Here is a 72,089-nt window from a genome sequence, read left to right as displayed (position 1 = left end):
AATTGCCGTGGTGCGGTGCATTCCGAATTCGCTTCTCCAGGGCAAATAGTAAATAAGGAATATTATTTGAGCATACTGAATCGTTTGGGGAAGAATGTTTATCGCAATAGGTCGAAATTGTGAGGAAAGAACTCAAGATCTTATCACTGCGATAATGCATCGGCACACTTGTCAGTAACTATTCAACCAACAACAACGTTAATACAACTATACCAGCTCTGTATTCATCGGGTAGGGCCCCATGTGATTTTTTAAGATTCTCAAGTAAAATTCGTAGGAGGAGTAAAAAACTATTACCAAATCAGTTCAGTTGAAAGGTGAAAAAAAGTGAAAGGAGAGAATGAATATGTAAATATGTATCGGTTAAAACGGCGATTAATATAAAGGGAATAAAACAAATATCGATGAGTAGTTAAACTTTTTATTAACAAATTCAGGGTACTTTTTGATAATAAGCATAAGCAGATAGTTTTCGTTACAGTTATAGAAAATTTAATGCAAATTTAACCAGAGCAATAATGCGACTAGTTAGGACTTCTTTTAATGTTTGTATTACCGTTTGTTTCCATCCAATATTTTTTTAATGGAATAAACTCATAGACAACAAGAGTAGTTAAACTTATAATTTGTAACATCAAACTGGTGGACGACCTATGGACAAATTTTCTTAATATCTGAAAAGTGGGTGCTATTTTCATCCGCAATAATATTCATTTATGTCGGGTCTAAATGGTGTGGGAGCAATACGGTTACTAAATTTATTTGAGTTTTATATAGTTGTTATGAAGATACAAGCATTTACCTAAAATTCGGAGTGGCACAATCCATTTTTTAATTTTTTAATTTGCGTAGTACTTGTTTTGTTTATAATATGAGGAAGGAAGGCGACCTTTGTTATTGAGCGATTTTGTCCAATTTTAAAACCAAACTACCTTGGATAAAGAAAAATATGTATTACCAAATTTCAATTAAATGTATTAATTTTTACTCGAGTTATCATGCGTACGGACGGACAGATAGGCAGACATGGCTAAATCAACTCCTCTCATCATTCTGATCATTTATTCGCTGCAGTTCGTCTATGTCGTCGTAAAGGCCATACTGCTCATCATTCCATCGCCTGCGATATTCGCCGTTGCCAAAGCGCAAAGGTCCAAAAATTTTGCGCAGAATCTTTCTCTGAAACTTTCCAAGTGACGCCTCATCGGATGTTGCCATCTGCGTCATACGATAGGACGGGCATGATGAGAGCCTTATACCATAGAGTGTTAGTTTTCCTAGATAAGCGAAGATTCTTACAAGTTCGAAATCATAACTGTCAACAGTGATGTAGGTGACAATACGCGAGTGCCCTGACTGTTTGTACTGGAGGTATTATTTGTCCTCGTTCACCACCCGACCCTTGCGCTTTGCTTCATTATTCAGAGAATACCTCAGGAGAAGGTAGAACTTACAGTACGCTTTTTAAGGCCAATATCATCGATATACGTAATCAATTGTATGCTCTTATAAATAATTGTGCAGGAGCGATTAAGCTCTGCAGCTCGCACAATATTTTCTAGCATCGGGTTAAAGAAATCACACGACTGAGAGTTACTCCGTGTGAAACCTCGCTTGGTATCAAATGGCTAGGAGAGATCCTTCCCAATTCTCATGGCGCTGCTGGTATTGAGCAACGCCAGTTTGCGTAGCCCTATCAGTTTTGCAGGTATACCAAATTAAGACATCGTACTGTAGAATGCAGCTTTAAAAGCGGCAAAAAGCTAATGACTCATAAAAAACCATCTGCCGTTTGGAAGCGACCTGAAACTGGGAGCTACAGCTTCATTTGTGGAGAAATATCAAGACGCACACCACAAATAGGAGGAAGAGCTCGGCCTAATACCTAATAAAGAGTGTAAGCGCCAATTATTTATTATTTATTTTAATGACTCATTATTTTTATATTCTTCAATAAAAATTAAATAATCTCTAATTAATATTTTAATTACAACTTTCAATTGTAGTCAATCGAACTACATAAGTATCGCTGTTCTAAAACGCGACTACTCCTGTATCTCATTGTGGAATATTACTAGTCTGCGCTTCGTTCCCATTAACTTTTTTCATGTAATACTATTTACTCCACACATTAATTATTTTTACGCACGAACAGCAGCAAATTCGGAATAGAAAATGGAAGTTACCATGACCATATTCTACGCCAACCAAATAATGAGATCGCCAGAGTTCTGTTCGACTGGAACCCACAAGGGCAAAGATATGATAACAAAGTCATATTACTTTGCCATTACGCAGCATTTGACAAGCAATAAAGAAAATATGTGTACCTATATTATCTACAGAAAAAAAAACCGAATTCCCACTTCAAGTAATACGAGTAGTTAAATTTTCCTACTGAGAATTCGTTCATATTGTGTCATTTGTGTATTCAACAATTAGAGTATTTACTCAATGTCAATATTGTGGAAGCGCTCACTTAGTCCATTTGTTGTATTTGTGAAATAGTAAAGAGAACAAAATGTACGCCAGTTTTGAACTCAAAACCAAACAAACAGACTGCACCTACTCAACGCATCGTTACCAACACCTTCAATTATTTCAGCTACGTCAGCTCTCTCGTCTACAATTATTTAAACCTCAATCGCTACTTAAGTAGATGCTTGCGTACATACTCGTAAAGTATAATGTGCCGTTAAAAAAGGGCGTTAGTCAATGGGCAAATAAAACTGTTGATGACATTCATCATTGTAACAAACGGCGGCAGTAACAGAAGACTTAAGCATTACTGGTAGCTAATCTGAGTAAATTGCAGCCGTACACTGATTAAGAGCAAGAATACGAGTACACCTGTAATTTCATGCAAAATATTTGTGATGACCCTGTTATACTAAGCACTTTGAAGTACAATACAATACAAAGTCCATGTAAAGATTGCGTATTATCTTAATTGAATAAAAAAGAGATTACATAATTTACTTAGCCGCGGGCAGTCATTTGTCCGACGTCAAATGGGTAAGCTTTCGTCACATTTTAATTGGAATTTGATAATGAAATTTCCCAAGAGCAACGCATGTATATATTAACTGTTCGATAAGAAATTTATTAATCATTTCAGATTTCATTTTTTATGAAAAAAATTTAAAACTATTAAAAGGAAAAAATTAAAAAGTTAATAATATATAATATATATAATGTACAATATATAAATATGTATATAAAACAATAAGAGATAACTCGAGCTAAAATTAGTATGTTTCCATGAAACTTGGGACTCATAGTAATCATGAAAATATTGAAAATGTGTGAAGTAGGTCAATAACCGTGGCCATTTCCTATATAATGCTAATAAAAAAAAAACAGTATGACGTGATATCTCTGTTATAAATAAAGCAAAATTAATCACATTTGGTGCAAACGGGAAAACCAAATAAAGGAAATGTTCCACAAGTAAAATTAAAAAAAGAGACTTTTCGCTGACTTTTGGCTAAATGCACATATCTCGATAACGACTTACTAAAACTCGCCGAAACTTAGTGGACATATTGCTCCCCAACTCATTTAGACCCGATATAGATACATATTATTGAGATCATATGGAAACCACGTCCACACTTAGCAGCTCCTCCTCCTATTTGTGGTTTTCGTCTTGATGTTGTTCCACAAATGAAGGGACCTACAGTTCTTTAAACCGACTCCGGACGGCAGATAAATTTATTTTTCATGGCAGAAATACACTCGGAGGTTTGCCATTGCCTGCCGAGGGGCGACCGCTATTAGAAAATACTTTTTCTTCATTTTGGTCTTTCACCGAGATTCGAATCTGCGTTCTCTCTGAATTCCGAATGGTAGTCACGCACCAACCCATTCGGCTACGGCGGCCGCCTTTTATACATCAGGACAAAATTTTGGTTTGTCCGTCTGATGTTACAATTCATAACTTGAGAGAATGGTTAGATATTTTTACGAAACTTTGCAAAACCGCTTCCCTTAATGTCTACGCCAACATGAAAAGGATATTGTCCTGTAAGCGTGGTTATGGTGGTCATTTGCCTGATGTTATTTTCCGCTATTAACGGCATACTTTCCTCTTTATAATGAAATAAACATCCGATCATTTATATTAAAAAATAGCATTTTTCTTTGAATATCAAATCTTATTGGAAAACCCTTTACATACTTCTTAAAAAGTTATCACATTTTTATGTTCAACTAATGCTCTTTGCAGTCAGTTGCTAACAAAGCACAACTTACTTTTAGTAGTGTAATTAGAAGAAAAAATATTACAATATATATGATAAATAAATTACAGGTACAAGGTGGTGCAACAGAATATTGTTTTTAAATATTTTCTCTTGAATACTTTTTTTTTGCTTAAATAAAAAAAGTGTCATATCAGTCCATAAGTTCGAGTGTTTTTTAAAGGTGGTTTTAAAATTAATAAAAAAGATGTTTAAAGTATTTATTAATCAATAATACATTTTCCTTCGTTATTTACAATGTCTTCCCAAGGATTAAGCAAATTTTTAATTCCCTGCTCAAAAACTTGTTTGTCCTTGAAGCCAAAATACATTTCGATATCTCTTTTTATAGCTTCTTTTGCGAAGTAGTTCTTGTTACTCATATGGGATTGAAGTCCGCGGAAAAGGTGATAATCACAAGGCGCAATATCCGGAGAGTATGGTGGATGCGGCATTAGCGTTTGGCGATTGGCGTTTGCGAACAGGACCCATTTTTCATCACCAGTTCCAAAAACTTTCATTTTCAAACCGTTGCTGCAGCTGAGAACACATATTCACTCTCTGCTAAAGGTTAGCGACCAAAAGTCTATGCGGAACCCATTTTTCCAGCTTTGAAACCTTTCCCAACTGAACCAGGGGCCTGTAAACTGTTCCATGTGATGAATTTAACCTCCGAGCTATCATATCGACTGTTAAATTTGGCTCAGCTTCCATGAGTTCGAGCAAAGTGTCGTAGTTAAAGACTTCAGGACGACAAGCGCGCGGGGCATCCTCCACGTCGCAGTTACCACTTCGGAATTTTAAAATCCACTTTTGCGCAGTCTTTACACTCACGGCAGCCCCTCCGTGAACAGTGTTTATTTCTGCAGCAGCAGTAGTTGCATTTTTTCCAACTTTTATAAAAAAATACAAAATATGCCTCATATACGCGTTCGAAGATTCCATTTTATTTTATAACAACTCGTGCTTCTATCCGCGATTAAAATCACTTGTTGAATGCACAATATATCAAAGAAAATAAAAATAGCTCCGTTATATTCCGCGAATAATTTTTTGTATGCAAAAATCGTACAAAAGTGAAATTATGGGTAGAATACGCACGAACTTATGGACTGACCTGATATTTTGAGTAATGAAAATCTTTGTTTTAACTTTTACGTGCTTCATTACTTTTATGTCTGTATATTGCAACTGTCTAGTTCCCAAGTGTCAAATATGATTGACGTACGGTGCGGGTAATTAATTTTGTGCCACCTCGTATTTATTCTCATTACATATATAGCCTTCTGAAATCAAATTACAGAAATTATGCATAGTAAAACATTGAGAATTAAATAACTCGGACCTTAAGCCTCAATAAAGTTGCGAGCTTTTCGATTTATTTATTTATTACGATATTGATACATTGGTACGAGATGTGTGTTCAAGAAATAAGGTTAATTTTCACTTTCTCAAAAAAAATATTTATTAATTCATCAATTTCTATTTTATTTCCTTCAAAGTAGTCCCTCTCAGATACATATAATACATTTGTGCCAGAATTTTTTCCAATCCTCGAAGCAGTTCTGATATGGACTTTTTAATATGTTCTTGAGCTCTCTTAGCGATTCGGATTTTATCTCCTCAATCGTCGCAAAACGCCATTCGTTCATGGGTCTCTTCATTCTTGGGAACAGCAAATTGTCGCATAGGGCCAAATATGGTGAATGCGGTGGCTGAGGCATGATAACAGTGTTGTTTTTGGCCAAATAATCCCCCACAAGCAAAAATGAGTGAGCAGGTGCATTATCATGATGCAAAAGCCATGCATTTTTTTCCAAAAACCGGGAGTTTTTTTTTCTTATTGCTTTACGCAAACGGCACATAACCTTTAGGTAATACTCCTTATTTGCCGTACGACCTTGCGGTAAGAACTCCTGATGCACTACGCCATGGTTATCGAAAAAAACATTGAGCAAAACCTTGACCTTTGATCAAAATTGGCGTGCTTTTTTTAGTCTTGGCTCTCCTGGACTACCATATACCCATGATTCGTCACCAGCGAACCTTTTAATCTGGATCATCGTGGACGTAATTCAACAATTCCTGAGCGATGCTCAATTGACGTAGTTTTTGGTCTAAATTCGGTAATTTTGGAACGAACTTCGCTGCCACACGGTTCATTCTCAAAATTTCCGAAAAGGTTGCATGGCATGAGCCAGCTGATCTGCCAACATCCTCAGCAACTTCTCTAATTATGATTCAACGATTCTCCATAACAATTTTCTTCACTTTCTCCACATTTTCATCGGTTGTGGATGTGCTGGGACGTTCAGGGCGAGCGCCAACTTTCACGTCTTCTTGACCTTCTGTGACCTTGTACTACTTGTAAACATTTTTTTGACTCAGAGTGCTCTCATCGTATGCCACTGTCAACATTTCAAATGCTTTTGAGCATTTAATTCCATTTTTTACTGAAAATTTTATGTAACTTCTTTGATGAATTTTTTTCGAGAACAGAAAATCGCAGAACACGCAAAGCACTCGTCTTATGTATGCCTCTCACAAACAAACTGGAGGTGCTATATTTCTAAAACCGTGAACATATCTTCGAGACTAGTGTACCAGCATAAAAATTAATATTAGTCGAAAGTCGAATGTACGTAGCCCGCGAAATTTGAAAATTCACCTTATTTTTTGAGCATACCTTGTACGTATCTCCAATTTCATATATGTAGTTGTATAAAGTTAAATATCGCAACGAAGATATACTCAAAGCAGATTTTACTTATCGTCATTGCATCTACAAATGTAGCTCATATAGCATACATCTATGATTTCTAATTCCATTTGGTATGGAGTATTTCCTATGCCAACAATCCCCGGATTTTGGACTTAAAAAATGCCTCAAAAATGGCTCAAAAATGTCATGCGTAATATGTATGTATGTATGTAAGAACCGCACTCATTGTATTAACTATTTAAGCGCTGTAGATTTTACGCTTTTACTATAGATTTAGTTCTTATATTTTGATTGCATTTCTAATTGAGTCCTTCTGTATCGAGTAATCCGCAATTTCTGTTTATTCTTTTATCCGTTGGAGAGGTTTTAGAATCAAATGTCTCTCAATTAATTGACGATGTGAAGGACCTGAATGACGAGCTACTCGAAGTACAACGATTAGATGCGCTAATCACTGCACTGCGCAATTACAGCGGTCCAACCATATGTCACGAATGGCCTTATCCACTCATATTCAAAGGTACCGTCGATGATGCAGATGTCGCACAAATTCTTAATAGAAAGCAACGAATTGGTAGTAAAAGTAAAAAAATGACAACAAAACGGATTATGGATTAAAAAGCAGAGCAACGATGAACAGTAATTCGAAAGTAGTTGGCAATGAGATTACATAGCATTTATTTTGTAAATAAACAATTTAATATACAACTCTAATAACCAAAGCATTTTGAAAGCTGTTAAGCATACATGCACATGTGTGCATATATATGTAACTCTATATGTTGGTATTCATATACTCAATTATGCTCATAAGACAAGTAAAATAGCCTTCATTTAAAAAATATCAGATGTTATATTTCCATAGAATGAATACTGTACCCTTCGCCAGATACCTTTGCATGTATGTATGTAGGTAAATAAGAATGTCAATGAAGTTGTTATACTTTATGTAGATAGTATACGTTACAATGTAATGAGATTATGTTACCACTAAATATAGACTGTGTGAATAAAATGCTGCCTTTGTTTTAATTTGCATTAGATGCACTTGGAAAAATTAGTAGAGGCTTCTGTGCAGGGAAAGCCTATTTGGTTCTTCAATAAAATATGATAAAACGAATCAAAATATTACTTCAACATGTAAAGAGTGAACAACTTAGGCATCGGATTAAAAAAAAAAAAAAAATTACGAAAATTCAAATTAATTGGGCAATTTTTATTATTTTTGTGTAAAACCATCAATGATCTCTTTCAAATGTTAGCCACAACTGCGTCATAACTCGACCATCCGTAAACACCAATTTTGAATGACTCGCTTGAGGACTTCGGTCGGTATCTCGTGAATAACTTTAGTAATGTTGGCTTCCAATGTCTCAATCGTAACTGGATTATCCACAAATCATCTAGACTTTACAAACCGATGCGATGGCTTATCCACTGATTCGAGGCGATAGATAAACTTCTCCCCGAAACGATGTGCAGTAAACGCATTGTTTCACGGGCTTCAATTTCCGGCGTCGAAAAGTCTTTTATCATGGCACAATAATATTTGTCATGCACTGTTACATTGACGCTAGCCTCGTCTTTGAAGAAATGTTGGCCGATGATTGCTCCAGCCCATAGGCCGCACCACGCATGATCTGACAAAAAACCTCTATTAGAAAAGGTACCTCCAATCTGATCACCCTTTATGTATTACATTCTTTTTGGGTATTTTGCCGAGCTCCTCTTTCTGTCGTGATTCTTGATGTTGTTCCACAAATGAAGGGACCTGCAGTATCACGCCGACTCCGAACAGCAGATAATTTTTTTTTATGAGGAGCTTTTTCATAGCAGAAATACACTCGGAGGTTTGCCATTGCCTGCCGAGGGGCGACCGCTATTAGAAAAAACTTTTTCTTGATTTTGGTGTTTCACGGAGATTTGAATCTACGTTCTCCGAACTCCGAATGGTAGTCACGCACCAACCCATTCGGCTACGGCGGCCGCCAATATGTAATATTATGACACTATTATTAAGAGATGGCACTCCCACTGTTAATCAAATACCACTGTCCACGCTGGAGCGCATTCTAAGCATCCCATTTTTCAAGACCCTGACGGTTTCTGAATCTATATCACGAATGGCACTGGCTTAATAGTCTTTTCTGATTCATTTCAACTTTTAACATTAATCTCTCAAAATACCCCACAAAAAGTCTAGAGTAGTAAGAGCCCAACTAAGAGGGCTGGCAGCAGATATTAATATCTCATCAAGTACCTAAAATCACTAACTACCTAATGGAATATATGGCGCAAAACCATACCTTCAGCTTCAAATAACGGTGACCCTTTATTCTTAACACGACTAAGCAAAAAAAAAAAAAACCATACAATATGCCATTCGTGTCAACACGTTAAAGTTCACTGAAAACTGTAAATCTCTGTTTTTTTTTGGATTTTCGCTCGATGCCCACATAGCCAGAAATGCATCATACACATTTTATTACTCTCACTGACATCGCCGACAACGTAAGATTAATTCCAGATGCGGCATTGCTACCATATACATATGTACTTGTATTGTCAACATTGATAGGTGTAAGTGGCTGTGACGATTAGTAGCAACTAAGCCACGAAAATGTCATGATCTGTGAGAATTCAAGCAAACCGCAAAGCTATGGCCGTAATCGCGCTTGCATTTTGTACAATACTTCATAGAAGAAATTCGATATTCGTAACTATCGATAGCTGGCAAGGTGCATACGCCACTTAAGTCAGAATATGATCAGCTGAGTGGTTAACAGGCGTCTAGAAGTTATGTGTGACATCTGCCCAATGCACAGCATTGGCACTATTGCCGTCTATCAATTAATTAAATGTTAATTATTAATTGTTCATTGTCTTTATCTATGACGAATTTTGCATTTAAACGAACCTTGATATCAGATATTGCCTTCCTCGCAATAATTGCAACCAATAACAAGGTGATGCCAACAGTTCCAGTATTGCAGAAATTACAACCATAAAACGTCATATTTAATAGAGTTAGAAATAAGTATGGAAATTTTGGAATGCCAGAGAGCTAGATTCTGCGGAAGATTTTTGGACCTTTGCACGTTGGCGACGGTGAATATCACAGGCGATTGAACGATGAGTTGTGTGAGCTTTACGACAACATAGACATAGCGCAGCGAATAAAGATCCAGCGGCTACGTTGGCTGGTTCATGTCGTCCGAATGGATACAAACGCTCCGGCTTTGAAAGTAATCGATGCGGTACCAGTTGGTGGTAGCAGAGGAAGAGAAAGGCCTCCTCTGCGTTGGAAAGATCAGGTAGAGAAGGACTTAACTTCACTTGATGTGGTCAACTGGCTCCGGTTAGCACGAGAAAGAAACGGCTGGCACGCTTTATTAAACTCGATCAAAATCGCGTAAGTTATTTGGTAGTAGTTATTGGATTCGGTCATGCTTAAAACTTTTCTTTGAAGTTGGCCTTTGTATGAGTCTCCGAACGGCAGGTGGTTTCTTATGAGTAGCTTTTTCATGACGGAAATACTCTCTGAGGTTTGTCATTGTTTGCCAATAGGTCACTGCTATTACAAAAAAATATTTTCTATCGTTTGGTATTTCACATACACTGTGGGCTTCGTACCTAGGCTCTACCGAAAGATAGTCACGTAGTTACCTATTCAACTACATTAAATAGCATTTACTATATCCAGTCTGTCCGATTGAGAAGCCTTATAAGGTTGTTTACGTTTATACCTACCAGCTCTTCGAGGCTTTCAAAAGGCAGTTTTCAAAGTGTTAAGATATATTGCCTTACATAGGGCGCATTCACAGAAGAAGTGGAAGATAGTTTAATTTTTCTCCGGTTGATAACAACTATGGCAGTATATATTATAAGGGATGCCCATTTGGCTGCCTGCTCTCCTATGGGCCAGTTTTCACTGCCAAGAGGCAGCCCATCGTTTCATATTTATTAGTTTGACGCTTGTTTGTAGATGGCCATAACGTTCTGCTGTCTTTACAGGTTTTTCCGATCCCTCCATCTACAATCCGCGACTCGTAGAAATTTGAAGGAGACTGCATTCTAGATTGAACACGGTGGTTTGAATATCGATTCCGCAAGAATGTTATTCATTATGGCAGATCCATTCCCTTTTTCGTTTCCTTCAATTCTGCGATTGCCCTGTTTTGTTCTAGCAGTTTCGAGGTTTTTGTAGTCAAATCCAATGTCTGGACTGCAGCTTCAAGCTTCCTCTATTTCCAATACTTCCGCCTAAAAGGCACTGGAATGACGTCCGGCGGACAGGGTTACCGAGGAAATCATTGTACATGATTCTCACTGATTGACGGGCAAATGTGCGCAAAGTATCAGAGGCCATATGTAAGTCGACCGGAACGGCAATTAATATTTTACATGATAAGTTGCCCATGAAAAAATTGTCGGCCCGATGGGTGCCGCGATTGCTCACAAACAACAACAAGAGGATACGGCTGTTAAGGGGTTATATACAGTTAGAATTTCCAAAAAATTTAATTTTATTTTCTTAATGTATATTACATATATTTAGGAATATACACAGAAAATTCAATATCGTTCAGGTGTATATTTTCGAAGCTACACGAAAATTTGAAAAGGCGTTTCAGAGTGATTGAAAGTAAAGTGCTTTTCAAATTTTAAACGCAATTTTCTCAAAATGGTGTTTTCAAAGTCGATGACCAACATTACTCGAAAAAGGCTAAACCTATTAGTCCTAAATTTTAACATGAGCTTCATAAATATATTTTCTAGTAATTAATCGAAGATTTTTTCTCATCGATAAATATATTTTTTTTATGAACAATTTAAGGTCGAAATTTTGGTCAAAAATCGATCGAAAATTTGGCGAAAAAGAAGGTGCGGTTTCACCATTATAACGCACCAGCACATTCATCCGGAGTTGTTGTTGCCAAACTACATGAATGACAGCGGGAAAAAAATTTAGTTCAAACGAGGAAGTTGACGCCGAAACGTATGCGTATTTTGGAGAGTTCGACAAATAATATTTTTTGGAAAAATTAAAATTTTTGAAAAATGGTGTCTTCATTTCTAACACGTGCACTTATCGAACTCATCTCTTATATCCGGCATACTTATTATTCAGATCGAATAAAAGCCAGGAACGCTTTTTATGTGTTAAGACTAAATTTCCATCCATTTGTCTGAAGTTAAAAGCTTACCTCTCATTGCCTATGAGCTGGTTTGACTACAAAAATTAACAGCCAGCCCAAATTAAATTTTACTAAAATATGCACTGGTATATAGAGTTTGGTCCGGACTGAATTCAAAATTCTCGCTTAGATCAAGCTCAAACACATTCATAGTTTCTATAAGAATATGCAACAATTATTTATGCTTACTTCATTGGCAATAACACTCAAAATATTGCATAGTGCTATTTCCCGAATTATTGTTTAATTCTGAAACCGTGACAACATCATCATATAAATTTCATAACGATTCAATGGCAATTCGAAGAGGTTTTTGCAAAAATATCATCCAAAAGTGCCTTGAACCAGTTTTCGCTAGTTCCATCAACAGCTTGTAACTCTAGGAAACGAAAAGTGCTTTATCCCTACATATTTACATTATACCGAAAATTTTAAATAAAATTGCAATTTCTGTATTAAGAGGTATTGTTGTTATCAAACTACGTTTTTCATTTATTTTCAGCTTAAATAAATTTAATGATTATCAGTGAACATGCATTATTTTATCACCTTAGTAAATAAATTTCAATTAATAATAAATATTTATAATAACCAATAAAAAACAATATTTACATTTGAATGTTTAACTGACTTCATATCAGCTGAGTCACTGCTTCACCATACGGTCTGAATTTAAATAAATAAAAAAGCATTGAGATAAAGATATTTAAAAAGTATGCTCAAAACACTATTATCAGCAAGACTCTTGAATTTGTCTCCTTTCATATTACATTACAGTCGACGCGACAGTTGAAGCTTCCGCTTGATGCGGCCACCAGTGCCAATGAAATCCAAATAGATAATGATGAAAGAGTCACTATTTGCCTTCACTTCATTTACGAGTAGATGCAATATAAGCAGAGAACAATTCCTTCGTAAGCATTCTAGATTTTTCGTTGGAAGTTTGATAGAGTGGCTCAATGTAGGTACCCGAGGAGTATGTTTTTTCAGATAAAATCAACCGCAGATAGTACCCTAAATGGGAAGTATTGTATATTTTATTTATATAAAAAATAATAATTCAAATAAATAAATAAATAAAAGTCTACGTGTTACAAAATGTACAGCAACTACTGAAAGTATTGTCAGTATGTCATACGACCACTTGGTTTTAAAGAATTATGCTCACTTCTCTTTGGGAGATATCTAGTGCTTACTATTGTAAAAGGTTGGTTCGTGACTACCATTCGGAGAACATAGATTCGAAGGGCTCCTCGACAGGCAATGGCAAACCTCCGAGTGTATTTTTGCCATGCAAAAGCTCCTCATAAAAAAGTACCTGTCATTCGCAGTCGACTTAAAACAGTAGGTGCTTCCATTTGTGGAACAACATCAAGTGGAACAACATGATGTACGTCACAAATAGTAGGAGGAGCTCGGCCAAACAGCCAAAAAAGGTTTAAGCGGCAATTATTTATGTATACATATATATATATTGGGTTGTCCGGAAAGAAATTACCGATTTTTTAAAAGAAAGTAAATACATTTCCATTAAAACTTAGAATGAACTTTAATCAATTATGTATTTTCGTTCGAAAACCTTTTGTTCGATAACCTTTTGCCATCTTTCCAACAAATTCATTATTCTTCGGCCTCGTCATTGCCGAAAGTTTTACCATTTAAGGAGTTCTGCAAAGACCGACACAAATGGTAGTCTGACGGTGCAAGGCCAGGGCTATATGGTGGATGTATCTAAAGTTCCCAGCTAAGCTCTCTCAGTTTTAGGGGAGTGACCAAAGATGTATGCGGTCTAGCGTTTTCCTGATGAAATATGACACTTTTACGATTGATCAATTCTGGTTACTTCTCATTGATGGCTGTATTCAATTTGTCCAATTATTGGCAGTAGACATCCGAATTAATCGGTTGATTCCTCTGAAGCAGCTCAAAATATACCATACCCTTCCAGTCCCACCAAACCTTTGAAGCCTCTGAAGTGGTTTGTGGCGCTTCATCATGCTTATTGTAAACAAACCATTTTTCATCACCAGTGATAATCCGCTTCAAAAACGGATTGACTTCATTGCATTTTTTTCTTTATGGAAATAATTAAGTAAAATATGCCGAAAATGTTCTTTTGTGGGCACCATATTAAAATTGACACCAAAAAAACAAATATAAACAAAATTACGCGCACTTTTTTTTCTAAAGCAAGCTAAAAATGACAACTAATAACTGTCAAAAGAAAAAATTAAAATAAATAGTCAAAAGTTGTTCAAACAATTATCAACGCCATCTATATGTAAAATCGGCAATTACTTTCCGGACAACCCAACATATACATAGGTATATCTGTGCGACCAAAAGGCAATGGTAGCAAAGAAGTTGGAGGTCTCACTATCAGACGCACACACGCTGGAGGAAACAATTCACCTGCCAACATCGTCATGTACATGAGGAGACGATTCCTTATCCAAAGGACAGACAGCGGAAGGGCAATGGCGAATGAAAAGATTAACAGACTTTTGAGGAAATGTATATAGAAGGTGATATCTTAATGAGGTTTCCCGAGAGTGGGTAATCAAATTTATTGCAAAAATGTAAGCCTGCGAAAACTGCAAATTTTTTCTAAAAGGCAAAAGCAGTTTTAGGAGGGCGGAGGCCCCGCTTGGATATCGGGGCCATGTGAGAAACAAGTGAAATTCTCAAAGATATCAGAAGCCAAAACGTAGGGCTGAGTACAAGCCTATGGCATAAATTCTCATACACCAAAGGAAGACCAAGTTCCAACAATGGAGAAAGTTCTTTTCTGATGGTGAGCATTGACATATACTCGTTGGAAGTACTCCGTACTAGATTCGAAAATCATTTCGTAGTCAGGGATAAGTAAAGAGAAAAATGTTAAAAGTAATAGATGGATAACAAAGAAATCGTCTACTGTCCCAATAGGGATGCAAAACTGCATATATGTATGTCTACAAATTACCATAACTCAGGAATTTTCCACATAATCCACCTCAGGAAAACAGAAGGACCGCGCGCACGCATTGTGGGCCGAATGCTCGATTCTTAGAATTATTTGCAATAATGTCGGGATAAGAACCAATCTCATTGTAGTTTTGGCCTACTTGCATACGACTCTATATTGATCTTTCCTTGAAGAAAGAATGGAATAGTATGGACCTACCATAATAGTTGATCATAAAGTTGGTTATTCATAAGGTATAACTCTCGACGGAAGAACCTGCTGTACTTTATTCTGTGCTCTGGACTGGCAAGATAAAATGTTGGTAAAACACCTACTTTTGTCACCAACAACGGGAAAGAAGCGATTGATCTAACCTTAACTAACTATGTTAGGGCGAATCACATCAAAGGATGTCTGGCCTTGGAAGAGGAATCTCTACTGATTGACTAAATTCGGACTTGTTAAGTTCCAAAAGGTCGGAAAGATCGGAGAATACGAAATTTTCTTGAACTTAAAAACCTCAATCAAATAAAGATGCGAACCGCAAGGCCGTGAGTACTTTGATTTGTTGTTCGGAGCAAGTAGAAATAAGAAGAAATAGGCAGGGAAATGCGGTCGCATGGCAGTCCCAAATTTCGTAAAAGGTCGAGGAGGCTCAAGCCATTAAAAACTCAAAAAGAGGTGGATTAATGGGTTCGAATACCATGTAGCTCGTGTAAGCCCTTATAGATATTCTTAAAGTGATATGACCACATGAAAGGGTCTGCTAGGTTGTTCAAGGCATTTCAACCGGACCTAATGGTTGTACTGATGGATCTTATATTATATCGCTGCTGGGAACATTCAACATTTTCTTGGAAGTCAGACAGCAGGTTAGCTCCTCACGCAGACAGAAATATGTACATAAGTGGTCATCGCGACGAGAAGAGCCCCCAAACTAAGCTGCTACATAGCATTGCTAGTGGTGATTTGTAAAGTTTTCTTTAGACACTTTTGACGGCTTTAAGTCACCAGAATCGGATGGTGTGTATCCAAATACCTTAATTATAAGGGAGGCAAGCTCAAGATGGCTCTAATTAAAGTTTTTAGGGCTTGTGTAGCATTTGGCAACGTTTCTATTTCATAGAGGAAGGTCAGGGTAATTTTCATTTCAAAATCGAGAGAGATTACTATACACTGGCATACAAGACATAATCTTAAGTACGACATTCTTCATGCTGTAGGGTCTGGAAGGCAGGATGGGTAAGTATGTTAGATCAAAGGCTTTGGTGGGCAGCCACCTTAGTGTTCATCAACTTGCAACCCAAAGCAGAAAGTCCTGCAAATCAGCCCTTTCTTGACCATGTGACAAAGATTGAAGAAGGACTGGAACTAGGTGAGTACACAATGGGAGTCTTTGCTGATATGGAGGGGGCTTTTTATAGTGCTAACTTTGTTTGTATGTGCATATGTGATTTGCCGAAACAATCACAAGGTAAATTTCTGTCATACTTTCTGGAAGATTGCTAACTGTGGGAGAGAAAGGTGGGAAGAGTTTCTTAATGCTTAGTTTCATTTGCTACCTCTGAACTTCGCGATGTGTCGACTACATTTTTATGGATTATGGCACGAAGATGGGAATACCGGGCACAAAGAGTGGTTTAAAAGATTGTCTGAATAGTACACTTCGTTTTTAGCATCAAATAATAAATGGATACTTGTAATCACTTATGGAATAAAGTATTTCGTATGCTTTTCTAAAAGAGAATATTTTCTAAAATGAGATATTTTCTACACCGGGGACTCCAGGACTGTAAATGGTACTAGAGTGGCTTGGTATTAGGACAGTAATGTCAGAGGCTTTACTGCTTTAGGTATGATGACAACAATCTTTCACTTAGAAGATTTTGCAATACTTAAAGTAGCAGACTGGTTGGTTTGAAACAACTACAATGGCTAAAATGAGAAAGTTAGATCAAAAATAAGATTTAATATTTCGAAAGGTCGTTATTTAATATTTTCTAGGAAAATAAGCTGGAGTAGTTCTTAGTAGCTTGGTCTAAGTGGCCGAAAAGAGGTAAAGGTCTATTTAACATCTTCTTTGCGCATTATAGAACTTATCCAGACAAACTATTTTATCTTGGCTTCAGTGAAAAATATGTTTAGAGTGATTATAAGGAAAACTGAGTATTTAAAAAACATCTATTACACTTATGTAACAATGACAAGACGAGCGTATAAAAAACTAGAAAACCGAAGAATAGAAGGGCAAAACTCATAAAGAGCAGCACGCACATTATGTGAATCAATGACGCTACTTCGCACAGGAGAGGAGCAACTTCCGGGGTTTCTTGATGTCGAAATACTGAAATCCATGCAAATATTCGCACCACAGACCTATCATATGAGCATGTAAATATCCTGCAATATTTTGCAAATCTACGTACAAACATACTCGAAAAAAATATATGCGAGTATCAATGAGTCATATCAACCGCCACTCAACAATCTCCGTAATTGAGATGTATGGTTTTCTTTCGGAAAAATTAAGGCAACATCAATACAACGAGATGTGGAGATACTAGTTAGAATTACATAAAAAAGATGCCAGAGGAAAGAGCAAAACTGGAGAACACTGCAGATGTCCTTAGCCACTTACGGAAATGATCATTGCTTACTGTGTGGAAGACCAGTTGGCTGTTCATTTGCACTCGTAAAAGGTTATCTGCACGCTGGAAATTACTGCAAAATAAGCAGAATTACAATAACTATATTTTGTTATACCCTCGCACGTGTGCACAAGAGTAGTATGCATTCAGTAAAAAAGTACCGGGAATTGCTCAATAAAAACGCACAATTGTGTAATCATCAAAATTTATTTTGCCGCCTTCAAAGTAGGTTCCATTCGAAGCAATACACATATGCCAACGAGTAATCCAGTCATCAAAGCACCTTTTTAAACGTGTTTCAGAGTGGCAATTTAAGTTTTGGGCAAAGGAAAAGGTCACAGGGGACTACATCCGGTGAATACAGCAGTTGTTCGATGATGTTTATCGAGGTTTGGGTCAAAAACGTGTTCATGATATGGGCCTTGTGCGACGGTGCGTTATCATGGTACAAGATGCATGGGTTTCCTTTCCACAAATTGGGCACACTCTCTCTCAGCCATCGCATAACTTCCAAATAACATTCTTTATTTACCGTAGAGCCATTTGGAAGGTATTCAGAGAGCACAACACCATGCCAATCAAAGGAAACGAGTAGCATGACTTTCACTTTTGACTGACTTTGACGTGGTTTTTTGGGTTTTGGCTATTGTGGTTTTTTGGGTTTCAGCCGCCTGTTGATTTGTTTGCATGTCAAACTCATGTACCCACGTCTCATCTCTTGTTATGATGCGCTGGATAAACGTTGTGTCCGAATTGCTTGCTTAAGCATGTCATCAGCCACCTCCGTCCGATGAATTTTTTTTTAAAGAAATTCAACTCTCTTTAAACGAGTCGAGCAGCCACGCGTCTTATTCCAAATTGATGATGTAAAATGTTGTGAATTGATTTGTGAGACACGCTAAGGGCAGAAGCTACCTCCCTCAAATTTAAATGATGATTTTCCACCACCATTCCCTTGACTTTGTTGACGTCTTCATCCGTTGAAGACGTTGATGGGCGACCAGATCGAGGCAAATCTTCCATGACTTCTTGGCCCTCTGCAAAAGCCATATATCACTCGTAGACCCCTGTTTTTGATGAAGCACACTCGTCATAGGCTTTGTGCAACATTTCCAATGATCCGGCACACGAAATCTCGTTCAAACCACAAAATTTAAGAAAAATTCTTTGTTCGATATTTTTATATAGAGTGAAAATCGCAGAGCACACCTGCGGTTGACTGATATAATTAAATGCCAAAAACAAGCTAATTGACAGATCACGCTCAAACTCTGCGAAACTATAGAGGACAGTTGTACCAACATTTCAGCAAAAAAAAAAGACATAGGTGTAACGCGCGCTTTTTAAATGAACAATGACTCAATGTATATGTTAAGACCAAATTTCCGTTTGCCCTTCTGATACTAGAAGCTACAACGTTCATTTGGTTTAAGTTTACTTGATTCTAAACATTAACAGCCACAGCAAATTTGGTTCGGACCGAGTTTACTGCTTCCTTACTTGATATTGTTTTTGTAGTTTATGATTTTTTTACACATAGGTACTCGTAAGTGCAAATTAAGGACAGTAGTATATGGAAAAAGTATCGACAAAGGGAAGAGTAATTCCTCACCTAATTCATATGTATGCACTTCTTTAGGTGGAATGAGCAGATGTGGCACCGCATACCAAAAAATAGCACATGATACCTTTTCAATCCATCCTAGGTTGCTACCATTTGTAACCAATTGTATATACGAGTCAGGTGCATAGGAGAAGGAAGTATAGACGCACACACAATTTGTAAGTATCCAAGTATCCATGTTGGGAATTTAGCTAACTTTAAATGAACTATTTGTCAGTGATATTTGTCAACTATTTGTCAGTGATACTTAGGTTACTGTACTTGCTTTTATGAGAATTGTGTTAAAAAAGCTTCTTCTCAGCTAACTACAGTCTGCTTACTTTTCAATTGGCTCGTATTTGGCTTCTTTAAAAAAAACAAATGAGAACCTTAACGGACTTAACCAACGTTCACATATGCAGTGATTATCAATAAATCTACAAAAATTAGCTTCAAAATTAACAAACTTGACAGCTGATTGATTGTTTAGAAAAATTGTTCTCAATATAAATTGGTGCAATAATTCAGCATTTTCGGTTAGTTTAATTATTATTAATAATATGAAGTCAAGGCAAAGGGAATCAATAGTTAATTTAATTGCGCAATTGGTTGCTGTGATAGGCAGTTGGAGGAAATCAATAAGCGAAAACTACTGAGGCTGCAAAAAGTTATGGCAGCAATACAAAAATTACATTTTATGACGACTATGGACACGCGCTTTTCTCTGTAATATAAAGACATAGGGCCTCTTATTTTCGCCAAGACTTAGCAAGTGGCGAATAGATGAAGCAACAACGCGCATAGGAGCTGCCTTAAATTACTTGTGCTGGTTAGGCAGCGCGGCCTAATGGGCTATTGCCATTCTCGCTAGCGGCGGATCTCACTCGATAACTTTGTTGTTGCTTTCGCATGCGAATTTTTCGTCAAGTTAATGGGGGCCTCTTATCAGTGGCTTCAAAAAAAGGTGTTTTTTCTCAATTTTTTTTCGAGGCGAAAAATGCGACACACAGGTATAATCTTTTGCATTTATTTGAAGGCATGATTGAAGAGTAATAAATAATTTTCTAACATAAATAAAAAAAAAAATGGCGGACGTATGAGGGATCTCGCACAGCTTCTCGTTGCGCGCTAGTAAAACGGCGTGTAAGATTGCGGTCGTAGTTTTCACCTGAAACACAAAAGAAAAATATTGTCTTATTCTGAAAACTTTCCCGCAAATAATAAACTACTCTTGTATAAAAATATGAAAAAATGAACACACAATTAATTATTGAAAAAAAGTGCTTTTTTCGCTTTTTTTCAAAAAAGGTGTTAAATAACATTAAAAAATGAGTTTTTGTTGTATTTTTTTGAGTTAATTAGTTGCGCATTTTAATTACCTTTATATCGATTTTCGGTTCGAAACGATAACTTTCCTCGTTTTTTTAATCTTACCCGCCATTTTCAAAAACATGGTTTTGAGAAAACGTGTTTCAAAGTTTTCAGAAGGTAGACAGTATACTCTCACGAGGGATGGTACACAGGCCTGTAACTCCGAAATCACTTTGAATTCCGCTATAAAATTTTGAGGGCATATTCTCCTATAATATATCTATCGATTGCAGTAAAAACAAAATCGATTTTTTGAAACCGACTGATAAGAGGCCCCCCTTAATAATACCTGACAAACATTCTATTAGAATTATATCCACAAACCTCTTTTCTTTGCCGGCGTCCATATTATTTAGTTTTTACTTTGACGTTTCTGCTTACATTCGTAATAATAATTATCGATAACAGAGGAAACACAATGTTATATGAGGAAAAGTATGGTTAAAATCTAAGATTATTTTGCAATCTCGGATTTCGGAAGAGAAATTTCGTATGGGTAATCTCGTTTTTTAATTACGGATTGGAAGTTAAGCTCGAAAAAATAGATAATCTACTTATATGTACCTATAATAGGTTCACCATTCAAAACCTTGATCTGTCGCTATCTTGTTGAGCAGTTCGTACATTATTTTATAATTATTTTAAATAGCTTTAAGCCTTTTCTCTCATAATCAGTACGAATCTATTCTTCATTCAACTGAAATAAATAAGAAAAACAAATTTAATTTAAATTTTACAAATTACTACAAAAACGATTTGCTTAATTAACTATGTAGTATGAAAATTTCCTATTTTTGCCTTAGTAATGTATTTTCAAATATATTATTAAATTAAAATTTATTTATTATTTGGCGAGTTCCCGTGTTACACAGTTTTACCACAACGCACCTACGTGGCTTAAATGAGTTAAATATTTTTTTTAAAACCAACTGCCACAATAACCTAACCTATTGGGCGAGTCAGCGACCGCGCAATTGCCGGCAGGGTATTAATACTGTTGTAAATTGCACGAACACAAATCCTCGCCCGTAAACTGTCTGGGATACCATTGGATTGTGTTCTTGTAAATAAATTGTTCCTTTCAAAATGTTACATGCAACAAGACGGCTTTTGTTTCACCTTCACCTCCAGCGTGATGTGCTGTTACCTTAACGTACAACTCTTGTTGCTGCTACGTACAAACTATACTCGTACTATAAGTAGATTCCTTCGCAAAGAGGTGGAGATTTTTTTATTGCTGTTGTAGTTGGTAGGGCATCATGTTCAGCATTACTTCTCTTTAGTACTAATGAATGGTAGCAGTAGCAATAACTAGTAAGTATGAGAGGAAAATTGGCTACTGCTGTCATAAAAGTCCGAATGATGCTAATATTAGTGTTTGTACAGCTAACGATATGCAGATGTATGGCGGAAATATTAGTGAGGGAACACGCTAGCTGGAGATGGATGGATTTACACATATCATGTTCATCACGTCATCAGTTTAGAATGTAGATGTCAGCTTCGTTGTATAAACAGCTTCCTATTTCGCCTTTACATTTGTAGGATAATTTTTGAAGTTTCATAATGATAAGGGAATTTTTTCTTAGCAAAATATAATTCCTAAAAGGAGGCCTTATAAAACTATAATAAAGTTTTTCGTGTAAAGTAAAGATACATACATACATATGTTCCTTCAAAAACGATGCAATAAGTGCAGTTTAGAACTAACCATATCTGACTGTGCATTAAAATTTCATCGTAATCTTTAGGTCGTGGGCAGCTAAGTATTTGTAAAAGGTGGCGCAAAATTAATCATCCTTTGCTTTTTTTAATAATTTTCTTCCTGGATAACAAATAATAATTTTGAGCGATGAAATCTTTATTTGACCTTTACGCACCCCATTGCTTGTACGTTTGCATACTGCAGCTGATTACCTCACAAGTGTCAAATATGACTGACGTACAACGCCGTTTGCAAGAATTATAAATTTTCCGATAGGGTGCCATGCATAAAAAACTCGAGAGAGCAAAAAACATTTGCCAATAACAGACTTTGTACAATGAAAAAACCAACAAAAGCCGTTAATAATTTGACAGAAACCTAACAGATGGGCTTGACATATCGGACATATCTACTGATTACAGTATTTTTGCTTTTCAGGTACAGCTGAATTGTTGGAAAATTAATTTTTTCCCTAATTTCAATTTCAATTTTTAAATGCTTTGTACTTATGGATTGAATTTTCATTGTATAAAAATTAATTTTTTTTAATAAAAGTGAATTATTTTACGATTTTTTTTTGCAGAAACGTATGGACCCTGTAAAAATAGAGTTATATTTATAGTTTACTAAGTGAGAACATCGAAGTTTATAGGCTACACTATAGTCACGGTAACCACAGATAATCTTAATTGCCTTGTTTTACTCTGAGCTGTTAGTCTGAAAATGAATGTTAAGTCTAAAACGGAACTATAATAGAACATACATATATACATACGAGCATAAGAATACTAAGGTAAATCACTATTTATGCTGTGTATTCGGCATTGAGCCATTCTAGGGGTAAACTTAATATTTTGGTAGTTCCATTTTGGCAGTACCAAAGCAGTTGAACTTAGTTATGAATCAAGAATGATAGATTTACCAGATTTGTTCTTTAACTATGGTGAAAAAAATTGTGAGGGGAACTTTGGCTACCTTGTCACTTGGGGTTTTTGCAGCCGAATTATGCAAGATCATTTCACATGTATTCACACACTCGTCCAAACATCGTTATTCCGACGACAACGAAGTGCCATTGTGTTGATGATTTTTTTCGTATATCACTAACACAATCTTAGTTTTCGTAAACAAACCGCTTTGTGACCCCAGTTACGTTGGCCTATCAGTTGATGCTGTCAAATTCGCTAAGAGCCTAATAACGTCCTGCTGCCATAAATAGGACGCCTCTAAAAATCTCTTCACCATGATTTTTGCATCCGTGCGCGGGGTATTACGATGGAATTAATATTGATGTAATATGTTTTGTAATGGCATCGGGGCTTTTCCAAGTTATTTCAAAACTCCTTAACAAACCGACGGTTGCTGGTCAAGAAATACTGTCGATCTTCCTACGAGAAGGCATATCATAATGCTCTTGCATAAGTGGTGCAGGTTCAAGGTTCAGTAATATCGAGGAAAAAGTATGAGGACCACCCATTTTATTTTGATGCGAAAATTTTGACTTTTGTTTGAATGAATCTCTAAAAGCTTTTCTATTGGTTACTGAAGGTCTATTGCTGTTTGAAAAAATATTTTAGCATTTTACGTCTTCAATTTAGATCGGCTCGGGAACCCCGATATGTGCGTCTACGATGGCCACCACAATTGCTTAATTAAAGTGGTCCAATCCAATATACACATAGTGAGATATGGCTCACTAAAACATTACACTAAACGTTCAGAGTATTTTATCTACATACATACTTCATTTATTATGCCCATGCCCTTGTTTGTATTGTAATTGCATGCATATATACATACATTAAGGTGGAGCTATAGTATACATAAATATTTTTTGTATATATTTTATTCTGTAATGGTATAGCAATTAAAAAATTCCTTTATAATAGTTTTTTTTATATTTTTTATCTTGTGTATTTGCGACTAGTTACAAAAAAAAATACTGACGAGCTATTTGTATTGAATTAATAATATGAGGTGCACACAACACTTGAGATGTGATTCTGTTTAGTCCTTAAGTCTTTAGGTTTTTTACATTTCAATCTTCTTCTCCAATTAGTTGGATTAACAAGAATCGAGGCCTCCGTATTGACATAGTTTTTAATCGTTCATCGTGGGCAATTTTTATTGTGTCTGCTAACGAGTCAATATTTAGGTCGCGTTCGAGATCGAAGCTACGAATAAACCAAGGAGCATCGACTAGACATTTAATAAGTTTATTCTGGCGCCTTCGTCTAAGTTGAATGTTACTTTGGTAGCGTCATTACTGTGCGCCGTAAATCCATATAGGTTTCAACATTTTTTATGTATATTATTTATTATTTTATTATTAGTGGGCTAGTGCTAATTACATTTCTTCTTTCTTTTTCTTTACGTAAGCGTTCTATCTTAACTTGGCGTCTAGAGTTATCCCCAAGCAGAGGCGTACCAGGAAAACGTAGCGCCCATGGCAGCGACAAAATTGCGTTGCACCTTTTTGAGATCGTATTTTCCTCCCCCCCTAGAGTGGCGCCCATAGCACACGCCCTGCTTGCCATACCCTAGTTACGCCACTGTCCCCAAGTAAGTATTTGAGTAGGGAACTTTTGTACCGTTTACATATATCGGACCATATTTGATTTTGTTCTGGGTGAAGTTTATATGCACAGACTTGCTTTTATTTAATTTAATATGCCATTTATTGGTCTAGTCGTATATTTAAATTATGGCTAATTTCCGTGTTTCCTATCGAAAGGATAACAGCATCGTCGGCAGACGTACTAATACGCAGTTTGGATTGAGTGGACGATCAAATTTAAAGAGCAAATATAATAAAGGGCCAAGTATGCTCCCTATTTATTGTATCAGTAGGCCATAGTGGCATACTTTGTCAAACGCCTTGTAGATATCAAAGAATACCGCAAAACAAGTGTTTCGTTCTTTAAAGCGTTTTCATATATCCATGTACTGGATAATAGTCGAATGTTTCGTGAGGAATCCAAATTGGTGCGCCGGTATATTTCCTATTATTATATTGATTATTTGGTCAACCATTTTTCCAAACCATTCAACCAAAAACGGAAAAATATTCGAAATTTTACACAGCTCAAAGAATTTAAGTTTTATGTTGTAACTAGTTTTTAACTGCAGTTCTAAAGTAAGATAGTTATAGTTGTTATTATATTAAAAAATAAATAATAAGAATTGACTCAACTTATTACCCATAACACAAGCTCGTCACTGAAAATCATTTGAAGCCACTAAATATTTCTCTTATTTCTGGTATAGAAAGAAAACTTTCTGCAGGTCTGCCAAAATCGATTAAAAAAATTAAAATAGCATCACTCCACCCTAATGTACATGCAACAGGTAACTTATTGTGCTTCTAGAAATAATTAAATATTTACGAGTGATGATTTTTAATTTAGGCTGTCGAATATACATATCTACATATGTATGTAGATATTAACTCACACAAATGTGCATAAGCATTTAAAAATGTGCATATTGTATTCAGTTGCATATGTACGTTTCTGTATGCATACATTATCTACAATCTACACACTTCATTTATAATGCAAAACTGTGCCAAGTGTCTCACTTGTTAATGGCCTCAAGTACTATCAGCTTTAAATGCTGCTCTCCCTTCAAATTATGCTCTGCAGATGTCCCTGACCCAATTTGATTCACATTAACCAGTAGCTAGTAAAATGTAAAAAAAAACCCTTAAGCATGTGCAAATTTTTATATTTTTATACGTACGAGTGTGTGTGCTAACATTTAACTTAATTTTGCTAAGAAATAAATTCGAATATTCCAAATTATATAAGTATACATTTTATTAATGGCTTATTCATAGTGGTTGCAAATAAAGGGTTTTTTAATAAGAGGTATTATTTTGATATTCAAAGAAAAATGCTATTCTTAAATATAAATGATCGGATGTTTATTTCATTACAAAGAGAAAGGTATGCTATTAATAATAGAAAATAACATCAGGCAAATGACCAGCACGGCCAAGCTTACAGGACAATATCCTTTCCATGAAAACCGAATTGCAAAGTGTCTGCCCTATGACTTGATAGCCTCACGAATTCCATATTTAAGGTTTTGAATCGACCCTGGGCTGTTGGCGTAAACCTTCTCTTTCACGTGGCCCCAAAGAAAAAAGTCACAAGGTGTTAAATCACAAGATCTCGGTGGCCAATTGTGATTACCTCTTCGAGAGATAACACAGTCTGGAAACTTTTCCCGTAAAAGATCAATGGTTTCGTTGCTTGTGTGGCACGTAGCGCTGTCTTGTTGAAAATAAACGTTGTTCAGATCAATACTATCCAATTCCGGCCATAAAAAGTTGTTAATCATCTCTCGATAGCACAATCCATTCATTCATAACACCTGTTATTGGAAAATGGTTCTTAAAAATATATTCCCATGAAAATTATCGTATGGAGTTACCACACGCCTGAAGAACTGGTAAACCCAATAGATCTACGTACGAGTAATAGGCAAATGAGAATGCAATACTTATATGTATATAAGAAAGTCGGAAATTTCATAGAGCACATTTCTTTAATGTATTTCTTTCCTTTATGAAAACTTCGCACAATAAAAAACTTTACTTTCATGATTAGTTACATACTATATATGTCGCCTACTCTCGCGTGGGAAATCTAAAAAATGTATTTAGTTTTACAAATTATGCAAAAACTAAATTTAAAGTATATCCTAAGCCGTTACAATAAAATACATTGACTTAACGGCAGAGTAACACTTGGCCGAATAGTTCACGGAATGGCGCATAAACTCATTCTGTTCATTACTTCACAATTTTTTTGTTTTTTTGTTACCCACTTTTTATGTTAAATTAAAAATAGCAATATTTTATGCATTTATTTATTTATTTTCGTGCTCATTAGTTTATTATTATTATTTGCTATTATTATTATTCGCACGCCACTCTCCCCCCAAGCACAACGGCAGCTTCGAACTGCAAGTCGTGTGGGCACTTTTGTGTTTAGTGTTTTTTTATTTTGTTATTTTATATAGAATTATAAAATATTGCTGTTGTATGGAAGATACCTATCTCACTTCTTTTTTTAATTACTATATAACTTAATATTTGTTCATTTATTTTCTTGCTGTGTTGCACTTTTAAGAATCACCGATTTTTGACTTCTGTGATGAATATTAGGATATATTTCTAAATGTTTCAGATTGGCTGATATTATAAATGGAATTTTTCGAACACTTTTTTGTTTCCATACGCGTTTTATTTCTGGTGCAAGTTCAATGTATTTCTCTATTTTTTCTGTATATTTCATTACTTGGGGTGCTAATTTCAATAAAGAAGGTGGTTTTATTGGTTTTGTTAATAAGTGCAATATCTGTTCTATTGTTAATTATGGTTTTATCTGTATGTATTGTCATATCCCAGTATAGTGTGTATATTTCATTTTCTATTATATTGCATGATGTGTATTTATAAAATTGTTCCTCGTTTTCCAACAGTTGTAGTTTGATTGCTTTTTCTTGGTGTAGAATTTTTGCGACTATACTAGGCCTTTCTGTGTATTTGGTGATTATGTGGTCTATTGTTTCTGCGTGTATTTGACATCTGCAGCATTTATCATCTGAGGCCTTGGGATCTTTCAAAATCTATTTTTGGTAATTTTTTGTGAGGTTAACATGATCCTGAATGGCGATCGGAAATCCTTCAGTTCCCTTTTGTAGCCAGGTGTAGCTGTTCTTCTGGTAAATATTTTGGTCCCGCATTATGTGTAAGTGTCTACCGTGTAGCTATTTCTGTGCCCAAATTGCTTTTTTTTCGTCTATTGTCGTACATGTTATAATATGGTCGGTGATGTGAAGATTTAGTAGTGCTATAACTATTGCTCTATGTACATTAGACGTTTGGTTTCGGAAAAATTGCTTGAAATTATTTATTAATGTCTATAGCGCCTTTGCCTTCCACCAGTTTCCCATGGCGGATGAATATGTTAAATGAGTTCTAGACTACTTCATCACCGATGTTACTTATCCGCATACCATTCTATGGTAAAATCATACAGAAACTGCTCTACCATCGCACATATATTTATACTGTATCCCCAAAACTAAGAATTATCACCCACATTTTACTTTTCTGAAATTGCGACACAATTGGGTCAGATGTAGGAAAACTTAGTTTCTGCAAATAATAAAGCGCACGCACTGATGCATTGCCTAATACACGCGAATTGTGACTAGCCTGCATAGAAAAGTGCACATTGCTACCATACTGTAAGAAAGGGTGACTTTACTATGGATTTACAAGGTGAAGCCCAAAATAAACAAGACTGAGTTAAAATAGAAACGCCAGGAGCTTTGTTCTGATAACTTCGAGTTTATTTATTCAAACTAGTCCCCTCTGGTCTCCATACACTGTTTTGCGCGAAAGAGTATTTCAGGTCATTAACCGGAATGTCCTTCAGGATGTCGGTACAAGCCTTTTGGATGGCCTCTACGAACGCAAACCGTTTTCCTTTCATGGACAAATGCAATTTTCCAAATAGGTAGAAGTCACAGGGAGCCATATCAGATGAATACGATGAGTGATTGATGGTTAAATGCGATTTGTACTCCAGAAATCAGTCACAAGAGTGGATCGACGAGATGGTGCATTATAATACAATAAGCGGTTTTGGTTCTCAGTTAACTTGTGCGGAATGAAACGTGCACAGACCTTTCGTCAGGCCAAATGATCAGTTAAAATACGATAAATCGATGTTTTGGAGATATTAAACTCCGATTCCATGAATTTCAATGATGATTTCAGTTCATTTTTGATAAATTTACGAAGAATTTCGATGGAGTTTTCGATGATTACTGGTCGTTATCAATGCCCACCGGTTGTGATGGCATGTGAATAGGTGGTTAGTGTCGCGGGGGGACCTTCTCAAGCCGGTCATATGTTGAGTACGTCGGAGCGGATTCTGGATAGGTGGGAGCTTAACCTGCTACAACATCCAGAATGCTAACAAATATGATAACTAGTTAGTTCATAACTAACACGTGGACTACCACTGTAAGTCATTCCCTGTTACAACGTGTAAGCCACACCCCCACTCATACACACGCACAAACACTTGCATACCGCCATTTCTATGCCTGTTGCGGTATTTGCAAACAAGTCGATATGTTACCGTATCTGGGCAAATAGCTCAGTGAAATAAACACAGGCAACGATATCAAGTTAAGTAATAACTAAAGCGTAGTATTTTGCATACATTCATACACACATACAAATAGAAATGTTAAGAAAATTATTAAAACTGTCGTGGCAACGCACACGAAATGCGCTGGATTTGCCGATTTGGCCTCGGGAGACGACCCAGCATGCTTGACTGAGCTTTGTGTGTGTTAGTGCAGTCGGGTGTCGTCGTGTGACACATACTTGTTGTCGGCTTTTGAATGATGAAAATCAAAAATTTTAGATATTAGCGTCAATCAGCCGACACGCACACATATAAAGTTCTTGTCAAACAATGCTTGACCGTCACCCGAGGCCAATTGACTTGAACAAATGACAGCAGCTTTTGGATTTGTATTGAATTTGACTAGACTGACTATAGCAACCGCATATAACCCCAATAAACAAACTAATAAAACATGCCAAGAAAGTAGTGTAATGAGAAATATACACTTGGATAGGCAATGAGAGCTTCGCAAGTCTAGTGAAAAAAGGAATGCAGGACCATAACTGAACGGTAGCAAACAGAAAGTGAGCTCGAATAGGGCTATTTTCGAAGGCAATTTCAAGTTTATGACAAATTTTATACATCGAAGTAGATAGTGCGTACCAAATTAAAAATTCTGTCCTATTGCAAGTTGTTTGCTAATGAAAAATGCTGGATTGCATTTGAGTTGCTCGGCAGTGCGGTGCAGTGGTGCATGACTAAGATAGGTTTCGTGTTGAACACATAGAAATGTCAACTGTGTCTACTGAATGCTTTATACAAATTTTTATTGCAGAGAATTTGCAAAGGGAAGCAGAGTTATTACTATTTGTACGCAAAGTACTGGCTCATATTGCGTAATAACAAGTTCAGAGCGAGTGGTACAAAGTTATCTATCACATAACGTTAACAGGCAAAGCAATTGCAGCTCAAGCAAAGCCGAACTATGAGCAAAATTTCAGAATTACTATGAAGGATCGGCTGAGATTTGATAGAAATATATTTGCGGAAGTGGTACAGCGGGCGCTGCATGGCGGACTCGAAATGCATGGCATAGCACAAAGGTGCATTGGATGACGGAAACGCACAGCATCATGTCCATATCGAAGTTGCGCAGCCGGCCAGCAATTCTGAAGCGGCAGGAACATGTAAGAAGCCCCAATGGAGGCGGTGGCAGTGGTGTTAGTCGAACTAACATTGCTGATGCACACAAAACTGCCAAATCAATAACACCCGCTGCGATCACAAAACAACTGAATACTGCACCAACGAATGCGGCTGCTGTGACAACTGCACACACTGTAATGGTGAAGCAGCAACAACAAAGTCAACTTCCACAAGCCACACAAACCTATATACCTCAAACATCACTGCTGAAAATTGAACCATTTGTTCCTAGTCTTACTACACGGCTGCGGCATCCATTTGGACGCTCTTATACTACACTAAGCACCACAACCCCGAAAGCTGCAACAGCCAGTAGCAACAACAATAATAAACGGAAAATACCAGCCAACACAAATGCTGCTACCGCACTCAATTCCCCACTGTTGGGGGCAGCAATTGATAGCAACCACGTCAAAGCGAACGCCACAACTACGCGCGCAACACTCGCTGTCCATCTGCGACGCAATCCTGTTCGGGCAATAGTCACGCGCCAACGTTCCAAATCCACCTCCGCCACGAATCAACGACCACCAAAATATCGAAATTTATCACCGAATATGTTATTGAATAGCCAACACATCGCGGCAACGCATAGTGCGAGCGCTGTTGCTGGTGCTGATGCCGCAGGTGATGGCGGTCCTAGTGTTAATAGCAGCGCCAGCGGAAATTCCAATGCAGCTATTGTTACATTGCAGCCAAATGGTATTTGCCGTATAACTCGCTCCTCACAAGAGCGCGAAAAGCAACCGGATCGAATTAATTATGATCGACGCGGGCTCAGTGCGATACCGATATTTGAGCATGAAACACAGCTGCGTCTGCTGTCGCTACAACATAATCTCATCAATATTTTTCAAATACCAAAAGAAGAGCCTCCGTCACCACCACCACCACCGCTGGTCGCTTCAGTACCCACGATAGCACCAGCAGACGTTCAATCTGAGTTTGGTGGAAGCAAACAAAATGCGCTCATTCTAGCTAATGACGTAAATTTAGCGAAACCACTACGACGCCAAAGTGAGCGTGTTGGTGCCGGAAAGATAGACCGGTCTGCTAACGGTGTCAATGTACGCTTGACGCTTGCTTTGGCATCAACAAATGCACGTCAATTGAATAGCAACACCGTAACGCCGCCACCACCGGCCCCACCGCCTTCTCCGCTGGGACAGATTGACCCACTGCCACGTCCTCCGCCTCCTCATCTTTACCAACAATTGCTGCAGCAACGTCTAACTACCGGTGCAAGTAATAATTTGATTAAAAATTTGCAGTACAATGCGCCATTGCTACCGCTGGTACGTCAGCCGATGCCTTGTCGTTTTGCACTTAAACGCTCCAAAAGTTTTATCACTAACATACCACGCCATCTGAGCATCATTCAGCAAAATTTGCTGAAAACGCAAATAGCGCGTGTTAAACTCAGCACGACAGGTGCAGAAGCGCGGCTAAAAAGTTTCGATTCGAACACCAGCGCGCTAACCAACATCACAGAGTCGTCTTCATCTACTTTGGAAATTTCGACTACAAATACAATTGTCACCAATAAAACGAGCAACTCTGATGGCTCAACTTTTGCTGTGAGCGAGCTCGAAGAAGACAATCCTCTACAACAACTGACTGTTAAGAATAGACAACTTGTTGCTTCTTATGGCATGATTTTTCAAGATCTAGTCTTTCTCGACCTCTACGACAATCAAATCGAACGCATAGGCAACTTGGACGGCTTGCCTATGCTCTCCGTGCTGTTGCTGGGTAAAAACCGTTTGACCGACATCGGTGGACTCAGCTCAGTGAGGCAAACGCTTCGTGTACTCGATCTGCATGGCAATAAAATCGCCAACATCGCTAATAAACTCAATTGTCTTCAAGAGCTCAAGTCTCTCAATTTGGCTGGCAATTTATTGCGGCAAATAGGACCAAACGATTTTAGTGGCCTGGGGCAGTTACGAGAGCTAAATTTGAAGCGCAATAAAATCAAGCGCATTAGTGGTTTTGAACATCTCATAGCATTGGAGCGGCTGTGGCTCTGTCACAATGAGCTGCATCGCGTGGACGATATGGCTTCCATTGCCAGGGCAACCAATTTACTTGAGATAGCCATCGAGAATAATCCCGTTTCTCTGGCAGGTGACTGTGTCTCATTTCTTGTCAGCCATTTGCCGCGCCTGCAATCGCTCAGTCAGATGCCCATTACCGAGCAGGTACGTTGTGCCGCTATGTCTTGGAGACGTAATAAAGAGATTTCGGACACGCATTATGCACACCTCTCGCCTGACGCCTATCAGAGCATTAAACGAGAGGAGGTAATCTCGAATGCACGCACAAATTGGGAGTTGTTAAGGTCACAAAAGTCGTTGCAACAGCACAGTTTTACACAAAAACATACACAGCAACGACTGACGCAAGCATACCCAGCAGCGCCACGCATCGCAATACCCACCGAATTGGCCTGCATAAACGAATCCACTGAGGTGGCAGGAAATACCACAGAAGAGGGTGGGTTGCTCGTGGCTGAATTTGTGTCAGAATTAGAAGAATTTATTAAGGTGCCGCCCATACAGCCGCAGCAACAAAAGCATCCAGAACCACAACAACAACATGAACTGCAACAGACACTGCGACAGCCACAAAAACCAGAGCAGACTACGTCAACGCCTACAACAACAAAACCTAATGCACAGCAGCCACATAATTTAAGCAGCAATGCCAAATGCAATAAAAACAAAAACAATAATGTTGAAAATAGCAACAACAGCAGCAACAGCGCACGTAACTCCGGCTCATCAGTGTCTAGTTTAGGCCCGAATATTCAATCCTCTTCTAGTTGCTTTAGTTCCGACAACGAGGACTCCACTGAGTTACGCCAACGCGCCACACGCATACACAAACGCCAAAAGGCAGCGGGGCAACAACAGCGACGGAGTGGGACGAATGAATTTGGGATTGAAAATTCTGTAGTAAAAGAAAAGAGTAGTTCGGCGCAAAACGCAAAATCTACCAATAGTGACGCTGAAATGGCTATCAAAGCCAATAACGAAGCTGAGAGGGACGAACAAAGATCTAACATAACCACTAGCACTGTGACCACTGGGTCAGAATTGGAGGCAAATAGAATAACCACAAAGTATGCCAATGCAATGAGCCCCGACATAGTCAATTTGTCGACACAACAGGCACCACAAGCAAACGTAAAAGAAAATATTACAGTAAAGGCTTTGGAGTCTGTCTGTCAGGTGGACAATAACTCATCAATACTGACGCCGAACCGCAATTCTAATGCCAGCAAAACAACATTGGCACAACAAAAAGTGGCTACCACAACAGCCATAATTGGAAGTACCCCCACAGCGCAAATTACAAGCCGAGGTAGCTCACTAAGTCTGGGATTTAAAGAGCACCTGTGTATGCCTGTGCAGGCGCCACAACAAACAACCAGCAGTGGCAATGGCGGACCAACAGGACATGCAAGAGCGGCAACGCGCACAGTGTGTCGTCGCCTAATGAGGTCACAGACAATTGTGGGCGCCAGCGGTGTTGGCACAAATAACTGCTCACCAGCCGCAGCCATTAACGGAAATGAAGTGTGCAGCGGTAAGCGCACAGCAAACACAAGCAGCGGCAGCAACAACAAAAGCAACAACAATAATGGTAAAGCGATAGCAAATGCCACGTTGACGCCGTGCAACGGTCAAGCGCCAACAAAGCCAACTGTCACCTGCATAGTGGCGCCTACACCACTCAGCACAGCGAACAACTCGCTGTTAGGCGGCCCACGCGCTTCGACTGCTGGCAAGGGGGAACGAGAGGTGCGCGAACGCGAACGCGAACAGGGCGGTGACTATCTCATCGAGATTTGTGGCCGCTACCTGAACGTGTACGGCCAGGGCGCACTGCGCTATATCGACAAACAGTGGAATGCAACGAAAGCGCAGGATGTGCATACCTTGAATTTTAGCTACATCAATTTCAACAATATCGCCTCTACAATATTGGCGCGCGTCAAGTCGCGATTTCCAAATGTTGAAAATTTTGTATTTCGTGAAACGAACATCGAATATATTGGCCAGCTGAACGCATTGGCCGAACTGCAAGGCATTAGTTCGCTCACCATCGATCCGGAGGGAAATGCAATTACCACAAAGGATTTGTGGCGTGAATATGCCATTTATCGACTGTCACACTGGGGGCTTAAGCTGATCAATGGTGTCACGGTCACGGAGGCAGAAATCGAGACATCAAATGAATTGTATGAAGGTCTATCCGATTTAGTGCTGTGGGCGATGCCGGCGACGATGCTGCAACCATTGTTGGCGCGTTTACGGTTAGACGAAACATGTACGGCCAGTAAAATGTCGCCTAAAGAGTGGCTAATGAAGCCGGAAAACAAATCATTGCGCCTAGTCGTTGGCAAGGAGGCGCTGCAATGGAAAAAGCCAACACCTACTAATGGCACTAACAACAATGGCAACGCCGCGAATACTAGTGGGCACCACCAACAGCCAATGCATTATGCCGTTAAAGAGGCCAGTGTAGTCGTGGGCGTCAATCCCAACACCAACTTCAATGCGCTTAGTATGCGCGAACGGGGCCGCTTGCACTTTGCCACCATGCTCGAGAACACTGTGAACGCGATGGAGAAAATGCGTATGCTGGAATCGCTGTGGTCAAGTATGCTGCTGGATATCGTGCGGAATGCACTACTCGATTACTCGCATCTCGACGAATATTTGCGCAATGAAATGGAGGAAATCATGAAGTAACAACACCAAACATGGGTGCCGCTTTGATGGGGAGAGTGAACGAAGCGAAGTCGCCTGTGGCCAAAGGCACTATTTACGCGCGGGAGTATCTACATAACTATGCGCCTGCGGCAGAAATTGTTGACGTCTCCGAGGACGTCATTTGTGTTCAATTCGATGGTAGTCGCCACCGTCAGTATACGATAGTGCAATAAATTTAGTGAATTCGAATATAGAAACACATATACATACATACATACATACACTTTAGAAAATTACAACAAGGGACAGCGTACATATATATACACATACACATACACATATATAGGTGTATATTAAGTTAGTATTATAGAATGTAGAACTATGAAAATTTGTAGCCCAATTTTTAAAATATATGAAAAATTAATCACTATTCTGTAGCAGTGTTTTTGTAATCGAAATCAAAACTTTCCAAAAATAGATGTAGTACCAAGAGTATTTTCCACCAAAGTGTTAAAGAAAACTTGTCTTTTTCGTTGTTGTTTTTGTAGCAGCATAAGCATTCCTCATACATATACGGGGAATGCTGCCGAGGTGACAGTTCCTGGCCCAAAATCCGGGCCGTTCCGGTGAGGTAGAACCAACTCTCGTTGGAGCGATTGTCTTATTCGTTGTTTTTGTAGCAGCTTACAGGGTTTAGGTCTGTGCGGTGTAGTCACCAATCGCCCTCCCATAACTCATCTAACGGTAAGCCCAGGAAGCTTGCTGTTTCGACAGGTTGGGAAAGGGGTGTTAGATGAGTGGGCTTGATGGAGCATGTGAAAAGGTGGTTAGTAGCGTGCAAGGTGCCTTAGTAAGAGTTTAACCTGCTACAAGAACGTAATTGTACCAAAGTTACACGGGTCTTTCGAGGTAGCTGGAGCTCTTCATGTCTTGTGGGTGGTAGTCGGACTCAGTGTATGTCTAAACACTATCCGGTCCAGTAGTTGTCGTTTTGTTTTGTCCTGGATCTCGTCGGAGTAGTTGAAGAGATGCCTCCTGATGTGCCTGGTTCAAGCAGTTGTCTACATGGGTGAAAACTACGATAGCACCCTAGTAGAAACTGTTTGCTGAGCACTTTATTGTGCTCTTTTATAGGTAGCATCCGTGCTTCGTGGTGAAGGTCTTGACGCGGGGACATCCGGTGTCATTCCGTCGCTGTCCTAAGAGTATCACTCCCCCCACTACGTATCACTAGTTCCAGGCAGCCAGACAGGCCCAGAGTAATTTAGAACTTAGCCGGCCAATTGCTTTAAACGTCGCCAGCAACATTTCTTTGTCTTTGCTCCAAGTACTGCCGGCTACCGATTTGACGATCTTGTTGCGGTTTTAGACTTTAGTAGCAGTTGCGGTTGTGTGCATAGAAAAGGAGAGCAAACTATCGAAGGCAACTCCTAAAATTTGGGGGTTGCTTATATTTTATATTTTTCACATGCCTCTTGTTGAACATGCCACACATGAACATGTTGAACATGCACGCTACCACGAACACATTTCCTTTTAACGGGTACCTCTATTAGATAAATCGATAAGAAATTTAATTAAATTACAATCTTCTTCCTTCTTTCTTCCATTGTTATTGGATCACCCTTTTATGTCTTTGTACCTTTATAATTTTAAACAACTGATTTTTTTGTTGTTAAAAAAGCAACCATTTGCCACCATCGGCTCCTGCTTGCAAGTTGTTGCAGGCTAAAATTTTCCAAGCAAAAATTTGTAATTATTCTTCTAAATGAAATGCCGAAATTGGGTGCTCTCCATGCAAGTTTCCAAGTTTTTTGCGTAAACGAACGCGATTATGTGATAACTTGTACAAACTTCAATCAAACGAAATCGTACGTAAGCGAAAACATAAACTTATTGGAATTAAATCATGTAAAAATGAAATTAAATTCGATTTAACTAAATTTTAGGAAAATTAAAAAAAGTAAAATTTAAAAAAATTATCTGTTATGGGTTTAGCGCAATTAAATAGAATCTTTCAAAATAATGAAATTAAGTGAAAAATGTATCTAAACTTAGTAAACATAACGTGTTTACTTTTAAAGCTGCAGGAATGTTTCGAAGCAGAAGTTAGGGCAGTAACAAATGCGTATTTATTAAACAAACCATGATTACCATTTTTATAATTAATTTTTAAATTAACAGCAACAAAATTAATAAATAAGATTTCGACTCATTATAACTAACTCTACATATGCAACTATTAGTACTTTTGTATTGCGCCTATTTACAACCATATCAACACCTCTACTTATATACAAAATTATTTGCTAAAAACCTCTTCATTTGAGTTAGCTGCTTGCGCAGTGGACTGTTTAATTTTGTCGACATAAATATTTAATATAGCCTCTATCCCCGGATATAAAACGAAATTTGTCGTACGTATCTTCTTATCAGTTAAATATGAAGTAACCGATGGTGTATTGAAGGCAATGTCCATTGCATCGTTATATGTGATGCTATCCAAATTATTGCGCGCTATCTTTATGGCACAGTTTTCAAACCCATTCACCTTTTGCAATAAAAAAGTTGGTTAATAGAAATTACAACATTGATAAAGCATTGCTTTACCTTGATTGTTAAATCCAGTTTATAGTCCGCGTCAATATCGGGCCAGCTTTGTTCCAGCACATTGCGTTCCCATTGTAGTTCTGGCGTTGATGAGTTCAGTCTGTTCGGCACAGTTACAAATTTCGACCACAACTCCGAAGCAAAATGTGGTGCCATCGGCGCGAGCATAATAATTTGACTAGCTAATGCGCGTTCATACTGTGGGCTATAACGCACAATATGTTTGGGAGCACGCTAATAAAAGAATTAACGGGAAAGTTTATAAAAAGTGAGTGAAATAAGTTTTAGAATTGATTTACTCGCAAAGAATTCGTAAGGCCTTGCATTTTAGAGATGGCGACACTTAATTGATGTGTATGGCGATAATTAAATGTGGCACCTTTCACGTAGAAATTACGCGCATCGAACAACTTTGCATCTTCGGCCTTGAACGATTCACCTTCCGTGTCAATTTTTTGTTCTTCAGGTTCATTAGGCGCAGTACGTGCCTCATGAAAATCGTTTACAGTTAACCAAAGTCTCTTTTGCCAATTAAGTATTCCAGGAAAGGCTATGAACGAAATGAAATTAATTAGAAAAATGTTTGTCACAACTTATCGTATATCCGTACTAGCGCTGGACCAATTCCTGTGCGATGTGGGCGCCACATCAGCCAGTGATATGAGACGTGTGGTATCGGTGCCGTACTCCTTGAACATATCTGTTGGATCGACACCGTTTAACTTCGATTTAGACATTTTTTCCCATGTCATCACAACAGGCTCATGGGTATCTTTCAGTCGCGCCTGGTTCTTTTTAGCATTAACAATTTCAACCTGTTAATCAATATAGACCAATATATTTATGTATAATAATTGATTTCGTTTAATAATTGATTTTTATCTACCTGATCTTCTGTTACATATCGTCCTGAACCCTTAACCCTGAAAGAGCGCCCCATAACCATACCTTGCACAAGCAGTCGAGAAAACGGTTCAGAAGTCGGTGATAGTCCACAATCATGCAGGAAGTGGTTTACAAAACGCGCATAATATAAATGCAGCACCGCATGTTCTTTGCCACCAATATACAAGTCAACAGGCATAGATTTTTTGACGAGATCCTTATTTACCATATCTTTGTTATAGCTTGGATCCAAGAAACGCAAATAATACCACGAACTATCGACGAATGTATCCATTGTGTCCGTTTCACGCTGCGCATCTGTGCCACCACAATTGGGGCACGTGCAACGCAATGCATCCTCACGTTGTTCCTCAAGCACTTTTTTCTCTGGAAGCACTACAGGCAGCTGTTCTTCAGGTACAGGCACAGCGCCACATTTATTACAATGAATTATCGGAATGGGAGTGCCCCAATAGCGTTGACGTGATATCAACCAATCTTGCAATTTTGAAGAAACGCGATAGCCACCTATCTTTAAACGTGTCGCCGCTTCTAGTACTTCTTCTCGTGCATGTTTTGGGTTCAATGGGAGGTGAGTATTTGTATGAGCAAAAAAGGTCAATCCAAATTTTTCTTGCAATTCTTTGTCCTGCTCCCGAAAACTTGGCGCAGCTAAATATACGTCGCAGTGCTCAGCAAAACTAGGTGCATCACTAAAAATTACTGGTATGACTGTACCAGCGAACGGATTTTCGACCGTTAAACGTGGTGCATTAGGTAACTTCGATAGGTAATGATTTTGTTTGATAACTATAAATAAATTTGGGTCTTTTAAATGTTCCGGATGTGTTGTCCAAACACGTAAGGAGTTTGCATCCGATGTAAGCAGTTGAAATGCATAACCATCACATTCACCAATCCAGTGGCGCTGCAAATTTATGATATCACGCCAGTCTTGAAGTACTGGATCTTCCAGTCCATCCAATAACGATTTGGCATACGCAGTGGTACGTATAAACCACTGGTTAAGCAATTTTTTCTCAACTTTTGCACCTGAACGCCATGAACAACCATTTGAGTCCACCTGTTCATCAGCCAGAACAGTATTATCGACTGGATCCCAATTGACTAAAGCCTAGTAAGTATTGTAATAAACTATAATTAGTATATTACAGAAATTATTATATGCACTACTTGTTCAAGCTAAATTCTACATAACCTCATTTTGATAAGCCAATCCGCTGTTATAAAGCATCAAGAACAATTTTTGCGTCCATTTATAGTACTCTTGTGAACAAGTACACATTTCATGTTTCCAATCAAATGAACAACTCAGTGCTAGCAATTGCTCTTTCATTTGTGCTATGTTTGCCTCTGTCCATGTGGCTGGCTCTACGCCGCGCTGTATAGCAGCATTTTCAGCCGGTAGCCCAAAAGCATCCCAACCAATAGGTTGGAACACATTTTTACCACACATACGATGAAAGCGTGCTACAGTATCGCTAATGGTATAGACACGTACATGTCCCATATGCAAGGTACCAGATGGGTATGGAAACATTGACAGTACATAAAACTTATCACTACGTGATGGATCAAACTGTCCCTGTGAAACTTGCGCGCGCCAATGGATCTCAATTTGACGTTTCACATCATTTGTAAGCTCTGATACCTATTAAAAAAATAGAAGTAGGTTATTAATGAGACCATGGTAAGCGAAATTTTACCTGGATGCCGGTTACACTTTGTGTTAGAAAACGCCTTCCAAAAAACAGTTTGAGTTGCTGGAGCATACCAGGCCGCAGTAAGAGTTGCATGTCACAATTTTGATTTATGATATCGAATTATTATTGGAAGGAGATACAAAATATACGACACTTTTAGTATTTATGCTGCTTTTGATGCCGGAGAAAAATATTCACGGCTTTATACACAGCTGATATGAAAATTGTAATAGATGAACCAACCTACACGAAAAGAAATTAGTATATTTATACTACATTCCCATGGCAGCCGGTTCTACGTTACCGGAATGACTCGGGTTTTTACTCCCGACCAAGGGCTGCCGCCTCAGTACACTAGCCCTGTCTAGTGCACCGTATTTTACCCCTAAAAGAAATTAGTGATTTAGCTTTTCCATTTCAAAAAAAAGATTTTATATATTGACAAATTCTGTTCTATCCAACTCCGATATCAATTTTATGCGGATGCGTTTTTTTTTTTCACTAAAACTCCAACAAACAAAAAAGTCAATTGGATAATACGTACAGTCCAGTGTACGGCTTATATCACTTTTATTTGCTAAATTGCATATCTAGTCTATATATCAGGCTGTCTGTCACATTTTCCGATATTTGCAGCAAGTGGTATCTGAAATGAATATTTTTAATGTTCTTTAAATAACATTAGCATAACATGACATAATCCTAAAACAAACACGTAGAATATATAGTGCAAAAAATTTGATTTACTTTAAAAATGTAGGTGTTTTGGTTGATTTGTTAGTCAATATAGCATCAGATATGTACGAACTTACTTACTCATTGCCGAGACCCGATGCTTGTAAACAGAAAGGATTTATATGAGAATCCCGCTGATAAGCACAAGCAATTCCATTTCCAATTAAAACAAAACCAAATTCAGATTTGATTTCTTTTAATTAATTATATCTATCTATTTCCAACAAATTTCAAATACACTGATTCAGATTCAATAAACAGTTATATTGCATTTTGGTTCATTCATTGGGCTCTACATATTTATACTAAATATGTTTTCCTTATTTAATAGTTTTAAAAAGGTCCATAATTTTCGACTGAATGCTCATTGTAACGAAGTCGAGATAGTACTGCTTAATATGTATTATCGATCTCAGCATAAATTTATTTGTAAGGGTAAGTGCAACATTAAATTTCAGTGCCAAAAGTGGGAATGTGACCAATTTTTCAGTGCTTGTATGCAAGGGGTCTTTACACGATGTTTCGTTTCTTCTCAGTTATAGCTATAATTTGTTTTTGTAAATCCAACTAAAGCGATGCGACATATTTGGCAAATAACAATCAGCTGTTTGACAATTAGTACTTTATGGTATGGTATGGCTTGAAGTGTAAGTTTAAAATATCAAAACGTGTATCAGCTATATATTTTCAGTATATATTTTTTATATATTATATCTTATTATGAAATCAATAAAATTGTTATTGGAATTTTTGGTAATTTCTTTTTTAAGCATGTGGCAGCCGCAAATATACATAAGTGTTGCCTGCCTTTTCCGACCACAGAAGTGGGTAAAAATAGAACACATGTTCTGCTTAATTTTAATAGTATTTCATCAATTCAATACTTATTTTCATTATATTTGAAATATATCTATTCAGACTTATGACATAGTACATATTTAAGTATTTTACAAACATAGTTTTCATATAATGGTATTCCCTTATTTTGACCTCCTATCCACACAATTGCGTTTACAACACTTTTTTCACCACTGCTTGTTCTTCAATAGTTATTTGCAGACGTAATCAGATTAACTCTTGCGAATTCTTTGAAAATTATAAGAAAACGGAATATTTAGTGCATAAACTAGCAAATAAATTATGGGAGATTCGCTGGAGAACCCCGACACCTCTGTGGAGGCGGTGGTAAACGTGACCATTGTCGATTATGGTGCATTTGCTAATTATATACGAAAAGCAGTGACGATTTTGCTGCCTGAGGAAGATGTTGTACCACCAGCATTAAATGTTGCTTTAGAGGATCTAGATAATCAGGAACGCATAAAAAAGTTTTTATCAGATCCACAGGTGCAAGCATTGTACATTCAAAGGAATTGCTTAAAAGGTAATTGGTGTTAAAATAAGCTAACGGCATTTGCTTTCTATAGTGTATTAGATAGGGAATGCCAACGCCCAAAGTACAGAAAATGGCGTCTAAAGTTTGGGTTCTTCTAAACGTTCCATTTAATATTAAAACGATCCATTTATAACTAAGGCAATCTGTATTTAGGCAGGGATATTTTTTTTTGCAACAAGTTTTTATCAAAGGTGAAAAGAAAATGATGAAATCCAATTGCAAAATCAATAAATATCAATTTTTTCGCTTGGATGATGTGCTTTGTTGGTTAGACATAGTGATGTCACTTTGGCATGAGTCATCAATGTGAATCTAGTACAGAGTAGCTCGTTAACTCTATTACTATTTACATTGTTTTTGGAAGATCTTTTCTTCTAACCGGCATTTTGCTCGGTGATTTTCTTAGTAAACAAATAACGGCTGATATTTGTTTACAATCCGAAGGCTTAATGCAAATTTAAACAGCTGCTTTACATATGTATGTCACGCACTGCACATGCCATAGGCAACGAATTGGTATACAAAAAATTATGCGCATACCTGTATGCCATATATGTATGTATGTACTTTTTATTCATATGGATCAATGCACATTGAACAGTACAAGAAAGAAAACTTTTAAGAACTTGCAAGTTTTGATGGCGCGCAACTCAAAAAAGTAAAAAAGGAAATTGCTAATTACACTGCGATTAAAGAAAAACTGCACTCTTCTTATATTAATTTGTTTCTAATCAAACTTTTTCACTACAGATTTTTAAAAATTAATCTTATTATTTGTTTATTGTATGAGCACAAAGTGTTTTAATGCTTTGAATGGGAATATACTTGAAAACATCTGTTTTTCTTACTGGCAATTCTTACAAGTAAAAATTTAGCCAATAAAATATCTTCCTTCAGACTTACATATCATTTTGCGCTCTCAATTTCCCTTTTCTTGTACGTTTATAGCACTACTATTAAGTACATAATTTCTTTTAGAAGATGAAAATGAGCAACCAGCTGAAGGGGAAGAGGAAAAAGAGTTGGTCAACTATCAAATTAGTAATGATGTTCACTTCACCAACAGCCGTATGGCTTCTTTAGCGTGCATCAAACGTGGCGCTGTGATTGAAGCAGACAAATCGATACATTCCCAATTGCGTTTGATTAACTTCTCCGATGGCTCCCCTTATGAGACGTTGCATGCATTTATTTCCAAGTCCTTGGCTCCCTACTTCAAGTCTTACGTCAAGGAATCGGGGCGTGCAGATCGCGATGGTGATAAGATGGCACCATCTGTTGAAAAAAAATTGGCCGAACTGGAGATGGGACTCCTGCATTTACAGCAAAATATTGATATACCAGAAATAACATTGACAGCCCACCCTTCTGTGAATGCCGTAATACGCAAATGTGCCGATGAAAATCGTAAAGCAAAAGTGGCTGATTTTGGTGATAAAGTAGAGGATTCATCATTTCTTAATCAGCTGCAAAATGGTGTAAATCGTTGGATTAAGGAAATCAAGAAGGTGACTAAATTGGACCGTGATCCATCATCGGGAACAGCACTACAGGTAAAAAGTAATCTGCATGCGGCAGTTATAGTAATATTAATTTTTCATTTTCTATAAACAGGAAATTTCATTTTGGTTGAACTTGGAACGCGCTCTGTATCGCATACAGGAGAAGCGTGAATCACCGGAGGTTGCCCTTACACTGGACATACTGAAACATGGCAAACGTTTCCATGCCACAGTGTCATTTGATACTGACACTGGCCTCAAACAGGCCTTGGCAATGGTTGCCGATTATAATCCCTTAATGAAAGACTTTCCGATTAATGACTTGCTGTCGGCTACTGAACTGGAGAAGATACGCCCTGCAGTGCAGCAAATATTCTCACATTTGCGCAAGGTACGAAACACCAAGTATCCAATTCAGCGTTGCCTCAAACTAATAGAAGCTATTTCACGTGATCTTTCACAACAATTGCTCAAAGTGTTGGGCACACGTCGTCTGATGCATATTCCTTTCGATGAATTTGAGCGTGTAATGAATCAATGTTTTGAAATATTCAGTTGCTGGGACGACGAGTATGATAAGTTGCAAGGTTTATTGCGTGACATTGTAAAGAAGAAGCGTGATGAGCATTTGAAGATGGTGTGGCGTGTATCACCTTCACATAAGAAGCTTCAGACACGTATGGAGCACATGCGCAAATTCCGTCGCCAGCATGAACAATTGCGTACCGTAATTTTGCGCGTATTGCGTCCAACAAAGCAAGCACAAAATAATGATGCCAATGCTGTTGAGACCAAACAGCCGTATAGCTTGGAAGCGGCTGATGCTAATGCTATTGAGGAGGTGAACTTGGCCTATGAGAATGTGAAAGAAGTGGACTGCTTAGATATAACCAAGGAGGGTTCCGAAGCTTGGGAGGCAGCTGTTAAACGTTATGAAGAAAAAATAGGTGGGTTGCGAAACAATGCTTTTAATCTGAGATGTTTAACAACTAATTAACTGCTACGTTTTTTTAGATCGAGTTGAAGCACGCATCACAGCACATTTGCGCGATCAACTTGGCACTGCTAAGAATGCCAACGAAATGTTTCGTATATTCTCGCGCTTCAATGCGCTTTTCGTGCGTCCGCATATACGCGGAGCTATTCGCGAATATCAAACACAGCTTATACAACGTGTCAAGGATGATATTGATGCGTTGCACGAAAAATTCAAGGTATGATAAATGAAATCCTTCTAACAATAAAATATTACATTATAGTTTCCCTTTTTTAGGTTCAATATCCACAAAGCAAAAGTTATCGCCTTTCAACAGTGCGCGATTTGCCGCCAGTAGCTGGTTCGATCATTTGGGCACGTCAAATCGATAATCAATTGACAATGTATTTGAAACGCGTAGAAGATGTTTTGGGTAAAGGTTGGGAAACACATTTGGAGGGTCAGAAACTAAAAGCGGATGGGGACAGTTTTCGCACCAAGCTCTCCATTTCCGAAGTGTTCCAGGAATGGGCACGTAAAGTACAGGAACGTAATTTCGGAAACTCGGGGCGTATTTTCACAATTGAATCTTCACGCTCACGTACCGGACGCAGCAACGTGCTTAAGTTACGTGTCAACTTTTTGCCGGAAATCATTACACTCTCTAAAGAAGTGCGTAATATTAAGAATCTAGGATTCAGGCAAGTGGCTAGAAAATATCTTTTGATTACTGCAAATTTTTAATGTTTACCAAATTCCATTTTAGAGTTCCACTTACGATTGTTAACAAGGCACACCAGGCGAATCAGATTTATCCATATGCCATTTCATTGATTGAGAGCGTGCGCACGTATGAGCGCACCTTAGAAAAGGTATAATTATGTATTGTTTTTAATTTTGCACTGATTTTACACTCAAACATATGCCACTACACCTACCTCACTAAATATTCTAAAATCATTTAATTTTTTCAACACTTTTCTCACAACACTTATCAAAAAATACGCATGTACTTGAAATCGTGCGCAGCTTGTAAACTCGACGTTATTAAAAAAAATGTATACATATTTGTTTTGTAAATGCTAGCGATGTTTCGAGCTGATTTTTTATGCATTGATATTTTGAAGCTTTAGTTATAACAAAAACATACTTTATCTAGTTTTGCTTAGTTTTAGTTTTGACATTCAATTCAGTTCCATATTCAATCTCAATTTTGCTTCGTTCTTGATATTACTTCGTAACAATCAAATGCTATATTATTACTAAATTTTGCATTAAATGCGAAATGAGTTTACTCTGTCTCAACAACCAATATCGAATACCTCCCTTTCTTACATGCAGCTAAGTAATAGGAGTTTAGCACAAAATTCAGTATTCAAGGTAGTGTTGATGTTCATAAATGTCTCTAAAATAAAACTATTTCTATAATCATTTGCACTTAGAATATTTTATTATTGTAATTACATGTAGTAAAAAAGTCCAACAAAATATTCATATTCCATATTTAATGCAATCGCATGCTTAGTACATCAAAAACCACCTTTATGTGTGTTTTTGCAGATTTTCCTATATTTAATTCATTTTTCTTATTGCTAGATTGAAGATCGTGCCAGCATTGTACCGCTTGTGGCTGGCTTACGCAAAGAAGTGCTGAACTTTATCTCCGAAGGCATTGGACTGGTTTGGGAGTCGTACAAGCTCGATCCTTATGTGTTGCGTTTGTCAGAATGTGTCACTCAGTTCCAAGAAAAGGTTGAGGATTTGCTTGTTGTCGAGGAACAGTTAGACGTTGATGTACGCTCCTTAGAGACTTGCCCCTACAGTGCTGCTACTTTTACCGAAATTTTATCGAAAATTCAACATGCCGTTGATGCATTGTCACTCAAGCAATATTCTAACTTAAACGTTTGGGTAACACGCCTCGATGAAGAAGTTGAAAAGAAGTTGGCGATGCGACTTCAGGCTGGTATTCAAGCCTGGACTGAAGCGTTGACTGGCAGCAAGAAGGAACGTGATCTTTCCATGGACACTGATGCCCCAGCTCAGCCAACACACAAGCTCGGCGGTGAACCACAGATCCAGAACGCCATTCATGAAATTCGTATTACTAACCAACAGATGTATTTGTATCCCTCAATCGAGGAGGCACGCTTTCAAATCATGCAACAGCTGTTCGCTTGGCAGGCAATAGTCACCTCTCAGGTGCGCTTACAGAGCACGCGATACCAAGTGGGCTTGGACAAACATGCGCCACCAACTTACCGCAACTTATTGACTAAATTGCCAGAAGCCATGATTTTGGAGAATGCCTATGGTGCAATTGAGAACAAAATTAGTGAAGTGCGCAATTATGTGGAAGAGTGGTTGCGTTACCAGAGCCTGTGGGACTTGCAAGCAGATACTTTGTATGGTCGTTTAGGTGAAGATGTTAATTTGTGGATTAAATGTTTGAATGACATTAAGAAATCACGAACTACATTCGACACATCCGATACGCGTCGCGCCTATGGGCCTATTGTAATTGACTATGCTAAAGTGCAGGCCAAGGTTACTTTGAAGTACGATTCTTGGCATAAGGAAGCATTGGGCAAATTCGGCACACTACTCGGCAATGAAATGACTACATTCCACTCGAAGGTTTCCAAGTCACGCACTGATTTGGAAATGCAAAGCATTGGTAAGTGTGATAAAGTGTGTGGCAGTTTTATTTATAGATTTTCTGTATTCCATAAACTTTCTTTCTGGCTCTGCAGAAGCCGCCAGCACTTCTGATGCCGTCAGCTTCATTACTTATGTGCAATCGCTCAAGAAAGATATGATTGCTTGGGACAAACAAGTGGAAGTATTCCGTGAGGCACAACGCATACTCGAGCGTCAACGCTTCCAATTTCCCAATAACTGGTTGCATGTCGACAACATCGAAGGCGAATGGTCGGCCTTCAATGAGATCATCAAACGTAAAGATACAGCCATACAGACCCAAGTGGCCAGCTTGCAAGCTAAGATTGTGGCCGAAGATAAAGCTGTGGAAACGCGTACTATAGACTTTTTGAACGACTGGGAAAAGAACAAACCAACTGGCGGCAAAATACGGCCAGATGATGCATTGCAACAATTGCAGTTGTTTGAAACTAAGTATTCTCGGTTGAAGGAGGAACGCGATAATGTCGCCAAGGCCAAGGAGGCCCTAGAATTGCAGGAGTCCGCTATACCCAATAATAGTTCGGAGCGTATGAATGTCGCTTTAGAGGAGTTGCAAGACTTGCGTGGTGTCTGGAGTGAACTCTCTAAAGTTTGGACCCAAATTGACGAGACTAGGTGAGTGCTTTTAATTGATTAAGGGTTCAATAAAACATATTTTAATTTATGCGGACTTTCAGAGAGAAACCTTGGCTTTCGGTACAGCCACGCAAATTGCGGCAACAACTCGAGGCAATGATGACACAACTGAAAGAATTACCTGCGCGCTTACGCATGTACGAATCATACGAATACGTAAAGAAATTAATTCAAAGCTATATCAAGGTGAACATGTTGATCGTAGAGTTAAAGTCGGATGCTCTTAAGGAACGCCACTGGAAACAACTCACCAAACAGTTGCGTGTGAATTGGGTCATTTCTGATCTTACGCTTGGACAAGTGTGGGATGTGAATTTGCAGAAAAATGAAAATGTAGTAAAGGACATAATACTTGTTGCCCAGGGTGAAATGGCTCTGGAAGAATTCTTGAAACAGGTGCGTGAGTCCTGGCTGAGCTATGAACTGGACCTGATCAATTATCAAAACAAATGTCGCATCATAAGGGGTTGGGATGATCTCTTCAATAAAGTAAAAGAACACATAAATTCGGTTGCAGCTATGAAACTGTCGCCTTACTATAAAGTCTTCGAGGAAGAAGCGCTTACCTGGGAAGAGAAACTGAATCGTATAAATGCGCTGTTCGATGTTTGGATTGATGTGCAGCGTCGCTGGGTCTACTTGGAAGGCATATTCTCTGGTAGTGCTGATATTAAAACGCTTTTGCCAGTGGAAACTTCACGCTTCCAAAGCATCAGCTCTGAGTTCTTAGGTCTAATGAAGAAAGTAACCAAGTCACCGAAAGTAATGGATGTATTGAATATACCTGCCGTACAGCGTTCGCTTGAACGTCTGGCTGACCTTTTAGGCAAAATACAAAAGGCTTTGGGCGAATATTTGGAGCGTGAACGTACCTCCTTCCCTCGTTTCTACTTCGTGGGCGATGAGGATCTTTTGGAGATTATTGGCAACAGCAAAAATATTGCTCGCCTGCAGAAGCACTTCAAAAAAATGTTTGCTGGCGTTGCTGCTATTCTGTTGAACGAAGACAACACCGTCATTTTAGGTATTTCATCACGCGAAGGCGAGGAAGTTAAATTCATGAATCCAGTTTCGACCGTGGAGCACCCGAAAATAAACGAATGGCTTTCCCTGGTTGAGAAACAAATGCGTTTTACTTTGGCATCGCTTCTGGCACAAGCCGTACAGGACATCAAACAATTTCGTGAAGGTCAAATTGATCCACAGAAATATATGGAATGGTGTGACAGATATCAGGCTCAGATTATTGTACTCGCTGCGCAAATTCTTTGGTCCGAGGATGTGGAGGCAGCTTTGCAACAAGCCTCAGAGAGCAACAATTCAAAGCCAATGCAACGTGTGCTGTGCACCGTGGAGTCAACATTGAATGTACTCGCCGATTCCGTGTTACAAGAACAGCCGCCATTGCGTAGACGTAAATTGGAACATTTGGTACGTTTTCCATTTTTTGCCATGGGTTTTTTAGATTTCCAGAAGTTTCAATTTAACATTTCATATTTATTCCTATTGCAGATCAATGAGTTCGTACATAAGCGTACAGTTACACGTCGCTTGATTGCTAATGGCGTCACCAGCCCCAAATCTTTCCAATGGCTTTGTGAGATGCGTTTTTACTTTGACCCACGACAAACTGAGGTAAATATCTCTTTATGCCGCTCGAAACTTGCGTTCAAGCTGTTCACTGCAGCTAGACTGTAAGCATAACATTAAGTACTCGCGCCTTTTCGCCCTGCCTGCTCAAACTGAACGACTCATGAGTAGCGCGTGAGTGAGCATTTGCGAACTTTGCTTACATCCTTTACTAGTTGAGAAAGATGTTTGCTGATACTATAGACATTTTTTTCGCACACAGGTTCTACAACAACTTACCATTCACATGGCCAATGCTCGTTTCTATTATGGCTTTGAATATCTAGGCGTACAGGATCGTCTCGTACAGACTCCACTCACTGATCGCTGCTACTTGACCATGACACAAGCATTGGAGTCACGTTTGGGTGGCTCGCCTTTTGGCCCAGCTGGTACTGGCAAAACTGAATCTGTTAAGGCGCTTGGCAATCAGCTTGGTCGTTTTGTGCTCGTATTCAATTGTGACGAGACTTTCGATTTCCAAGCTATGGGTCGTATCTTTGTTGGTCTGTGTCAAGTCGGTGCTTGGGGTTGCTTTGATGAGTTCAATCGTTTAGAAGAGCGTATGTTGTCGGCTTGTTCGCAACAGATTCAAACTATACAGGAGGCGCTGAAATATGAAATGGACAGCAATAAGGAGAGTATTACCGTTGAGCTGGTAGGCAAGCAGGTGCGCGTCTCTCCCGATATGGCCATCTTCATTACCATGAATCCTGGTTACGCAGGCCGTTCCAATCTGCCCGATAACTTAAAGAAATTATTCCGTTCATTGGCTATGACAACACCCGATCGCCAGCTGATCGCTGAGGTTATGTTGTTCTCTCAAGGTTTCCGCTCGGCAGAAAAGTTGGCCTGCAAGATCGTACCATTCTTTAAGCTTTGCGATGAACAACTTTCCAATCAAAGCCACTACGATTTCGGTTTACGTGCGCTCAAGTCGGTATTGATCTCCGCTGGTAATGTAAAACGTGATCGCATCATGAAAATCAAGGAAAGCTTGCGTCAACGCGGCGAAGAGAACATTGATGAAGCCTCAGTGGCTGAAAATTTGCCAGAGCAAGAGATTCTAATACAATCGGTGTGCGAGACAATGGTTCCCAAGTTGGTGGCAGAGGATATTCCTTTGCTCTTCTCGTTGCTTAGCGATGTCTTCCCGAATGTTGGCTACACACGTGCTGAGATGAAGGGTCTAAAAGAAGAGATACGCAAAGTGTGCCAAGAAGATTATTTGGTGTGCGGCGAAGGCGATGAACAGGGTGCTGCCTGGATGGAGAAGGTAAATGAGGACGTTATGACGTTGACGCTATGTTTTTGTGTAGTTTTTATGTTTAGTTAATGTGTTGGTGCAGCGTGTGGAAGCTATGAAGGAGTGATTTAATTTTTTTTTATTAGGAATATGATTTTATGCTTTTTCGAAAAAAGACTTATTTGGAGCACCTCCTTCGCACGAATATTTGAGATTGCGCTATTTGTATTGTGTGTAAATTGATGTGTATACTTAGTGATTCAAAATTAATTTTAAAAACTTTCCTAATGTATGCACTTTAATATTTAATTAATGCTTGCTTTTCACGCGTAATTACCGAAAATCACAATGAATAACGTGTATAAAACAGAATGCGCAAGGATTCGGTGAAACCTGGGTGGAAAAAGTAAGATGCTTAACCCTTTCCAAATGCCTTAAGTTATTTTTCCTATTATAATTTTATATTAAGCAAGTTTAATTAGACGAAATTGTATTGAGATTCCTTGATATTTTTACTGCTTGCCAAATTGATCTATAAGAAATTTAAGCTTGCTCGATATCCTATATGCTGCGCTTGTACTAATAACATGATAATTTCCTTACCAAAAGGTGCTTCAATTATACCAAATCTCTAACCTCAATCACGGTTTGATGATGGTGGGCCCATCCGGTTCAGGCAAATCGACCGCCTGGCGTACATTGCTCAAGGCTTTAGAGCGCTTCGAGGGTACTGAAGGCGTAGCACATGTCATTGATCCCAAAGCAATTTCGAAGGAGGCGCTTTATGGTGTCATGGATCAAAACACACGCGAGTGGACCGACGGTCTGTTCACACATGTATTACGCAAAATTATCGACAACGTGCGCGGTGAAATCAACAAGCGTCAGTGGATAATTTTTGATGGTGATGTCGATCCCGAATGGGTTGAGAACTTGAACTCCGTGTTGGATGACAACAAATTGTTGACATTGCCAAATGGTGAACGTCTTTCACTACCACCCAATGTGCGCATAATGTTTGAAGTACAGGACTTGAAGTTCGCAACACTCGCTACAGTTTCGCGTTGTGGCATGGTTTGGTTCTCGGAGGATGTCCTGTCCACAGAGATGATATTCGAGAATTATCTCTCACGATTGCGCAGTATTCCACTGGAAGATGGCGATGAAGATTTTGTGGGCGTTGTTAAACCGTCAGCTTCTACTAAAGATAAAGAAGAAGAGGTGTCACCTTCATTGCAAGTGCAGCGCGATATTGCATTGTTGTTGCAGCCATACTTCTCGGCAGATGGCATTGTGGTGCGCAGTCTGGAGTACGCTATGGAACAAGAGCATATTATGGACTTTACACGCTTGCGTGCACTTAGTTCGCTCTTTTCAATGTTAAATCAAGCCGCAAGGTAAATAAAATTGTTTTCTCATTTTTTAAGCAAATGACAGTCGGGTCATAGTGCTGGTCACTGGGACAGCCGCTAAACAGAATTATTTAAAAACGAATATCATAGCTGTTATAACAATATCAACAACCAAAATTTGCTTTAAATAATTGCTGCATTTATTTTCTTCAGAAATGTGCTCGACTTCAATGCACAACATCCAGACTTTCCTTGCTCCGCCGACCAACTGGAGCAGTATATACCGAAGGCACTTATTTACTCAGTCCTCTGGTCCTTTGCTGGCGATGCTAAGCTCAAAGTGCGCACTGATTTGGGTGATTTTGTTCGTAGTGTTACTACGATACCACTGCCAGGAGCCGCTGGCGCACCTATTATCGACTACGAAGTTAGCATGAATGGGGAATGGGTTCCATGGTCGAACAAAGTGCCGGTTATTGAGGTCGAAACCCACAAAGTGGCATCACCAGATATTGTTGTGCCCACTTTGGATACTGTACGTCACGAATCGTTGTTGTACACCTGGCTGGCAGAACATAAGCCTTTGGGTTGGTTATAAAAAAGTAACAAAATATTTTTTATTTACTGATATTGTCCTATTATTTTTTAGTACTATGTGGACCGCCTGGTTCTGGTAAGACTATGACACTTTTCTCAGCATTGCGTGCTCTACCAGACATGGAAGTGGTTGGTTTGAATTTCTCATCAGCCACAACACCAGAGCTTTTGCTCAAAACTTTCGATCACTACTGCGAATACCGTAAGACACCTAATGGCGTTGTACTCTCCCCTGTACAGGTATATACATAATTGGCGGACATATTGTTTTTTATACTAATAATTATAATAATAACCTTTTCGTGTTAATACTCAATCTAGATTGGTAAATGGCTAGTACTTTTCTGCGATGAAATCAATTTACCCGATATGGACACCTATGGCACTCAACGTGTCATTTCATTTTTGCGTCAGCTGGTCGAACACAAAGGTTTCTATCGCGCCAGCGACCAAGCATGGGTCTCTTTGGAGCGCATACAATTCGTGGGCGCTTGTAATCCTCCCACAGATCCAGGGCGTAAACCACTTTCACATCGTTTCCTACGTCACGTACCCATCATCTATGTTGACTATCCGGGCGAAACTTCGCTTAAACAAATCTATGGCACTTTTTCACGCGCCATGTTGCGCATGATGCCATCATTGCGTGGTTACGCTGAACCACTCACCAACGCTATGGTTGAATTTTATTTGGCATCACAGGATCGCTTTACACAGGATATGCAGCCGCACTATGTGTACTCGCCGCGTGAGATGACACGCTGGGTACGCGGTATTTGCGAGGCCATACGTCCGCTTGATTCGTTACCAGTGGAGGGTTTGGTGCGTTTGTGGGCGCATGAGGCGTTACGTTTGTTCCAAGACAGGCTGGTTGAAGAATCAGAACGTCGTTGGACCAATGAAAATATCGATATTGTGGCACTTAAACACTTCCCTGGTATCAATCAGGAGGAGGCATTGACACGCCCCATTCTTTACAGTAATTGGCTATCCAAGGACTATACGCCAGTCAATCGCGAAGAATTGCGTGACTATGTCCGTGCACGCTTAAAGGTCTTTTACGAAGAGGAGCTCGATGTGCCGCTCGTACTGTTTGACGAAGTTTTGGAGCATGTTTTGCGTATTGATCGTATATTCCGTCAGCCGCAAGGTCATCTATTACTAATCGGTGTGTCTGGCGCAGGCAAAACTACGCTTTCGCGTTTCGTCGCCTGGATGAATGGGTTATCTATCTTCCAAATTAAGGTGCATAACAAATATACTGGCGAAGATTTCGATGAGGATCTGCGTTGTGTGCTGAGACGTTCTGGTTGCAAGGATGAGAAAATTGCATTCATTTTGGACGAGTCGAATGTATTAGATTCTGGTTTCTTGGAGCGCATGAATACGCTGTTAGCTAATGGAGAAGTGCCCGGTTTGTTCGAGGGTGATGAATACACTACGCTGATGACACAATGTAAAGAAGGCGCCCAGCGCGAGGGCTTAATGTTGGACTCAAGCGACGAGTTATACAAATGGTAGGACTGGAAAATTATTTAAAATACAATTTTTTTCTTCTGAATTTAAGCATGTCTTAATTAACTACCTCAAAGAAGAAGTAACTTGATACTTTTCCTACTTAATTGATTTTTCTTTATACTATCTTTAGGTTCACTCAACAAGTTATGCGCAACTTGCATGTGGTCTTCACCATGAACCCCTCTACAGACGGCCTAAAAGATCGTGCTGCCACCTCACCAGCTCTTTTCAATCGTTGCGTACTCAACTGGTTCGGCGATTGGTCCGATTCTGCGCTCTTCCAGGTGGGCAAAGAGTTCACAACACGTGTGGACCTGGAAAAACAAGGCTGGACAGCACCCGACTTCTTCCCATCCGTGTGCCCCTTGGTACCAGCTCAGCCCACACATCGCGATGCTGTCATCAACAGTTGCGTATATGTGCATCAAACGCTCCACCAGGCCAACGCACGCCTGGCCAAGCGTGGTGGACGCACAATGGCCGTCACGCCACGTCATTATTTGGACTTCATTCATCATTTTGTCAAATTGTATAATGAGAAACGTAGTGATTTGGAAGAACAACAATTGCATCTGAACGTAGGTCTCAATAAGATTGCCGAAACTGTGGAGCAAGTGGAGGAGATGCAAAAATCTTTGGCCGTCAAGAAACAAGAACTACAGGCGAAGAACGAAGCGGCCAATGCTAAATTGAAGCAGATGTTTAAGGATCAACAGGAAGCAGAAAAGAAGAAGATACAATCACAGGAGATACAGATACGCTTAGCCGATCAGACGGTGAAGATTGAAGAAAAACGTAAATATGTCATGGCCGATTTGGCACAAGTAGAACCGGCTGTGATAGACGCGCAACAAGGTAAACGCTTAATATATAGCTGTTGAAAGTAAAACATTAACAGTTGATTTAAAACTTAAGAGTGTTAATTTTAATTTAGGCAACTTGATTAGCGGATAGTTTTCAGGTTAATTTAATATTTAAATATTTTCTAAAAAGTATCTCACACCATGTGTGTGTGTTATATTGCAGCAAATTTTAACACTGGTGTATTTTTTAATTTTATATTTATCACATTTATTGTTTTTTTCATCACTGTTCAATGTGCGTTTTTTGAAAACATTTTACTACTTTAGCTGTAAGCGCCATTAAAAAGAAACACTTGGCCGAAGTGCGTTCCATGGCCAATCCACCGGCTGTTGTCAAGTTGGCACTGGAATCAGTCTGTGAGCTGCTCAGCGAGACTGCCACCGACTGGAAGGCGATTCGTGGCATACTTGTCAAAGATAGTTTTATACCGTCCATTGTTAATTTGAAAACTGAGAATATCACGTACGGCAATACAGATTACTATATTTTAAAGAAAAAAAAATCATATAACATTTATAATATACACATTAACTGAACTTAAAGCTATATTAAGGGAACAAAATTCAAAATTTTCACCCACACACATGCCCACCTGCATATATTAACTATATATACTACATACCCGAAACATGCCACAAAAAAAATTAAAAAATATATCATTTGTTTACACACTTATCACTCATTTCATCCAAACATCAAAATTGGTTTAATGTGGCTGTTGTAATAAATTATACATATATTTTAGCTGTGGAGCAGTACTGTGTAATACATATGTACATATGTATTATTTTTCTAAAACATATAATATAAATAACTGCGCTGGGGTTTGCTGCCTCTTTACTCTCTGATTTCCGATTAAACAGAATATTTTTTTTGTTTACTGATTACTTTTGCATCGTCCATTTACGCACCAAATAATGCATTCATCACATTTTGCATTTGCTAAGCAAAAATATTAATTTAAATAATTACCGTTAGCTATGTGTGACCTAATTGTTTTAATATTTGTACATTAAATATATAATAAGTAATTTTCTGTATTATAAATATCTAATCTAAGCTCAATTAATATGAAGCTCCTTAATATACTTGGGGTATTCACAGTTTTCTCCAGAAGTAAAAATGTGGTAACTTGGAAAAGCGGTATCGTTGAAACTGTAAGCATCTCTTTACTAATTTTAAATTATAAATTTGCCTTTGTCGTGAAATTGAAAATTAAACGGAACAAACTCCACGCCCGAGTGGTAAAGAGAATATATTAAAACTATGGTAAATGTAATGGTCATAGTCTAAGATTCGAATAAGTGATGCAAGGCAATATTAAACCAAAGCATTTACTTTCATTTGTATGCAAAACAAAAACAAACAATGTGACCACCTGGTAAAATATGTAAAGTTAGAATGCGTCAAAATTAGCACACCAGATAAAGTAGAACTGTGAGCACCCTAATTATATTATTTGTTTTTGTTAGCATAGGTTTGTCTAATAATACAATAATTAATAATAATTTATGCATTTAACAACTATAAAATATAAACTGGCTAAGAGTTCTGAGTAAATAATATTTAAAAGCTGGACGGAAATCTTTTAACCATTTTAGTTTAGCGCGCCAGCAAAAAAAAAAAGTAAAATTTAGCTAAAATTTCACAACATAGCCTGCAACAGGCGCTATCAAAAGGCTCATCTAAGTTCACATCAGCATCAAGCAAAACCGACTCATAGGCATGGCGGCAAGCAATTCAAGGGGGCAACTCCTCCAGACAACGAGTTTTGAATATTTATTATCTTAAAATAAATTACATATTAATATTCATGCTTAAATGAATATATAATCTAAAATTAAAAAAAGGCGGCGTTACAGCTGCTCAAACGTGGCTCCTTTAATTTGTGCCGTGGAATGTATAGCCTCTTGTAATCAACTGAAATCAATAGAAAATTTTCATTAAAATAAGTTGTTCCGCCTTGCACTTACCTATATTTAACAAGCAAAATGTAAATTTTAGTGAAAAAGAAAAAAATTACACTTTTTTATAAACAAATTGATCAAAACAATATTTTTAGTGATAATTAATATAAAATTTGAGGTACATGCAAAGGCCAATATGCTAAAGAATATCCCTGTAAAGTTTGAAATTGATATCTTGATTACTGTTTGAGTTATATTCAACAGCGCGGAAAAAAACGTATTTCGAGAAAAACGCGATTCAAGTTTTCGTTCTTACGCATCTCTTGTGCGACACTCATCACTTCACTTTCCATTAAGCTTAAAACATTGAAAATATAGGTATTCTTTAGATGCAAATGAATGTTTAAAGCAAAAAAAAAAAAATCAAATGGAAAATTTGAAAGTGCTGGAGAAGCTGTCTGCCTCCTTTAAAGGAGCCCAAAATATGCACAAAGGTTTTTGGGGTGAAAATAAAGAAGTAAGGAAGTTTCTCTGTAATTCGCTATTTAGATATTAAAAATCTTAAAATAGTATATTTGCATCAAAAAAAGAAGGAAAAAATAGCAAACCGTTTAACATCAGAGCTCTTATAAGGTCTATATTAATTAGTACTAAAGTATATACGAATGAATGTATGTGTCCGCAGGTTTTGGCTAGGATAGATCTTAACTTATTTATACTTCGACGTCGGCAATACAAAAGATACTGGATTGGACTTGCATACAACAACACTCCACTAAACGTATCATTGCAAAGAATTTAATTTCCTCTTAATTTACTTTAATATTTAATTAGATTGATGAACGTTAATAATTTTACTAAACGAGTCAGTTCGTAATTTTATATTACTCTTACTCACCACACACTCCTACCCCGCTTAATTCACTTTAGCCGTTAAATCGATCCGAAAGCAGCAGCTTGTTGAAGTCCGTACCATGGCCAATCCACCATCGGTGGTGAAATTGGCTCTGGAGTCAATCTGTCTGCTACTGGGTGAGAATGCGACCGACTGGAAATCAATTCGTGCCGTTATAATGCGAGAAAACTTTATAAATTCAATTGTATCTAACTTCAATACTGAAAATATAACGTAAGCATGACAACAACAACAATATAATAAGTTAATTTTTTTACACCTTCGTTGTTTTTCGTATTTTTTTGTACTCTTTGAATGAGTTGTGCAATTGATTGACCGTTTTAAATATTTTAATTGACATGTAAAGTTATGGAAAAATAATTTTTTAGTGCTTCTCTAAGAGTAAAATTTTTAGTTTTAACTTTGCTTAGCTGGAAAGCAGGACTAAACATAAGAACATTGGCTCTAAAATTGTATGATCTATTTCGCCTTGAAAATGTTTACTCTGTTGTTAAAAAAAAACCGTAATTTTTTTTTATATTTCTTTTCCAATCAATCGCACAAACTCTCATTCGTTTGTGTTAAAGCAATATTCATTTTTATAATTTTTAAATTGTTAATTTTTTTGTTGTAGTTTTATTTTTTATTTACGAAGTCTAGTTCCCACCTTCTTCTGCAATTGGATATACGCGTTTTCGTAGTTTTTGCCCTAGCGTTGCGAAATACTCGTACATAAAAGCGTTTGGCACTTGGTTCGAGTTAATTTGATTTATGTATTTTATTTTTAGTTGTATTATAATTGTTTCGGTGGTGGTTTAATTTCTCTTAACGTTACCTACATAAAGCCTATTAATTTCGTTGAATTCCCCACTTTGATTTTGGCTTTTATTTTTTATTCTTGTTAGTAGTAAATGCTTTGCTTGCATACCTCACACTTTGATTGGTGATTTTATCATTACTCTACAAACAATAAGCCACTATTTGAAACTGATAGAATATTTATTTTCTGAATTAAAAAATTACCATCTATAGCGATGAGGTGCGTGAAAAGATGAAGAACAAATATCTAAGCAATCCTGATTATAACTTTGAGAAGGTCAATCGTGCCAGTATGGCTTGTGGCCCTATGGTTAAATGGGCTATTGCACAGGTACATAAAAATGCGTGTGAAAAAATATAATAAAATAAACACGTGCACTTATCTATTTTGGTAATTTTCAGATCGAATATGCCGATATGTTGAAACGCGTTGAACCGTTGCGTGAAGAATTGCGCTCGCTAGAAGAACAAGCGGATGTGAATAAACAGAGCGCAAAAGAGACTAAGGATCTGGTTGAGCAACTGGAACGCAGTATTGCCGCCTACAAGGAAGAGTATGCACAGCTCATCTCGCAGGCACAGGCCATCAAGACCGACTTGGAAAATGTACAAGCTAAGGTCGATCGGTCTATTGCTTTGTTGAAGAGCTTGAATATCGAACGCGAGCGCTGGGAGTGCACCAGCGAGACATTCAAGTCGCAAATGTCTACTATTATTGGTGATGTTTTACTGTCGGCAGCATTCATTGCATATGGTAAGATTTCAGTAAATGCTGAATGTGTTTCTGAAAGTATGAATTTTCGAATCAAACTAACTAAATTTATTGCGACTTGCTTACAGGCGGCTACTTCGATCAGCACTATCGCTTGAATCTGTTCACCACTTGGTCGCAACATCTGCAGTCGGCCAACATACAGTATCGCTCTGATATGGCACGCACCGAATATCTTTCCAATCCCGATGAACGCTTGCGTTGGCAAGCCAATGCTTTACCAACGGATGATTTGTGCACTGAGAATGCCATCATGCTTAAGCGTTTCAATCGCTATCCACTCATTATCGATCCTTCAGGCCAAGCTACCACTTTCTTGCTTAACGAATATGCTGGCAAAAAAATCACAAAGACCTCCTTCTTGGACGACTCCTTCCGGAAGAATTTGGAATCTGCGCTCCGGTTCGGTAATCCTTTGTTAGTGCAAGATGTGGAGAATTACGATCCAATTTTGAACCCCGTGCTCAATCGCGAATTGCGTCGCACTGGTGGTCGTGTGCTGATCACACTCGGCGATCAGGATATCGATTTATCGCCTTCATTCGTCATTTTCTTGTCCACGCGTGATCCAACAGTGGAGTTCCCACCGGATATTTGCTCACGTGTCACTTTTGTCAACTTCACTGTTACGCGCAGCTCCTTGCAGTCGCAATGTTTAAATCAAGTTCTGAAGGCTGAGCGTCCAGATATCGATGAGAAACGCTCAGATCTCCTGAAATTGCAGGGCGAATTCCGTTTGCGTTTGCGCCAGCTAGAAAAGAGTCTGTTGCAGGCTTTGAATGATGCGAAGGGTAAAATTCTTGATGATGATTCAGTGATTACTACGCTCGAGACGTTGAAGAAGGAAGCTTACGATATCAATCAGAAAGTCGATGAAACTGATAAGGTTATTGCGGAAATTGAGACCGTCTCGCAACAATATTTGCCATTGTCCGTTGCTTGCAGCAACATTTATTTCACAATGGACAGCTTGAATCAGGTGCATTTCCTCTACCAGTATTCACTGAAAATGTTCTTGGACATCTTCTCGACTGTGTTGTACAACAATTCGAAATTGGATGGCAAGAGCGAGTATGCGGAGCGTTTGGGCATCATTACCAAAGATCTGTTCCAGGTTAGTTATATTTTGTTAGGGAAAATAGATCAAACCTCGTAAAATAGAGCTTTAAAATTTGTATCTCTAAACATAATCATTATTTTTCTTCGATTGCAGGTCTGCTATGAACGCGTGGCGCGTGGCATGCTACATAATGATCGGCTCACTTTTGCATTGCTGATGTGCAAGATTCATCTTAAAGGCACTTCCGAACAGAATCTGGATTCTGAATTCAATTTCTTCTTACGCAGCCGCGAGGGTCTTCTTGCATCTTCGACGCCTGTAGATGGTCTTTCAGCAGAGCAAATAGAAAGCGTCAATCGCTTACAATCACGTTTACCCATCTTCCGCAAGTTGATCGAAAAACTCAGATCGATGCCCGAAATCGGCGCCTGGTTGCAGCAAAGCTCACCTGAGCAGTGTGTACCGCAATTGTGGGATGAGTCAAAGGCACTCACACCCATCGTTAGCTCTATTCACCAGCTGTTACTGATACAAGCTTTCCGACCGGATCGGGTTATTGCCGCTGCTCATAAGGTGGTCGATGCTGTATTAGGCCTTGATTTCATGCCGAACGCCGAGAAAGAACTAGACTTGGCCGCTGTTGTGGACAAACAGTTGAACTGCAACACACCCGCATTACTGTGCTCAGTGCCCGGCTTTGACGCCTCCGGACGTGTGGACGACTTGGCTGCTGAGCTGAACAAACAGATCTCGAGCATTGCCATTGGTTCGGCTGAAGGCTTCAATCAGGCCGAGCGCGCCATCAACATGGCCTGCAAGAGCGGTCGCTGGGTGCTGTTGAAGAACGTTCACTTGGCGCCGCAATGGTTGGTACAATTGGAGAAGAAGCTTCACTCCCTGCAGCCACATTCTGGCTTCAGATTGTTCCTCACCATGGAGATCAATCCCAAGGTGCCGGTCAACTTGTTGCGCGCCGGCCGCATTTTCGTTTTCGAACCGCCGCCAGGCATTCGCGCTAACTTACTGCGCACTTTCTCGACGGTGCCGGCGGCGCGCATGATGAAAACACCTAGCGAACGTGCACGCCTTTACTTCTTGCTGGCATGGTTCCATGCCATCGTGCAGGAGCGTCTGCGCTATGTGCCACTTGGCTGGGCCAAAAAGTACGAGTTCAATGAGTCGGATCTGCGCGTCGCGTGCGACACGCTGGACACCTGGATCGACACGACCGCAATGGGTCGCACAAATTTGCCGCCGGAGAAGGTGCCATGGGATGCATTGGTTACACTATTGTCGCAATCCATCTACGGCGGTAAAATTGACAATGACTTCGATCAGCGCTTGCTGACCTCATTCTTGAAAAAACTATTCACTGCGCGCAGCTTCGAAAGCGATTTCGCTCTTGTGGCCAATGTTGATGGCGGCGCCGGCGGTCAGCGACATATCACCATGCCCGACGGCACACGTCGAGATCACTTCTTGAAGTGGATTGAGAATTTGTCCGACCGCCAGACGCCTTCGTGGCTCGGATTGCCCAACAATGCGGAAAAGGTGTTGCTAACAACACGCGGCACAAATTTGGTGAGCAAGCTATTGAAGATGCAACAGCTGGAGGATGACGACGAGCTGGCCTACAGTGTGGAGGAGCACGCCGAGGCGGCTAATGCCAATGCGACACGGCAAGAAGATGGACGCCCATCGTGGATGAAGGCATTGCACAATTCGGCAACTGCTTGGTTAGAGCTCTTACCCAAAAATTTACCTGTGCTTAAGCGTACTGTAGAGAATATCAAAGATCCGTTGTACCGTTACTTCGAACGTGAGGTCACTTCTGGAGCTAAATTGTTGACAACTGTCATTTCCGATCTGCAGGATGTAGTGTTGATTTGTCAAGGCGAAAAGAAACAGACCAACCATCATCGATCAATGCTGTCAGAGTTAGTTCGTGGCATAATACCAATAGGTTGGAAGCGTTATACCGTGCCACTGGGCTGCACCGTTATACAGTGGATTACTGATTTCAGTAATCGTGTGCAGCAGTTGCAAAAAGTGTCCAAATTAGTGTCGCAAGCAGGAGCCAAGGAGTTACAGGTGAGTGCAAATTAAGCAATTTTATTATAAATTATTCTGTTTTGTTGTTATATTACACCATATTCTGCAGACATTCCCTGTTTGGTTGGGTGGCTTATTGAATCCTGAAGCTTACATCACTGCAACGCGCCAATGCGTAGCACAGGCTAACAGCTGGTCGCTAGAGGAATTAGCCTTAGAAGTAACCATCACCGAGTCGGGCTTAAATCCCGATCAAAAGGATAGCAGTTTTGGAGTGACAGGATTGAAATTGCAAGGCGCACAGTGCAAGAGTAATGAGCTACTATTGGCCTCGACAATTATGATGGACTTGCCGCTCACTATACTCAAATGGGTCAAGTAAGTATAAGTCGTTGATTTTGTTTCAAATCGTTTTGTATAGGATTATTTTTTAACAATTTTTTTTTTGTTTTGTTCACTATTTGCAGGGCGTCTACTGATACTCGCGTTAGCAAACTTACTTTGCCGGTGTACTTGAACTCCACGCGAACTGAGCTTTTGTTCACCGTTGATTTGGCGGTAGCCGCCGGTCAAGATCAACATAGTTTCTATGAACGTGGCGTAGCTGTGCTCACCTCGACTGCTTTGAATTAAATCGTGCAAATGATAGTAATTGAAAATTATATCCTCCAATTGAAAATTGGCAATGCTATGCACGATAACCAACAAATTTATTACTAACATAAATTAATGCACTTAAAAAGTGATTTTTGCTTCAATGTAACACACTTAATAAATCATATTCATTATTAAAAGTATTAAATACTCAAGCATTCAATAAAAGTTATTAAATATGCATGCAAATATAAATGCTTGTGTTTTTATTACGTCGGCAGTTATGAAAAAGAATGCAATTAAGGAAATAATAGGGACATTTATATTCCCAGTATTCTCAGAATTCTTTTTATGCGACAGCGCGCATAGAAAGTACGCTGACCGAAAGTGAATTGAAATTGTTGGCAATCATGGTTTACCTGCATCCTCAATCGATACCAGCAAGGATGCACTTTTCTGTTATCTATTCGTTAACATTTATGTTGCCTATCTGTTGCAATAAATACTTTTGATAACAGGTGTACCGTTAAATGGTTCCATGGTGTAATGGCCAGCACTCTGGACTCTGAATCCAGCGATCCGAGTTCAAGTCTCGGTGGGACCTAAGTCAATAATTTATTTTTTTTCTTATTTCTTGCAAGAAATTATATGAAAAACTTAGAGGCTGAATTTTGTAAATATTGCGTATACGGCATGGGTACTAAATATTTCACAAAACATTTTCTCAGCAGATATAGTATGTACTTATCTACCAGGATGTAGAAAAGCTCCAAACTCCACTGCTATATAAAAAGGAAAATTTAAAAAAAATTTTAAATGTCTTGGAAATGGTATTTTGAAATACGCTAAAAACTCTGGGTTTTGTGGTTTGGCGGAGTTTCTACATTTTGTTTTAATGATAATTTAAAAGGCTAATAGATGTATGTAAGCATATATAGAGCCTTTCATGTTTTTATTAGTGGGATGCATTTTTCAGCTCCTTTTCATATGTACGCGTTGGCTGGAATTTGTAAACACTGGCTAAATCTGTGTGCCAGCAAATAACAGCCCTCAGACCCCAAGTTTTTTTAACGATTGATCCAGTTGAATATTTTGTTAAACTCGCAGCATTAGGTGATAAGCGGTATTGCGCGAGTTATTTTAAAGCGGCAAGGGAAGAAGCCATTGTGGCGTAAAGCAGTTTTCAGTCCTTTTGTCTCGCCACCTGCCCAAAAATACCCTTATTTTTATTCAGACGCAAACCTTAGCGTTGCTGCAGTTTTTACGATATCCTTTGGAGAGATTTCTACCTAGTGCTGAATTCATTAAATTACGCGCATGTAGGGATATTTGTTAGCATGAAAAATGCCTCAAAGTTTTGGGAATATTTTTGGAACTTGCTGAGTGCAGGAATGTTCGAAAATGCCTAAAATGTCCTGAAATCTGGTACTCAAACCTTAGATGACGTTAAAGCAGAGCACACAGTCGCTCAAGCAGTTCAAACCCACATTTTAAGGAGAAAATAGTCCTTCTGTGCCAAATAAACTTATTTAAAAAGGGATTGATATACTTTTGTGGGGTGGAATTTCTCCAATTTAGGGGTAGTTTTTCTGTGCTGGTTTAACTGTGGTGAATTTTTTAAAGTGAGCCTGCGACATTGGATATTTAAACTTAGTTTAAGTGGAAAGCATAGTTAAAGTAGCAATGAAAAACTGTCCCTAAATATAATTATTTTAATTCTGTTGATTAAGTCGAAAGCCCGAAAGCTATCGCTTTAATATATAAAAGTGGAAAAATTATTAATTAGTTGTTACAGTTGTTACTAAATTTTATTTGTAAAAAACTCGTGCACACAAAACACAAAAAAAAAAAAAACAAAAATGGATTGCATTTGCGTTATTATGAAATTAATATACCTATTTTCCATTAAAACAAGTAATTTTTCTTAAAGGTCAAGATGAAATTGCTATATTTGTTCTGCTCCTTTGCAATGATCTTGAATGTAAAATATTGTGTTGATACAACTCTTTAAAAAAATTCCGTCATCTGCATTGTTTTGGTTGGTTGGTTGGTTTAAGGGTGACCCCGCATCGGAGTGCCACGTAGACCGCAAGTTGGGTCCGTTGTGTTGCCCTAGAGCTCATTATGTTATATGATTTCCCCACCTAACCGAGATTTTTATTGTAGATTTTGGTCAAAGATATTAATTCGTTTCGAGAATTTGATGAGAGATTCGATTTTCAGGTTCGAGAGTACTGAAAGATTGTTTTGGTCTGCATTGTTTTGCAAGCGCTATGGCTACAACAAAGCTGGCCTTTCATCGAAAACAGTCTACGCCTGTTATTTCACCCGAAGAATCAGTAATATGTTGCTCTTATGAGAAAAAGGCTTATTTAATCGTCAAATTAGGCGTTTTCGCTGTCTAGCCGCTACAGCTTCGTAACTGCGATGGCCAGTAGGATAATGCCTAATACTCTTCGCGTTTTATTCTAAATTTACAAAGTAAACACTTTATGTTACCGAAATAGTTTTCGGAAAATACAAATTTTTCTTCCCACTCATATTTCTTCCCATCGCATGCATAAATTTTAGCGCCTTCGCTGTCAACAGTAGTGAATCAACATTTTAGCGAGCATTAGAAAACATACTTTCATAGTTCAGAGTGCATTGAGAGCTTTTGCCCTGTGTGTGTGATCTAATCTCTGTGAGAGCTTTAAAATTCTGCGTCCGCGGGCTAGGCAAAGAACGTGCCCAGGTTGAAACACATTACATATAATTATTGGCGCGTACACCCCTTTTGGGTGTTTGGCCGACCTCCTCCTCCTATTTGTGGTGTGCGTCTTGATGTTGTTCCACAAATAGAGGGACCTACAGTTTCAAGCCGACTCCGAACGGCAGATATTTTTTTTATGAGGAGCTTTTTCATGGCAGATATACACTCGGAGGTTTGCCATTATCTGCCGAGGGGCGACCGCTATTAGAAAAATGTTTTTATTAATTTTGGTATTTCACCGAGATTCGAACCTACGTTCTCTCTGTGAATTTCGAATGGTAGTCACGCACCAATCCATTCGGCTACGGCGCACACTGGGGATTTAGCGGAAGAAAGTCAAATTTGCAACATACCACCTACGCAATGTTTAATGGTATTTCTAAATTCCAGAATAGAACCAACAATAAAATCAAAAAGAATTACTAAACTCCGACTTACAGTTTTTTTTTTATAGATGTGTCAAAAGTATAATTTTTTTATAGTATTGAACTGACTAAGAAAAGACTTCAAAGCCCAAGGTGATTTTTTTTCCTTTTGCTTGAGCCGACTTCCAATTTTTTATTTTTCATTTAGGGTACGATATTTTTATATATTTTAGCCGGGAGAACAAAGGCTGTGAAGCATTTGATTATCTATTTATAATAAATTTAAGAAAAAAAATTATATTCCTTCATATTCTTGGGTCTGCAAGTTGAGCTACATTTACCTACGGTCAGAAACTAGTATCAACGTGTTGCTTAATAGCGTCTCTTTCAGTTTTAATCAATTGCAGGTGCCACCAGGTGCCACCAGGCGCCACTGATTATTTTTTGGCAATGATAATAACTAAACGCTTTCTAGTGTATGCATAATGATAACGAAACACTTTTAATTTTGTTTTGACATTTTGAGGGTAATTCAGAATTATGAACTTACATGTATCCTGTGCGTAAATATTTGCTGGCTTATATTAATAAAAAGTAAAAAAAAAAAAAAAAATTTATGAATTTTAAAAAACATTGTTTTTTAAAATTTTTTTTAAAAATAGTTTTTAAACATGTTCTTTTCATACACAAACATATGCAACTTCGTTAGTAGTAAAAATGTAAATATTTTTTGGGATGTATACTTTTTTCCGCATCTCTGTACAAAAATCCCCAGTGTGCGGCGGCTGCCTGTTGAAACACATTGCGGAAATGAAATATCAAATGATAGAAAAGGTGTTTTCTAATAGCAGTCGCTCTTCACGAGGTAATGACAAACCTCCGAGTGTACTTCTGTCATAAAAGAAATCATCTGCCGCGCGGAGTACGCACTATTGGGCTCCCCATTTGTGGAATGGCGTCAACATGCATAGCACAATTTGGAGGAGGAGCTCGGCGAAATGCCCCACTAAGAAAAAGTACATGTATATAAGTACCCACATATATATACACTTATACATGGTGTTAAAAAAATAATTTAAAATATTTCATGAGGTAAAACTATCGACCAAATACTGGTTTTGAAATTAAATGGAGCTAGAGAACTTGTAAATTTTCAGATATTATCACAACATACCCATTTCGGATTTAGTATTATTGGAATTAACTTTAAAATTCCAACTTTTCACAAGTAGAAAAAAATTGTACATTTTGTGACAAATAATTTTTTAATAATCAGTATATTCGCTTTTTTCTTTGATACAAATTTCTACATGCTTTTCCAAGTTCTTAAACGAACACAAATAAGCTGTAGGAATGTTGTGGTGGTCAAAGTGGGTTGGATGGCTTCAATAGATTGACTTGCAGCGCTGTAGTTTCGGGAAAAGACAATCGTTGCAGGGCGCCGAATAGAGTCAATATGCTGAAAATGTAGTGCAATGAAACAGTTTGGCTTTTTCTCAGAAATGAAGTCCTAAAAATGATCAACTCGATGGCTTTTTGCCAAATTGTGCAGCACAAATATTGAAATAAACTTACGAGGGCGTAAATACTCTGTGAAAACGGAGTACATAATTCTCTGAGGAATCCACATTTACATTTCATCATGTTTCCCGAGCAATTTTTTATAATTTTTAATGAAATCACTATGCGGGTTACCTGGTATTTCGTCATCACTAAGGGCTTTTTTTTGGTTTTTTATTCAGCTGCGTCTAAATAGTTTGGAGCGTTTGGAGCGTCCAAATAGTAACCTCCGAAAAAGTTTGAACCATTAACAACAGCTATTAAACATTGTAGGAAAAATTCAATCATAAATTTTCTATTTAAGAAGTTAGGAGTAATGTGTAGCCGCATACACTTAGAATCTTGTCCGTGGTACCTCCAACGCAAAAATATTAATCGCTATGTTTTTCAGATAAAGATTAAAAATAGTATTTCATCAAAAATATTACACGGAAAAGCTTCAAGCTCTTCCTGATGAGGCGCTTTATTTACTGGCACCCTTAGTTTGTGGCTTTTCGTCCTGATTTCGGAAATACTATACTACTCAGCTGGGTCTCCTTAGTCAGGACTAAATCTTTTCTTGAGGTGGAGTAGTAAATCGGTGGATGCCACCTTAGCGTGATGAACATTTATCTGAAGAGTAGTAATCTTCCCAAGTACCCTAGGCTAACGTTCACACTCTTCGGATCATACCGACGAAAGTACGTCACCAGCACTGTTAACCTCTAACGTGACAAATTCTACATCCATAACCACAGGAGTTTTCTCTGCCAAGGGTCTAACTCCTTCCCACACCACTATATAGATTTACAGGGCATACCTCTAGCATCGGTTTGTTAGGTCTTACGGACTACCCTCTTTCAATCATTCATGATGATTTGTTTCGGCGAGAGGGCAGTTTACGGTTAGAGTAGCGGAGTAGTTCCTTCATCTCCTCCGGAGTAGAGCATTCGGTGCCTTCCAAATCTCCTTAAATAATGCATTTCTGGACATGCTCATAGTAGCCAAACGCTCGTCGGTGTGACAATCCGCTTGAGAGTCCTTGCGCTTTCTTAACAAGGGGGAGGTTCAGCTTTCTCTCTATCACCCTGATATAGGGTGGATAGAGGGCGCCATATTTTTCAATTTCTTTTTTCACATGGCACCGCCTTTCCTTCGCCTCCCACCCCACGGGCAATGGAGTCTGCTTGTATAGCGAGTTTGCTAAACATTTGTTCAGCCCGCTACTAGTCGTGTGCTTCTTCTTGCCTTTTAATGATCTTATCTTTATTTATGCCGTGGAAGGAAATCCATACGAGGGTTGACGCATGCCCTAATGAGGCTTGCTTTCTGAGCCAGACCGGAGTTAAAGGCAGGAGTCATTTCAACTGCATCTACACCACCAACCGTATGGCGATGGTTTTGGAACGTATTCTGAGGCCAGCCAAGTTATGACAAGCGGGTCAGTCACGACATTAACCTACTAGCTATTCCTGCTAGATTTCACCCCAACATGTACATGTAGAAGAATACCGCAACCACCAGCCCAAAGATCCCAAATCCAAATAATTTGTATAAACAAAAAGGGATAGTTCAAAATGGGAAGCAAAGGCGTTTAACGTTCGGCTTTAAGGCCGCTGCCCAAGCCCAGCGGAGGCGATCTGCACTTTGGTAAGCAAGTTACTTTTTGAGTACTTTCGGAAAGCAATTACTCTCTGAAATGATTACATTTAACAGTTTTGCTGAAACACCATGCCATGTTTGACGGCCTCTTAAGTTTCTACAGCTTTTCACAGTTACTGGCGACAAATATTTGTTTTGTCTGCAGATGGAATTTACTTGTGTTTATCTTCGCCGAATCTCGCGTGATGAAAGCCGGTAAAGATCTTCAGCTATTTCAGCTCTTCAGCTATTTAGCGGAAATAGTTCATTGACTGTGATAGAAATAATATTAACTACACGTTTTTATACGCCTACATATGAAGCAATAAACGTTTTCCCAGTAGACTGACGCCGTCCACCTCTGATCGTTCAATTAAATTTCTACACCATTTAAATAACAGTTTCAGTTTATTGGTATGCCCATATAGGAGCAAAGAAATATTGCACTTTGAATATGCCCTATAAGAAATTCGGTAGTCGACTACGAAAATGACGTTGTTTTTACTTTTCAAAATCAAAATATGTCATGCCATATTTTGTGCAGTGAATTTGCTACTTTTCACATATTTTTTTTATTCCTGTTTAAAGAGAATTTAACTGTTGTTTGTTTTTTATTTCATATTTGCAGAACTCTTTTACATATTTGCTATTTTGTTTTGCGTATGAAGAATTATAAAAATAAACGTCCTATCCACGCGGACGTCATATCCCCATTTATGGGCCCAGAGCCATTTGGAGACCTTGGAAAGGGTATCTTTTCCCTTGCTATTCAGGATGTAGAGGAAAGACGAAGAAGAACATACTAAGCCTACCGCAATCGAAATCAATCATCGGTAGCTTTAACTTAAACCTATTTAAATATTGACAGAAATTAAATAAAAATAATTTTAGAATCATCACAGGAATTCTAATGGGCTATTGTAGGTAGATTGAATTATTATCTTACTAACCTGAGAATATACCCCAATGGAGCTTGCAGGCTCTGCATGGAGGGAAATCTAAACGCCAAACATGTGATTGGATCGGGATCGCACTGATACATAAGCGGGACAAACACCTGCGTGAACACAATTTATCAGACAAGGAAATAAAATAGGACAAATGTTAAAATTCTATATGTTCAGGAAGTTACACTCAGAGAAATGCTCCAGTTGAAAAGTCATACAGAGTCGGACAATGCTATGGTATAACAGCCAGCCGTTAAAATAATCCAAGTATAAACCACCTCCAATTGTGAAGTAGTTAGATTAAGGTGCAATAAAAAGTAGCTGAGTTGCCGGCAGGGTCCTTTTTGTTAGCTATGCATGTAAACTTATATACATACATATAAGTACATATGTATGTGCACGTGTCGGTGGTTAGTGAATAAATAATACAACGTTTTTGACACCATTGTAATTGTTTAATTAATGATTCAAACACTTACTTATTCTCACCAATTACAAATATTCATTACACCTACATACTCCTATGTAATCAATTACAAATAACAAACAAATTTGACGGTTTCACATGTACATATAAATATAAGTACGTATGTATGTAAAATCTTTCTTTTCGTAAATTCCAATCAGAAGTAGACATACAGAACTCTATTAAGTTTATGACAACATGCAGACTTCACATTATAGCGAGACCAAGTCCTCGCTGCCCAGGCAAATCGATAAAATCGTTGCTGCTGCCGATGCAAGCGATTCATTTGTTTCCACACTCGCAGATTGGCCATTTCGTGTAATGCCATAAATTCCAGATTGTTGCCAATATTCAAACACAAACTAGTAGTGCTAGCAAAAGAAGAAGC

The 72,089-nt window shown here is 38.5% G+C and overlaps 4 protein-coding genes and 1 non-coding gene across 11 annotated transcripts in view; 4 read left to right on the top strand and 1 right to left on the bottom strand.

Annotated features, from left to right (window-relative positions):
* Positions 1 to 7,790, top strand: part of LOC129242749 (uncharacterized) — a 10,600-nt gene extending 2,810 nt beyond the window's left edge. For all 3 annotated transcript variants that reach the window (XM_054879559.1, XM_054879563.1, XM_054879560.1), the window contains exon 3: positions 7,327 to 7,790. In XM_054879559.1, coding sequence (XP_054735534.1) covers positions 7,327 to 7,581 — 255 coding nt within the window. In that variant the 3' untranslated portion in view covers positions 7,582 to 7,790. The remainder of the gene's footprint in view (positions 1 to 7,326) is intronic.
* A 22,860-nt stretch (positions 7,791 to 30,650) lies between these two features.
* Positions 30,651 to 35,573, top strand: LOC129242318 (uncharacterized). The gene has a single exon (XM_054878897.1). The coding sequence runs from the start codon at positions 30,705 to 30,707 to the stop codon at positions 35,556 to 35,558; it is 4,854 nt and encodes a 1,617-aa protein (XP_054734872.1). The 5' UTR covers positions 30,651 to 30,704; the 3' UTR covers positions 35,559 to 35,573.
* A 2,069-nt stretch (positions 35,574 to 37,642) lies between these two features.
* On the bottom strand, positions 37,643 to 40,939 carry LOC129241869 (leucine--tRNA ligase, mitochondrial-like). The gene is made up of 7 exons (XM_054878413.1): positions 40,742 to 40,939; positions 40,234 to 40,686; positions 39,016 to 40,149; positions 38,740 to 38,944; positions 38,429 to 38,679; positions 38,130 to 38,363; positions 37,643 to 38,070 (listed from the first exon to the last, which is right to left on the bottom strand). Exons 1-7 carry the CDS (start codon positions 40,829 to 40,831, stop codon positions 37,822 to 37,824), a joined length of 2,616 nt encoding a protein of 871 aa, XP_054734388.1. The 5' UTR covers positions 40,832 to 40,939; the 3' UTR covers positions 37,643 to 37,821.
* A 1,588-nt stretch (positions 40,940 to 42,527) lies between these two features.
* On the top strand, positions 42,528 to 64,246 carry LOC129241183 (dynein heavy chain, cytoplasmic). Of its 5 annotated transcripts, none has more exons than XM_054877386.1 (24): positions 42,528 to 42,857; positions 43,851 to 44,422; positions 44,484 to 45,318; positions 45,386 to 45,585; positions 45,645 to 46,048; positions 46,114 to 46,219; positions 46,944 to 48,024; positions 48,101 to 48,665; positions 48,728 to 50,117; positions 50,199 to 50,321; positions 50,539 to 51,591; positions 51,932 to 51,967; positions 52,171 to 52,958; positions 53,127 to 53,500; positions 53,563 to 53,750; positions 53,832 to 55,027; positions 55,159 to 55,883; positions 58,730 to 58,928; positions 59,727 to 59,844; positions 59,916 to 60,267; positions 60,354 to 61,399; positions 61,499 to 63,436; positions 63,507 to 63,775; positions 63,865 to 64,246. In XM_054877386.1, exons 1-24 carry the CDS (start codon positions 42,614 to 42,616, stop codon positions 64,028 to 64,030), a joined length of 13,968 nt encoding a protein of 4,655 aa, XP_054733361.1. In that variant the 5' UTR covers positions 42,528 to 42,613; the 3' UTR covers positions 64,031 to 64,246. The 5 variants fall into 5 exon arrangements, with proteins under 5 accessions (XP_054733361.1, XP_054733359.1, XP_054733360.1 ...); XM_054877384.1 differs by having other exon boundaries at positions 43,848 to 44,422; XM_054877385.1 differs by lacking the exon at positions 58,730 to 58,928 and adding an exon at positions 56,159 to 56,354 and having other exon boundaries at positions 43,848 to 44,422.
* A 277-nt stretch (positions 64,247 to 64,523) lies between these two features.
* Positions 64,524 to 64,595, top strand: Trnaq-cug (transfer RNA glutamine (anticodon CUG)). The gene has a single exon. It is a non-coding gene; the product is annotated as a tRNA-Gln (tRNA).
* The last annotated feature ends 7,494 nt before the right edge of the window (positions 64,596 to 72,089 follow it).

This window comes from Anastrepha obliqua, chromosome 3 (assembly GCF_027943255.1).
Source record: "Anastrepha obliqua isolate idAnaObli1 chromosome 3, idAnaObli1_1.0, whole genome shotgun sequence".
Lineage (NCBI taxonomy): Eukaryota > Metazoa > Arthropoda > Insecta > Diptera > Tephritidae > Anastrepha > Anastrepha obliqua.
The sequence above is the reverse complement of the archived record's forward strand: the minus strand, read 5'-3'. Positions and strand labels throughout refer to the sequence as shown.

Bases quoted from the DNA above. Each gene is read 5' to 3' on its own strand.
- LOC129241869 (XM_054878413.1), bottom strand. From the start codon at position 40,831: ATGCAACTCTTACTGCGGCCTGGTATGCTCCAGCAACTCAAACTGTTT. The intron at 38,945-39,015 runs GTAGATAAAAAT...ATTGATTAACAG, and splicing joins GATATGTAACAGAAGATCAG to GTTGAAATTGTTAATGCTAA. The intron at 38,680-38,739 runs GTACGGATATAC...TTTCGTTCATAG, and splicing joins CAGGAATTGGTCCAGCGCTA to CCTTTCCTGGAATACTTAAT.
- LOC129242318 (XM_054878897.1), top strand. From the start codon at position 30,705: ATGACGGAAACGCACAGCATCATGTCCATATCGAAGTTGCGCAGCCGG.
- LOC129241183 (XM_054877384.1), top strand. From the start codon at position 42,614: ATGGGAGATTCGCTGGAGAACCCCGACACCTCTGTGGAGGCGGTGGTA. The intron at 45,586-45,644 runs GTATGATAAATG...TCCCTTTTTTAG, and splicing joins CGTTGCACGAAAAATTCAAG to GTTCAATATCCACAAAGCAA. The intron at 55,028-55,158 runs GTAGGACTGGAA...TACTATCTTTAG, and splicing joins AGCGACGAGTTATACAAATG to GTTCACTCAACAAGTTATGC.